This window comes from Chlamydotis macqueenii, chromosome 5 (assembly GCF_036417535.1).
Source record: "Chlamydotis macqueenii isolate bChlMac1 chromosome 5, bChlMac1.mat, whole genome shotgun sequence".
In the NCBI taxonomy this organism is placed as follows: domain Eukaryota; kingdom Metazoa; phylum Chordata; class Aves; order Otidiformes; family Otididae; genus Chlamydotis; species Chlamydotis macqueenii.
The window spans coordinates 49,587,705-49,648,652 of record NC_141560.1 but is presented as its reverse complement, the minus strand read 5'-3'; the positions used below and the strand labels follow the sequence as shown (position 1 = coordinate 49,648,652).

At 41.2% G+C, this 60,948-nt stretch overlaps 1 protein-coding gene across 1 annotated transcript; it reads right to left on the bottom strand.

The window, feature by feature from the left end:
- Positions 1–7,176: 7,176 nt before the first annotated feature.
- ELF5 (E74 like ETS transcription factor 5) lies at positions 7,177–20,394 on the bottom strand. The gene is made up of 6 exons (XM_086749618.1): positions 20,271–20,394; positions 13,767–14,000; positions 11,067–11,117; positions 9,221–9,289; positions 7,992–8,187; positions 7,177–7,339 (listed from the first exon to the last, which is right to left on the bottom strand). The coding sequence occupies exons 1-6, from the start codon at positions 20,392–20,394 to the stop codon at positions 7,177–7,179; spliced, it is 837 nt and encodes a 278-aa protein (XP_086605744.1).
- Positions 20,395–60,948: the final 40,554 nt, after the last annotated feature.

Below are 60,948 nucleotides of genomic sequence, written 5' to 3'. Positions count from 1 at the left end.
GGGAAAATGGATCTTAAATCCCTCAATAGAGATCCTCATTAATTTAGCTGTATAGGGCTTCATTTAAGGATTGGATAACAGCGCTCTGACAGCTGTTCTTGTTCTAGTTTATCATGCCAGTGTGTTGGTGTTTACTCGGTCTAAAAGCAGTGGTTATCACCTGAGAATGATTATCACAAAATCGAGTAGTAACTCCTTGTGTTCGTCTTTGGACTGTTGCATGTATTTGCTTTTGTTAAGATAAGTTGAGGAGCTGTGCCCCAGGGAGTGGCAACCCATGAAGAAAGACTGTTTCACTTCTGCAGCACCCAGGATCCCTGTCCGAGACTGAGGTCCCTAAAGAAGTTCTCTGCTGTAAAACAGCACAAGCCAGTTTGGGAGGTAGTGACAGAATTCGGCATCAGGAAAGTGGCATTTTGGTGAATTGGAGTTAGCTAGAGGGCTAGAGAGGAGGTCGTCTGATCTCCCGAGTTTTCAAAGTGTGCAAATTTTAAACTATGGCAGGAACCCCCCTACTTGAAGTGCATTTGGAGTCCAACTGAGCTCGTTCTTTCCTGTCGCTTTTTTGAGGGACTGCTCTCTTTCCCCATAACTGCCCCCTTGCTGTCCACATCTATCCCATGCAGAATAGTGCCGTGCTCAACCACTCAGCGTGTAAAACCTAGATATCCTCCTTTTCCTCTTAGAAGAGGTGCTACTGAGACAGACGGGTCGGAGTATGAGTGAGCTCACTCCGTATGGGTGGTCTTTGTCAGACACTCTTTTAATTTGGAAGTTGGCCTTTGCTGCCACTTCTTAAATTACTAATGAGATCTCTTAATTCCACCATTTTCAAGCAGTCAACTGTCTTCTTGTATTCCAGTTAGAATACTTGGTCGTTTTGGTACCATGCTCACCTTAACAATGCCAGCAGCCACATTCCTGAAATTCTTGTTGTTTGGAATCACAGCAGGGTATGCACAAGCACGAGCCAGGTTTTATGGAGCAATTTGTTCACCTGAAGGGTTAGGAAGGCAGAAAGCCTTTGAGGGTGTGATTTCCTGATCTCAGTAGGGCTGCAGGGCAAAAGGAAGGATTCTGCTTTTGGCGACATAACGTCTCTGCATAGAGCATGTTGAGGGCACCTAGGTGCCCATGCCGCACTGCTGTGAAGCGTTTTTCGTAGCGACATGCTTTGTGTGGCCTGTTCTTGCAGAAGAGGATGCTCAGTGCTTATCAGCTGAGATGTCTGCTGTCTGGTTCTGGCTGTGCAATCTTTGCCCCTGCTGAGTGCGCACCTGGCAAAACCAACCAGCCTGATGCCAGCGTCCTTCCTTGCCCCTCGCTGCTGCTGTTTCACCTGATGATCAGCTCGTGGCCAGAAGGGGAGGGGAGCGTGGTGCCTGCGCAAGTAGCAGGCAGGGAAGCTGTGTCCGGGCTTGAGGTTGTCACTTAGGAAGCACGTGGCTTTACAATTCAGCACTTATTTCCTTAACATACTATCTGCAGAAGTAGTGCAAAGGTAGAAATGGGGAGAGTGCTTACAGGGAAGTGGCTACCACGGGGCTGTTGCATCTGAGTCGTCAATTCTGATCATGCGACACTCCATACGTCAAATAATGTCGCTATCAATGCTCTTTTATCTGGATCAGCCCATCAGCTGTAGGTGAAGAGGCTGCAGGTTAAGTCAGGGAGGAAGCGAACACGCCGCTGATTCATGCGCCGGGCTGGAAGTCCCACCTGAGGCCAACACTCCTTATGCAGTACCTAGAAAGGGGCAGCTCCTGCTCCAGAGAGTCTGGTCGTTTCTGGCCAGTGCCCAAAGTGTTTGGGTCTTGTCTTAAAGCTTGGGTATGCTCAAATCCTTCCCTCTTTTCTCTGCAGCTTGCAGTCAGGGTCCTGTTGAGGTGATGCGGGCTGGTAGTTGTAGGGTAGAAAAGGCAGGATATGAGTGTTACCAAGAGCGGGGCAACACTTTCCCTTATGGTTTGGAGGCTGAAATGCACAGCTATGTGTGCACACGGTGCTGAGTTCCAGGGAGGTTATACAGAAGGGATCTGGGATTCTCAGGCTAGAAGGTGGTGGTGTCAAAGTGTGGTGAAGACAGCGTTGTGCCAAAGAGGTGATGGGCAGTCCTGTCAGTGAGCACAAAGCGGAGGAGCTGGATCAAGGAGGGTGGTGCCTAGAAGTGATGGATGTCAGCAGTGCCTGAGGATGCTTCTGCTGGGTGCAGTAATTGTAATAGCGATGGTTTGTCATGTTGTGCCCGTGAATGAACTCTGGATGGGGTGGGGCTGTGTGGATGCTGACACTCTAGAGAACAAAACTGTGTCCAGGTTCAGCTGGTGTTTGGGGGTGGAGGGGGATTGCCTTTCAAAGCTTCAGATTTAATTCACAGTTTGTGAGGGCTGTGGGTGAGATAGTAAGAAAGCAACCTTGTTAAAGGGGATCTTAGCAGGCAGGGAGGACGGGGTCTGTGCGAGTCCAGGACTTAATTTTCCTTGGGGATATGCTGACACCTGAACTACTGGAATAGTTTGACTTACCAGGATGAAGGATCTATTGCTCCCCATCTCCTCCAAAGCCCTGACAGTCCTCTGGTCTTTCTCCCCCCGCAGCAGCTCCTGCAATATACAGTTGTTCTGAGGAACTCTGCTGGAGTAAAAGCTAAATATGCTAAATGATATGGGAGGCGTTATGTCTGAGAAAAAGCTGTTTTGAGAAATGCCACGGGAAAAGGTTTTCCTACCCATAAAATTTAATAGAGATTATTTAAATTTCATCTCCTCTTATTACATTTTAGTCATAGCATGTAAAGATCTTGGAAACTGAAAGAAGAAATATTTCCAAGCTAAATAGTGGAGCCTGGGTGAAAATGTTACGAGCATTCAAGATTATGGAGTTTTGGTAGAAGGCTGAGCTTTGCCCGGCACACAACTGTTTTAGCTCAACTGTAGCCTCTGCTGGCGTATCCCAGTGTTGCAGATCATCAGCTGATTTTTAAATAGCTGTTAAGAGTGTGAAAAGACAAATGCACTACTCTGAAAAAGTGGTCCCACTGGAATACTAGAGTAAATCGAGAATAAAATTAATGTTTGTATCTTAATGTAAGGAATGTTCTGTAAAATGCAAAACAACCCAAAATAAAATTATTCTTCCTATCTGATGTCATGCTGGCTGTCACATTGTGCCTTGCTCACAGATGTAGCCTAGGATTTGTACTTTCTGTGTTGAAGAATGTAATAGAAGTAAAACACTTGGTGATTATTATTTTTTTTTCCCCCCTCAGCCAAGTGCAAAAAGCTCTTTGGAGTAAATAGTGCTGAAAAGGCCACCTCAGGGTGCTGCTAAGGGAGGCATTCATTCCTTCACAGGATTATCACTGGCTAAATAGCATTCTTTGTTGTTATGTAGTATAGCCAGGATTTTTCTTGAAAAGTTGTGATTCAGCATAGATGCTTCTTTGCAAGAGAAAATATCAAATGACAAAGATACTCCAGTGCAAAATTACATGCTATGAAGGAATCATAATCTTAAGTGCTGCTTGTGCCTTGCTCACAGACCTCGATGTTTTTTGTCAGCTTTCATCAGGATGGTAGGCAACAGGATGTAAAAGGTGTAGCGTTTCTTGGTTGAGTGTCTCAGTAATGGTGCTAAACTTGATTACAAATGAAATAGTTTTTGCAATCTGTTTCTAGATTTAAAAATCTGTGACTTGAGTTGTCACTTTCAATGTTGGTAGATAAATGGCTTCCACAGTTATAGACATTTAGGATCTTTATTCTGCTATGCATAGGTGCTTCAGTGGTATGGGGAGACACCATATGAGAAATGAAGCTGTACATTTTTCTGTGGTACTTTAGCTTTAGAAATAAAAGAAAGGTCTGCTGTGGGAGGACTGTATTAAGTTGCTTTGGTGTTTGTACATTGCATTCATGAGCATGGGAGACAGAGCTGAGTAACCTTTATTCCTGGCTGAAATCATGTGCAGACCTGGTTGGAATAAATTATTTTAGCTCCATTAGAGTTGCAATATTATAAAAATTTATACCAGTTGACTTTTTTAAGACTCCTTCAAATTTTTATTAAGTTCTAAACTGTGCTGAATTAGACCTCTCCCTCTCAAACTGTTTTATGCTGTGTGCCCAGACTAGTAGTTAATAATATGTGGAATAACTGTGTGCTGAGTTAATGCAGTGTGTTCAGTGACTGAAGGCATTTAGAGGAGGAGCATTGAGGCAGGGGTTGGTGTGGTGGCAGCTGTGACTGGGGGGGCACCTGGTCTGCCCTAGCCCTGAGCTACTGCTCCCCAGCTGGGCCACATGGGGAGAAGATTAAGACAGGGGATTAGATTTCATCCCAGTGAAAATTGTTCTGCGTGGTTTTACCTGTCACAGGGCTCTCTTCTCTACTTTTGTTCTTGGCACAAAGCAAGATCCAGTTTTAATAATTTGAAGAAACAGTTGTTTAGTGCTGGGGGCCTGAGGGTACCTCTAGGCCTGACTGTCCCAGCCTACGGCCTCCCCTCACCTTGCCCCTTAGTGATGGCCTGGCCTCGGCCTGTCCCTGTGCCCATGGCCCTGCCCAGCCATGGGGCTATGTCCGACCCCAGTTCCCCTTGCGGGGCCTGATCCTCATGTCCACCTACAGGCCCCTGTCCCTGGAGAGGTACCCAGTGCCTGGGGCTGGTGCTGCCCGCCTGCTGCCCTGCTCCCTGTCGGCATGGTGGGACAGGCCGTGGCTGCCAGGCCCTGGAGAGCCACTGGACTCCTTGGTCCTGCCCGTGCCCTAGCAGCAATGTAGGCATTGGTGCACTCTTACATCCTTCTCTTTGTGCATCTTACAGCACTGCCAGAGGTGCCCACTAACCTCAGCATGCTGCGTGAGGAGGCACACGCTTCAGAATTCACATGGCTTGTGAATACGTGATCCATCAATGCAGCTTTTCTCTTTAAGTCAAACCATTATGTGCAAAAGGAAGACACCAAAGGATGGACTGCCAAAACATTTCTGGTTTTGGGTCATAGATACCTGTTTATAAAAGCGCAGAGGTGTCTGGGGCACCTCTGGCATGGGTTAGGAAAATATGAATAGAAAAAAGCTGTATATCTTACATAATAAATACTTAATTCACATTATTAATAAATTGCAGTTAGCAGGAAACTATACAAATCCAGAAGTAGGTATTTTACAGTCATTCACATTTTAAAAACCCATTAACAGTAAATCTGCATAACTGCATTAGGGCCTTGTGGTTGATGGATCTCTCTTTGACTTGGCAGAGGATGGGGTTGAAAGGAGGGCCACCTGGGTGGGTTTTGTCCATGATGATGTCTAAGCAGCATTAGACAAGGACACACAATGTAATTCCTGTGCATTTTCAGGATTCTGAAATATATATATATAAAAATCTATATATATATGTATACACACCTGTTTATACTGTATGCATATCCTCAAGGGGTTTATCTCTCAGGAAGAGTGCATGTTACTGTTACACAGATAAAAACAAACAAATGGTTAAAAAACAGTAGTAAGAGGAGGATATCCAAACAGATATGCATAATTTTTGGAAGACATCTCGGTGGTAGTCATCTCTAATCTGAATTTTGCAATATTTAATGGGTGGTGATGAAGGCAGGACACGATCTAGGTTGTAAAGTCAGTAACAACCATCCCGTGTCCCAGTTGTTGCCTCCTCTGTGTAGTATGTTACCAACCTAAAATGGTATTGCAGCAGCAGCACTTGATTTGATAATCCCAGTTCTTAAATCAAATGCTTTCTGTAAAACACAATTGCTATTGCAGGCACTGCCATAGCTTTCTGAGTTGCAAGAACAAGAGTTTTAGGGCTAACAAACATGGGAACTCAACAGTGAACTGAAGTTATGTGGAATAATATGCTGCAGAGCCGTTCATTGGAAAGCAAGACTGGAGCCTCATCAAAGCTCCTTGAATGTCACTTGCAGTAGGCCTAAAATGGTTGATGGATTTACAATTGGTGCTTAAATTCATTATATGGAAAAAACAATGTCTGTAAAACTACCGAACAGCTATGGTGCTTTCAAAAACTGCAATTGAATTTTCATATACCACCTTTCACTCTAACCAACTTACTTATTGTAAAATTGATACATGGAGAAGCTGGGGGCACTTACTACATACTAATTTTTATTGGTATATGTACAACTGTATGTCATGGGCTGCTTTGAAGAATTAAACCTTTGTTTGTATCGATGTGGGCAAAAGCTCTATAGAAACCTCTCCGCATATAGTAATTTGCGTTTCAAAATTAATCTGCTTCAGCAAATACTTTTACCCTTTCCACAGCTGCTTCCTCCAAATTCACCTTCATGAAGGTTAATAGAAGAAAAATTCAAACTTCCATGCATGAGAACTTGTAGAAAGTGAGCTTTGATTTCACAGAATGAATATTTTTCCTCAAAATTCTTTATAATAAAAATTATATTAATTCTGCCAAATAACATTGATATCGTGATCAATTGCAATTCACCAATATAGCACAAGGAACAGTGATAAATAATTGCAGGGTCTCTTTTTAGATTCAAAAAACCAAGTATATTTGGATTAATATATTTGCATAGATGGAGTTAATAGCCAAAGGAGGCAGCTGCTTGATAAATAATAGAGTTTATTTAATAAAACCCAGAATAGAGTTTTATTTCTTTGATAACTAGGTTGACTGGACATATTAAGATAGATTAAGATAGAGAGGACTGAGCTGTTTATTTTGGGCAACATACTGATTTCTAGCATATCTGAGAAATGCAACAGTTTACAGTAGAATGTATCAGAAAAGAGGTTTTCTTATGAAATGAAATAAACTTTTTTTTGTGTTCTTCCAAGTATAGGAACCTAACCGGGAAATGTCCCTGAACAATCTCTTTTAAATGGCAGTGAAATGGGGAGGAATTTAATTCTTCTCGGTGGACATACTGGATGAGACAGAGACAGACAGGGAGGTTTTAAATATCAAAATTAATCCTAATCTCTTGAGCAGCTGGAAGGATATTCCTAAAAGTGGACTAGGAGATAGTGCTTGGCAGAAAGCACAAGGGGGAGAACAACTCCAAAACTGAAGTGCTGTTTCTGTTGCTCTAGTCTGTCTCTTGAAGCAGACTGCAATGAGTTCGTTCAGCCTGGCAGAAGGGAGAGAAGGAGTGGAAAATCTCTCCCTCAAGCGTCCATTGCAGCGGGATTATTCAGGTTGTGGCATGTCACGTGCTGAAGTGGAAGCACGGGGCAGTTCTTATTCTCCTGCCATCCGTGGGCATTCTTTCCAAACTTGTACACCAGCCTTCTGTCCACTCGTTCCAAAATGCCAGTTTTATAATAGTAACTGCAGAGGGGGAAAGAAAAGAAAAGAATGGAGAAAGTAGTAGTAGAAGTGACATTAGAGGAATTCTTTACATGGACTTCATGGCAGGAGAAAAGCATATTGTAAAGAACACGGTGTTCTTTACAGTCAGAGCGCTCCTTTCTTTCTGTTAAATTTCTCTTGTGACATTAAAGAGCTTTAAACTTTCCCACATGCCTTGAAGTATGCCTTCCACTGTTCAAAAGATACAAGAATTACAAAGAAATATGTTCATTGGTTGGTTGTATCTTTTCCCTAAGATTACCACAGTTCAGGTGAAACTACTAATGTTACTGCTACAGCAAAAAGCGCCATTTTATGGGGGTCATTTGGCAAACATACTCTAAAATTCTCAGCTGAGGCAAAGTGTGGTAGCTTTGTTGTCATCCGTAGAGTTACAATCCTGTACCACTTTACGTTTAGCCCTGTGCTATTGTTTAGAAGCAAAGGAGACCAGGTGCTATCTGGGGACCTATAGAAAAAAATATAAAGAAAATAACCAGACACCCTGCCACCCACCCACTCCTCTACCCTCCACCCCTCACTCCCACCTCTGAGTTTTCAGGATAGTTATGAAAAATGGACTCTGAGGTAGAAATCAACTGAAATGAGGGGCCCTGCCCTGTTAACTCACCGGAGAGCTCTGCTCAATTTTTCATATGTCATTCTGTCATTTTTCTTCCTTTGTCCCCACATCTTTGCCAGAGCTTCTGATTTAACAACCCGAAAAATGCCTTGTCCCCTGTCTTCCCATTCCAGGATGCCACCGTTTTCCTCAGGAGAAAGGAGCAGATCTCTTACAAATTCCCACAAATGAGAATTCTGCAGGTCTTGAACAGGAAGAGGACAGCTATTTAGTAGATGTTTTCTTACTCATGCCAAGGTGCTAAGGCAGAATTATATTTACAGTTGATTTTGTTATTGGGTTGTCAACCTCACAAACAAATTGCACTTTTCTCAATTTAACTTTCTTGCCTCTCTGCAGCTGGCTTCAGGAAAAAGGTAAATCAGGGTCATGCAAACACCTATGATGCCAGAATCTGTTTTTCACTTCAGAAAGTAGTGAATTTTACTGTCTTGGTATGTTCATGTCAGTCATAATTCCTGTTCCACTGATCACCAATGACTTCAACACGGTATTTAACTTGATTTTTTAAAAGCAATTTTCAAGTTCAATTAAACTGTTTTGAGTGAAAGATTGTAACAAACATTGGCTTCCCCAAAAATGAGACAAGAGTATGAGAAGTTGCAAAGCCTATTTTGCAGCACTGCTGGACTCTTCTCTGTTATTTCAACTCAGCTCAAAAGTTTATTTGAGCATCAGATGTGCTATAAATAATGGGACACTACTAAAAAAGCCGGTAGAGCCGTTATATGCAGCTTTTGCCTTAACTTCAGCTTAGTTACTAGCTTGTCAAGGTGATGGGGGTTAAATGCATGTTCAATCCCAACACTGACCAAAAACATTTAAAAATCATGAGTCAGAGCCCCCAAAAGTCCTGAGAGCAACATAAGAAAAATGACAATTGTATAAATATCTGAGCTTTCTTATTTGCTTTTCTGCATTTAGACCCTTTTGGTTATTTTCAGCTTATGTTTTTTTTCCAATAACTCTGCCACTAAGATGGCTTGAAGCACTTTTAAAACAGAAAAGGAAATGTGGCTTTAAGAAAAATGCCAAGTACCTCAAGTCTCATGATACAATTATCAGAGCTGGCAGTACTTAAAAGCCAAATCTCGGTGAAATTTTTTTGTTAGTGGTGTCATTAAATGTTGTTTTGATAACCACATGGATCTGGAGAATTAGAGCGACATAATCTGTGCAAGCTTAACTCCAGTTTTGACTTTCTGATATGTACTTACTTGTTCTGCCATGACTGTGACATTCTTGGCCATTGATGCTACCTGCCCTCATGCACGCCTTGTCACGGGCTGGAACTGAACTGCAGAATAACGTGAGAAGTGAAGAAGGAACTCCAGAGTCTCGTGGCAACTTGGTCAAGAGGTCACCTATCAAATACCATGTAACATTAAGTCAAAGTGGGACTGTGAGCTACTAACTTTATGTCTTTAATAAAGCTCTAGCACAAAGGTAAGCCCAAGGGAATAATTAATATGAAACTCTATGGATTGCAGCACAATAAAACATGAAATTTTTTTCAATACTGTATTTGAAATACTTGGATTCTGTAGACATGTGGAATTTAGCACACTTCTAAAACATCAAAACTGCCTCAGCAGATAACATCCTTGCACAAGTGACCGACACTTCAACAGTGTCTGTCTCGATATTGTAGTGACGCAAAGAGCGATTGGAAGAGGGTAATGAATGACTACAACTGGAAGGATTATCAAGATCTGCTGCAACACTTCTACGCAATCATAGAATAGTTGGGGTTGGAAGGGACCTTCAAAGGTCATCTAGTCCAACCCCCCCTGCAAGGAGCAGGGACATCTCCGACCAGATCAGGTTGCTCAGAGCCCCGTCCCACCTGGCCTGGAATGCTTCCAGGGATGGGGCATCCACCACTTCTCTGGGCAACCTGTTCCAGTGTTTCACCACTCTAGCGGCTACAAAAAAAAATTGTATCTGCTTGGTACACACCCAGTGAGAAGGGTGATGAGTGAAATCCCGTGAGAGTGATTGCAAAGTGAAGGCTCAAAAATCCGTTTCGCTGGATGACTAGTACTGGGCTAAAAATAACAAAATAGGAGAACTTTAGTGAAGATGGGCCACAGTTTTGTATTCTTATATTCAATTATGTTTGTGTTTCTAACAGCTGACCTCCAAGACTTTGTTTTGTTACATGTGAAATCATATTCACAAAAAGATGAAAGCAAGATGTCTATGTACTGTACATGCAGGGCTATCTGAAGGGCTTATGCTTTCAGTTACAAAGGTTTAATAGCATATTCAGAGTTTGCTGCTGCCCCGAAAGAGCATCAGCTAGCATTGGTAAGACTGTTCTGGAATACATCTTTTTTTTCTAACTGCTTCTTTTCACTGGAGTCTTTAGTGTCAACAAGTTTGTTCAATATTCTTTTGTTGGCCGAAGGGTTTGACCAAGGGAGTATCCCTCATTGCCTAAATCCTAATGTGGAACGCAGGTAAATCCAGCCAGCAGCACTAATATCCAGCGCTGATTGAGAGCTATTAGATTATTGGAGCTGGTTGCGGTCAGAACTGAGAGATTATAGAATATTTTTATTGTGCTTAGTCACAGTCAGACACCTGGTATTTTGCTAGCTTTACTGATTTGCCTCCTCAGCAGATAAATAGCAAGCTTGGCTGTGTTCAGGATCAACGGGATCTGTATTTCTGACTGTATATTACTCCACCAGCTGTACTACCTCCCGCAAAAATTCAAAGTATTCTCACTGAAATGAAGCTGCGCTTCTGCCCTTTTGGAATCTATGCACAAAAGAACAACTTTGCTCTGCTCACTGCCTGGCTTGCAGCCTTAGTGAATGTAAAAGGCTCCTGGGATCCTGCTTCCCTTCAAAATACCAATTGAGAAATGTTGAGATCTCTGTTAATCTTTACTTCTCCACATACTGCGAGTATTTCAGGAGAAGCCTTAGAGAGGAAGAAAAATGGCCTGGATTTCTTTCATTTTTAGAAATCTCTTGAACTGATAAGTATTGCCAATCTTTGAATAGTGTGTTTCCTGTTGAATGGAGCTTGTTATGTACAAACAAGTTTACGTACAGTCCTTGTTGGATGGCTTTTTTTCTTGTGCTTCAGTAAAAAAGGAAATACCTAAAAGGGAAAAACATAACCCACTGTTCAGTCCTTTTCTTCACAAAGAAAAAAAAAACTTCTGAACTGAAATTTAAAGCTGAGTCCTGGCCTTTTGCATGATTGCTTGTGAGTATCGCTCAGAATAGAACTTGTAGAAAATGCAGTATATAAAACCATAAAATAATTTTTCACCTTATCTGCTGCTAAAATGATTTGTCTCACTCACCACTCTGGCTATGTCTGTGGACTTTTTTTTTTAACTTTTGGGTTTTTTTTCCTTACCATTTGCATCGTCTATGTGTCTCTCTTCACATGATTCGTGTGTACTAAGTTTTCTTTCCATCTGGTCCCTTTGCATTTGGTTTTTGCTGTCATCTGTATCACATTTTCTCTCCCTTTCTTTACACTTAGCTTAGTCCTTTCTCATTCAGCCCCTTGTCCCTTTAAAACTCCTGCAGTCTCCCCTCCCTCCCTTGTCTGAATAAAAATCATCTCTACTGCTCAAAATCAGATCTTCACAGGCTGGAGCTTGTCTGTACTAGTAGGACAGTTTGTAAAGGAGTCATTACATTCACAACACATAAATAAAGGCATTGCACATACAAATCTGCATTCAAGAAACTTAATTCATATTGTGAGTCTGGGATGAGAAAAGCTAGAATTAAGCCTGCCTGTGCAGCCATAGTTTGGTCCATTGCTTAAGTATGTTGTGACAAGGTCTTGCATTACTGGACCACATACTGCCTTTCCTCACAGGCCTTATGCGGTTTGTAGAGGGGGGTATGTGTGATCTGTTGTACTTCATTTACTGCCAAGTGTTCAATCTCTGCACTGGCTATAAAAAGTTAAATTTCTTAACGAGCTTTTCTTCCTAGCTCTGTATTCTTTAATTCCCTTAATAACATCCTTATCTCCTGCATGCAACGATCTCCTTCTGAATGGCCTGTCTGACCTGAAACATGAACACTGGCTGGAAGACAGATGGCTGTCAGTCCCACAGGTAAGCAGTGCCTACCTAAAATGCAGAGTTGTTTTGTTCCTCCAGCAGCCTCTAGTCTTGCTCACCTCTCGTTCTTACTTGTCCTGTTGACAACAGTCTCAGCCACTGCACAATCCTACTTCATTTTGATAAGGCTTAGCCACATATTTTCTTATGCACTGCCTTGTTTCCACTCTTCCCAGTCTCTGAATGCTCCTGTTCCTTTCAGATTCAGCCTACACCCTCCCTGTGTTTGCCACATACCCAGGTCATCCTCCACTGCTGCCTTTTCCCTTTCTGGTCCCTATGCCTCACCAGCCACTCTCCCCACTGGGCAGCTGAGGGGTGGTTAGGGGACCAGTGAATCATAGAATCAGAATGGTTTTGGTTGGAAGGGACCTTCAAAGGTCTTCTAGTCCAACCCCGCTGCAAGAAGCAGGGACATCTCCAGCCAGGTTGCTCGGAGCCTCATCCAACCTGGCCTTGAATGTTTCCAGGGATGGGGCATCCACCACCTCTCTGGGCAACCTGTTCCAGTTTTCCACAACTCTCATTGTAAAAAATTTTTTCCTAATATCTAATCTAAATCTACCTTCCTCTGTTTTGAGACCATTACCCCTTGTCCTGTCACAACAGGCCCTACTGGAGAGTTTCTCCCCATCTTTCTTGTAGGCCCCCTTGAGGTACTGGAAGACCAATGAAGGATGGATGAGCTCCAGCATACTGTGACCCAGCAGCCTCTCACCATCAGGAGCTGCTGGCAGTGTCAGCTCCCATGGGGCCCTCCAGAACTTGCATTGCTAAACTTTTCCTTCTTTTCCAGAAGCTGTATGGCTCCAGTTTGGTCAAATATTCCCCTAAGTCAGAGAAGACTTGAGCCATTGAGGGCTCCAACTAGCTAAAGTTCTCCTCAGTTTCTCATTGCTAGGACATAGAGAAATGACCTTCTGAATTTCCCTGCTTAGTGAAAACTCTCTTGCCCATATAATCACAATGGAGCCTGGTAGAATTACTGTAGCTTGGTGTACACACTAATTAATCTTTGGGAAGTTGTGAATATAAAAACAATGGTGTCTGCACCAGCGATTCCACTTCTATTTCACTTAGACAAAACTGTCAATAACTTGGGTTTTGACCCTAAATTCATTTAAGCAGTAATAAATCTTCCAAGATAAGGTTGAAAATAGTAAATGAAAATTATTTCCATTCAGGAGTGTCATTAAGCCTACTGTTAATGAGGGGGATTATCAGTGCATACTGCCTTGATAATAACCCCATCAAACAAAATTTCTTGCTTACTTTTTAAGAAGCAGAGCAACCTTCACCACTTTGAGTTGCAGGCATAACAATGGATTGTCTTTCTATATCCAGTCAGGATGTAAAGCTCCCTCAGATTAAGCAGGTTGACCAGTTTCAGTAGAAAGGCCAAGGAGAGAGCAGTGCTGGGGTCTGTTTGGAGATTTGGCTGGCTCACAGAGACAAGCCTGGTCTGCATGTGATTGTGAGTCCCAAAGTCACGTGGAGCTGTCGTCTACCTGCTGTATTTCTAACACAGTAGCTAAAAGGCCTCTGTATTTTGCCTTTCTTCCATGCTCAAGGCTTTGGATCACACATTTTCTGTTAGTGTGAAATTAACACAAAAATGCAATGCTTTTTTTGTTCTATATTTTCATTTCTGGAAAACTAACCGTGCATCCTGATATTCTGTAAGATGGAATACAAGTACTCCCCGCAAATGCCTGCAGCATCTAGGAACTCTTCGTGGGTCATGTTGCACAACTGTAAGCCGTTGATATTAAAGTGGGAAAAGGAAATGCAGTTGGCATCCAGTTTGTACTGGTCACAGCAGAACTGCAACCATTCACAGACGTTGTGCTTACTCCAGTATTCTGGGTGGATGGACGTCCAGAAAGAATAAGAATCTGTAACATATTTGACAAGAAAGAGAAACATTGCAATGCAAAACTCGTGGTGCACTTCATTTAAATAAGTGTATTTCAAGCAAAACTAATCCCTCTTCCTTCTGTTATGACTGCAGTCTTCCTTCCTTATTCCTCTAGAACACATCAAGCCCTGCCTGTTGCATTTTTCTGTCTCCTGTCGTCACAGCCTTTTGTATTTCAAATATTCCTGTGTGAGACATTCCAAGAGAAATTACTTACATGTGAAAAAATAAAGGAAATACACCTCTGTCCTGGTTGGGCGCCAAAATGACTGTGATGGTTTAGCCCAAATCACCACACAGCGTCTCGCTCACTCTCCCCCTCCCCAGGGGGATGGGGGAGAGAATTGGGAAGGAAGGAGAACTCGTGGGTTGAGATGAAGACAATTTACTAAAATAAAAGGAAAAACTACAATAATAACAGAATATAAGGATATTAAAAATATACAAAGTGAACAATATGTGTTTTCTCACCACCCGATGTCCCAATGACCGATACAGCCCGTCCCGAGCAGCGATCACGGAAACAAACCCGAGCAGCAAGCAAAGGAGAAAAAGGGAGCCAGCAAGGTAGGGGGAACGATGCCAGCAAAAACAAGCAGGAAGGATGGATGCCAGGAAGGCAGATACCCACCCTCGCCTGCCCCCACTTATATACTGAGCATGACGTTTATGGCATGGAATACTCTCTTTGGCCAGTTTGGATCAATTATGCTGTCTGTCTTTCTCCCAGCTTCCTGCATCTGCAAATTAGCGAGACTTGGAAAGCAGGACGGTGTCCTTGGTCTCATTCACAACAACTGGTATCATCAGGGTGTTTATGAACATTCTTCACACACAAAATCCAAAACATACCAGCTACTGAGAGGAAAAATTAACTCCATCCCTGCCAAAACCAGGACAACCTCTTAAAATGGCAAGTAAAAAAAAAAATTAAAAGGTCAAAGTAGAGAATTTTTAAGAAATTAGCAGGCTGCGATAAAGAAAGGAGTGATGCATTCCTAGACTAAAATAACCTTGGGCTTTAGATGTGAAAATACTGTCATTCAAAGACACCTAGCTACACTGTGTGGCAGATGGGTAAATGCTGTTGATTTATTATTATTTTTCTCATAATTCAGGCAAGTTCTTTCACTCTTTTAATCTAAAATCATGTTGTTAAATTGTCGTAAGGAATTTTTTTTTTTGTTAGATTAGAACCTGAAAATTTTATTATTCATAACACACTTATCACTGGAGAAACATTTCTGACAGATGAAAGGAAGAGTGAAAGAGTTTCTAAGTAAACCTGCCAGGCAATTGTAACCTAAAACTACTTTGCAAATTAAATGCCCAATTTTTTAACAGGCTTCTCTCCTCAACAATGCAGTTACTAGGAAAATGTGTAGAAATATGTATATATTTGCAATAACCACTTTTTTTTTTTCCCCTAGAAAATTGTATTTTAACTACTGCTCCTGTAGAATCTAGACCTGGCATGATTAACCTATATGCTGCAGTTAATAAGCATACTCTGTGACTCAAACACTTTTTCTCTAGAATCGAAACACGGGCTTCTATTATTAAAGCTGATTTGGCTTATAGTGATGGGTAGAGTTTTTAAAAACTGCTTTTTCTTTCTGTGAGCTAGACTGCTACATGCGTGTGAACGTCTAATCTTGCAGTCTTCTTTTGTTATCTGTCTGTGCATATGCAGCTATGTTTTTTTGAGTGATTGGAAGAATTATGGGCAATGACAAGAATATGTCCTTTCTGTATCCATTCATATAAAGCTTAGGGAAAACAAAATTCAACTTTGCATCTTGGAATCATTATTTTCATTCATTCATTACTCAATCTGCTTCTATTATTTTTAACTTTTTGAAGATGACTAATAATTTCTCTTAGGTGAGATTCTTAAGCAGATACAGGGATGCCAGCCTTGAGACATTATTGCTTTAGGAGCTTTAAGGATTCTAAATTGATTTTGAATGTATTTTCTGTATTATTTATTATATCACTGGAGTGGTGCAGTTACAGAGCAGTAAATAGCAACAGAGAAACAATCAAACATGTGAATGAGAGCAGTGTAAAGAAATCAGAAAATATTTAGTTTATTTTCACATCTCGCAGCATCTTACATTTGACTTAGCTTCTTAGTCCAGGCATACATTATTTATTATTTCATTTTCAAATGAATCTTGAACATGTGATTTCAGGCATTGCTTATTTGAAACTCTAATTCAAAATAGGTTATGACAGCACTACAAGACAAGTGAATTGTATCTGTCATTTGTCTAGACAGCCAGTTCAAAGTGCAAAACAATGCAAATAAGCTGTATGACTTTCCATAGTACAATTAATTCAAAGGGTTCAAAATTGTAGTAGAATCACTGAAATATGGATCTTGCTTTGTATATGGCTTCTGTTAAGTCATTAATACTTCTAATTATAAGTCCTAAAAGTTTACAGAGGAATTTGTGGTTGCTTTAATGAATCATTCCCATATTATAAATACCTTCATATGCATGCACATACAAAATTAATGTAATACTGAATGCTGTGTTTTAAACCCTGAGGTGCTACTGTGACATCCTAGCAAAGCCAAGAGGTGGACAGAAGCTCTGGGTCTGACTTTTGGGACTCATACCTTGAGGATATTTGAATCTCAGATTTTATTCAGCACCTTATTTAAAAGGAATATTAGATGGGCTTGACATTACATCAGCTTCAGGAGCCCTGCAGAGTGCACACACCTGGCTATGTCAGAGTTTGAAGGCTTCCTTGGGGGAGAATGGGGGTGCTGGAAGCACCAGGCTCACAAAGCTTCTGCCAGAAAAAAAAAAAAAAAAAAAAAAAAGCTTTAAAATTAGACTTGAGCTCTACAGGGATCCCAACTTCAGAGGCTGCTCAAGAAAAGCAGAAGGTCGAATTGATCCCTTTCTGGACCAGGCATACTTTTTTTTAATCCTCTGCCAACAGCCTCTAGCCCCACCTTAGAAAAACTGGAACATCACTGCATCCTCAGCGAGACAGATTCACTGGCAGAGGGGCCTCCCTGTGGGGCTGGGCGTGAATCCAAGCCCCGTGCTTCACAAGCCGCTCCGTGAGCTGCTGCAGAAAGGCAGCCCAGACCCTTTCCCTGGATCTGTGTGCAATACTCAGCCAAGTGACAAGGTCACAGCTTTGTTTTCCCATCTACAAGGGTGCTGGATTGCTCATTTTTTTCTATCTTAAGGCAACATGAGAGAAAAGCAGAACTATGTATTCAGCCATTCCACAAGTACAGTGAATAACCTTGAAATATTTTGGCCATTGGTCTCAAAACTTTAACTTGATTGTGATAAATATCAGCTTCGCTGGCAATATTTATGTTGCAATATAAATGGCACAGCATGTTTCTTTCATGGAACTGCACTTATCTGGTCTAGTTTCCTTGTTTGCTTTGGCTTTGTGAAGGCTCAATTTTTATTTATTTTTTTTTCATATTCCAGGGCCCCCTGAAGGACTACTGTCTTTAAAAGGTGCTGACACCAAAACCTTGCCTTTGCATGTGCTCTCACCTTTTATTTCTCATACTAGAGTTAAGCATTCAGGGAGCTTTCCTGTCTTCTAAGTGATGGACATGACCAAGGTATTATGCCACTGTGGAAGAAAAGATTGGCCAAAGACTCTATGAAAGATTTTCAGGTTTTCTTTTAGAAAAAAAAGAAAGGGGTAGGTAGAATTTCGTACTACCATGCAAAAACATAAGGGCAAAAGCTATACGGTAAGATAAGGTGTGGGCCGGTAGATCCCCCAGTGGCAGGAATATGCCAGAACTGTACCTAAAACGACAGCTTGAGGATACCTGGCAGGATGATGGTGGGCAGCTGAGAAGGGAGAAGAAAGCAGAGAATTCAGACCATGATCTTTCCACCATTTTAAGGTGATTTCTGTTGTGTGTTCAGCTGCAATGACTGCTTTGTATTTCTCCTTGAGCCTTTGTATTTAAACCCTTTTGTGCTAGGCAGTGTCCCGCCCTCAGGGAATGGCATTTGCTGACATAATCTTCCCAGACTGCACAGGTTGTTCAACCAATAGACTTGATTCGTGTCCCCTAGCTAAGGTGACGCTGCTGAAAGGAGTCTCCTGCCTTGTGGGGATGTGGTTTTATCCATGGTGACAAGCAAAGCTGTGGGAGACAGTAAGCATCAAGTAGGTTCAGGAACACAGGCCAAATAAAAGACAGCTGTCCAGATTTTCCTGGGATGCACTGAGTTCTGTGTGGCATATGCAGGCAAGCTGATATGGGGTGTGTGCTTATAACAGGGGAAAAACTCACAGGTCGGTTTAAATTTGATTTGGGAGAGAAATTACTGTAACCATGGCAAGCCTAAAAGCATGAGAAACTGAGCAATAGAAAACATGTGGAGGAAGAAACATAGCTCCTACTCTGGTCAGAAAAGGCTAATTATTTCCTTAGTTCAGCTTTGCTTAGCAAGAAGGAGTCTGACCTGATTGCTGCACAAAGCTGTGTGGCTTAAGAGCTGAGGGAACTTCGCAGTTAGCTACAAGTCGAGCTCAGCTGAACAGAATTGCTGCGTTATAGGTGCTGCACCACTGTTCACCTGGATGAATTCGGAGCCGTGCAGCTGTAGTCACAGACCTTGTACTGTTAACAAGTAGCAGACTACAGCTAGAAATTGTCAAAATGCCTCAGATGGGCAGCTTTAGCTTTGATAAATGCTGATCTGCTGATATCAGAAGCTCCCTTGGGATTATTTCAATTTTGGTGTTGTGGTTTTTGTGTTTGAGGGTTGTTTTTTTTTTTGTTTAAAAAAGTGAAAGAAGATTGAATAACAGGCAAGTCTATAATAAAAATCAAGGCAAAAGAAGAAGAGTCATTCACAGAATCACATCAGATATGTAAAAATGCATGTTTAAATTTTAAAATGTGATTTCAAACAAAATTTAGAATTGTGTTCTAAGTTGGAATTAAAATGAATGTTAAAGTAATATATCTTTTAGAAAATAAAAATTCAGTTCCTGCAGGGCTTTAAATACAGCCATTTAGTTGAAGCAAGAAGATTTATATCCTACCTTATATATCAAACTTGGCAATACAGAAACAATACACTGTGTCCTCAGTGGTGATGGATTAGCACAATCAGAAGCCATGTGGAGAGTTCTGTTCTTTATTGCTCAAGCTATGCCTTGGCAGGAAAGGTCTCTTCCGTAAGACCAGCAGTGTTCTCGTGTAAAAGGACAAAAATAGCTTTGGAAGAGAAAAATGTTGCATAAAACTGAATTTTTTTATTCCCCAGTTCTCACTAAAAAGTTTGGCTCAGTGACATGAGTGGCTTGTGCTACCTTTCTTTTCAGAGCCTGTTGAATGATTCAGCCTGAGTGCAGAGATGAATAGCAGGACTGTTTAGGAATTTAAACCAACTGTTTACAAGGGAGAAGATTTCTAGCAAGTAACACTTTCTAACAAATAACACTTGCTTCAGAAGCTTCTGAAGAGGGACTCGGCCTGACACCAGGACATTTGGAATTAATGCCTTCAAACAGAGTTGGGATCCCCACAAGATACGCGGCCTGGTAAAGTGCAAGGTTTCCATATGCAAAGCTAGAGAGTTGCACGCTTAATGTTGGCAAATTCTGCAGCGAGGAACTCTTGCCTTCTTATGGACACATTTCTACAGCCATACAGTTCTCTGGTGGCTTTCAGAATCCTAGTTTTGCCAGTTTAGCGTGTATTTATCTGGTCACTGGTATTCATTACAAAGTTGCAGAGCATTTGAGGAACTGTAAGTCTCCCAAATTAAATCACTCTCTGTTACATAGCTGAAATTCTCTTTTGTGGGAATGTTTTCAGTGACAAATGCTGGATTTCAAGCAGATAGAGTAAACAAAAGGAGTGAAAAATCTGAGGCCATAGTTGTCCTGCCCTTCTTAATGAACCATGCTGTTCTTTGGAAGTTCCTGCTTGCATTAGGTGTGTCACCTTTTCAAATGAGGGGAAAGCATCAGTTCAATGTAATACATAACAGAACTAAAGCCACTGCTTGTTACTACTCTTCCTGTGCACCTTTATCTGGCTAGGCTGTGGAAGTGCTTGAAAAAGTCAGTAAGACTACAAAGTGGAACACGTATAATAGAGGGCTCAGCAGCAGATGTAGAATCCATAGCCTGTTTGCTGCATGATTAGTCTTGAATTAATTTAATTCAAATCACCCTTGTGTTTTTGACATTACATACTTTTTGCTATTGGAGTCTATCTACATACCTTTCTGATGATCACAGGTGGTATAGTCATCTTCGGTTGTCCCAAGTAACTCCGTCCAAGACATCAGGGGATCACGAACCATTGTGTTCGACAGAAACATGCTCTGAGTTACTGACTCCAGCATCACCTTAAGATATGAATACATTAGTTGAAGATGAAAATATAATATTAAGGATGGAAGTTATAAGGCTACAGGTATTATTCCCTTGCTGTCAATGTATAGATCTATGAGGTACCGTTGCCTCAACTTCAGCTGAAGCTAATGATGATCTTCTGAAAACTGAAGGAAGTAACTGAGAAATTCAGGGACAATGCAGCTGATGAATACACCATAGGTAGATTTACAGCAAAAATGATTGTAGTGGCACATTCCTAGGAACCTGATAATGCCATTTATGTATATAAATATAAGAGTGAGGAATAAACCGTAAAATAGTTAGAAACATGTAGATGACATTAATATTATGGTTTAATGAGATCATTTGTAAAAAGTTTTGAGCAAGTCCCCATACAAACTTATGAGAAAACACCATTCTGGCCATAAGGATACTCACAGATATCAGCCAGTCCAGAGTGTGAGTAGACTAAAAAAGTCTGAGAAAAAAAAAAAAAAAGTGTTTTTATAAAGTGAGTAGAAATGGAGAATTTATGCAGAAAACGTTGTACACTTCAGGGAAGAAGGTTATTGCACCAAAAGTAAGATGACTGAAGAATAAAGTAGTTGACAACTGGTGATATTTCAGTAAAAGAAATGAGTGGCTAAGGAAAACATGATCTATAATATCAACTAAAATGGGTACAGAAGAGGAGAATTTTTGCCCATCCCTTTCTCTTATACATGTATCACATATGTATACACTCATGGATTTCTTTGTTCTTTGTGACTAAGACCCACAATGCCTGAGACCCTAGACCCTCCCATATGAAATTTAGTAGAAATGGTGATGGTTTAGGAGACTTGGAGGAAAGAATTAAGTGGAATTTAAACCCATGGTTTTTTATGTTCTAGTTCACATCTGCTTTCCTGTTTGGGAGAGACTGGAAAAGTTCCATGGACTAAATGCTGTGAATGCATAAATGGTCCTGATTGTGGCTCCTGCCTTTCAGACTTCACACAAAACTGCTCAAGCCAGTTTTGGCTCTTTTCTTCAGATCTAAGCTGCTTCTGCCTTTCATAACTATTTCCAGCTTGGGTAATTTCTATGAGAAAGACACCTGAGATGGTTAGTAGGGTAATGTGATCTTAAAGGTCAACGTGTAGTCTAAAATTATTACAAAGTCAAAAATTGTCCAGGAAATGTTGAGGAATTCAGAACTTTTCATGGATAGATTGCAGAATTGAAAGAAAACTCTGGTCCTGGTTTAAATAAAGCAGTGATGAGATATGGAACATGGAAACATTTGGGAGGCTCCTGAAATCCCTTGATATACTGGAATTCATACATAGGGCAAGGTAATTTTTTTAAGAACATCACATTTCTGCCTAATCATACATAAAAGAACATAAGCTATTAATCATTTTAGTCAATATGGTCAAAACATCTGTTCTCTCTGCATTTCTGCCAAAAGATTTAGTGCAGAATGCCTCATACGTGTATATGTGTGTAACTGTGCTTTTGGATGAATGCTGCATATTCAATAAGCAGTATAGAATTTTATGGAATTCATACAAAGTGATCTATATGAATCTACCACGTCCTGCCTCAGATATAAGAGGATTATTATAATTTAAGTTTGTGATGGTCCCAATCTGATTTTTTTTTTTTTTTATTCCTCTGAGTGGCCCTCACAGAGAAAGGTTTCCAGTGCCATATCTATTTACAAACAATTTATAAATTCAAAACAGTGGCATTTTTATCAGTTCGGTGTTGCTGCAGAATGTAATCCATATCTAAGTACAAAATGATTATTTAACTTTTTTTCTGTGGTTGCTTAATGCTTAGTTCCAATAATTTAATGAGAGGATACTGGCTAACCGTGCACAGAATTCTGAAGTTCACAGGGCTGGGTAGAAAGAGATCAACCATCCTTTACTACAATGCAAGTGTATTGACCCAAGTATCTCTGAAACAATGAATTACAGACCTACTCATGTTTACCATCTATGCAAAATAAAATAATTGTTTACCACAAAGGAAAAAACAACTTTGTCCCTCTTGAAATCAATGGGAATTCTTTCAACAGAAGAATTTCAATGCTTATTAATCACCAAGGGATGGCAGGAGAGAGACATGCAGAAGAACTGGATAGAAAGTCACAGAACAGGAGAACTACGAGTTGCTGACAACTTCTGTAATGAAAGGACATAGCCAGAATGTACCTACATCTGTGCAGTAGATGATCCCAATTAGCACCTCAGAAAAAGGCAGAGATCTCCAGAACCTGTGCGGTGACAAAGATCTTCTTAATCATACCCTCCGCAACCAGCATACTCCTGTTCCTGTAACAGTCGTCCCCCCGGTGCGATGAGCAGCCCCCTGTGAGTACACCCTGGTACCCATTCAGTGGACAGAAATAAACTGCTGAAAGCCAATTGCCATTTTGGAGAGAATAGAATATCTCTGTGGATCAGTGGAGAGGTATGTTTTAAGAGTGGTTGTGAAGATAACGTGCAAATTATCTTCCCCACTCTCTATACCTGGCTCCCCTCATGTAAGATTTCACACAGATAAATGTGTGGAATGAAATCCCAGTCCTACTCAAAACAGAGAGAATTTTCCCATCAAGTTCATCAAGGACAGAATTTCACAGTTTATTTCTGCTGGCTGTCTGCAGAAAATAATTTCTATCTGATAGTTTCACAAGTTTAGGAGTTACTTCTTACTAGAAACGTCAATGAAAAAAGGTGAGAGGAAGGTGAGTTCACACTCTCTACAGTACAAATAAAATCCCTGTTGACTTTTTTAGGGTAGTGCTTTTGGTGAAGAAAAAAAACTTGGAAATGCTCATGGCTTAGATAAAAGAGTATATTACCTGGCAAGATTACAATCCTTCCTCCATCAGGGTAAGATTCAGCTAGAAAAGTAAGAAGTTCTTAGTATTTGCATCATTGCTGTGCAAATGGTAATGACAAGTTAGTTGATTTAGTGCCTTGCTTGTGAATTTTCATGACAGTTTTTTGATCATGGAAAGTAGATTTGGTTGACGTGAAATGATACCTGGGAAGGTGGATGAACTGTTACAAGCAAAGAGGAGTGTGAAATAAAGCCAAAGCCATTGAATTTGGAAAAATTCAGAACTAGACACATGCTTGATTTTGTGGTTTATTGTGAGGAAATGTTATTTCTCCAGGATGGGAAACTAATTTTGTGAAATGGAATGGCAGCCTCAGCCCCTGCTGAGGACTTGACCTGAACTCTCAGCTCTGGGGCAAAGCTGCCAGCTTCAAATCCTACTGACAGGCTTGACCACATGCTGTGACAGGCAGCAAAAGCCATTTGGGAAGGAAAAATCCTGGTTTACACGTATGCAGTTTATACTGCTGCTCCCATATAGAGCTATGGATGTTCCAGAAAATAATGTTAATTAATGATATTATTATGAAAGATAATATCTTTTCAAATACTTTATGCAAACAGCATATTGGTTTGGGTCACATTGAAGAGTATCTCACTATTAGCTGGTGCTTCTTATGTACACACAAATGTATCTGCTTAAACACACTTTGGGGACATAGGAAGGGGAAGTGACACGTTTTTTTAAACAATGGGAGAGTTTCACGGCTCTTGGTTTTACTCCAGCTGGTGCTGGGTTTGAGGAAGATATTAATTAGCTGTCACATTACAATCTCTCTTGATTTAGTGAGACAGGCATATATTGATAATTTATTAAAAAGTATTTGTTGAGGCTCATGCTTATCTCCACCGTTAAATCATTAAAACAAAGTCAATTGTTTATCATTGAGAAAACCGGTGATGCACAAATGAGAACGGCAGGCGGTGCGTCAGTTGGGCGCCTGATAAAATCATCACAGCAAAACCACTTTGACAGCCTACAGCTCTTTTAAAAACAATGACTTCAATAAAGAAATGGAGCTTACTTGGAGGTAGATGATTACTCTTGATGCAGCAGTTAAGTCCAGAAGTAGGTCTGGGGAGCAGGAGGCTTTAACAGCAGCACAACTCAGCACTTTGGAAATAAAGCCACCTGCAGTACCGTGATATACGGAACACTTTACAGACAGGTTCGTTTGGTTTTTCAAGTTCTTATACACACCCCTTTTGATGACAGTGATAATATATAGTATAATGTAGCCCAGGGGTTGGGGAGAAACATTCTCAAGTGCAGAAAGTTTACCTTTATTGTGTTTGTCCTGGTTCTGGCTAGGATAGAGTTAACATTCACCTGAGCTGGGTGGAGAACTGGAGCTGGTAGCCCCTATGGCTGGGGCACCCAGCTGGGATAATTAACTAATTAGCTAACAGCTGGGGTTGATTTACCCAAATTAGCCAAAGGGCTATTCCATCCCATCTGACTTCATGCTCAGTGTATATGTGAGGAGGGTGCTGAGGGGAGCCTCCTGCTACTTGGAAGAAACTAGGTGTGGAGATTTGTTGTAAGGCATTGTACTGTATTTATATTCCATCTCTGTTTTGTTTTCTTCTGTTATTGCTGTTAAATTTACTTTTTGTTCAATCTCAACCCATGTGGTTTTTTTTGTTTACCAATTCTCCCTTCTGTCCCACTGGAGGGTGGGGGGAGTGGGAGAGAGACTGAGTAGTCTGGTCCCTATTGGGGCTGAACTACTACAGTGTTTTTTTCTCTTTCTCTAAAAAGTGTTGGTTTACATAAGCATGGCTCTTGGAGCAGCTTAAGCAAACCTGGTATGTTTAAGCACTTCAGCTAAGGAGACTCTCACTCTTTCTTTCATGACCTTAGCATGTAAGAAGGGCTATCGCTTTTTGATCAGAGTTCTCCGAGCTGAGGAAGTGGCATTCTCATCATTTGCATCTGGCAAAGACCGGGATGCAGAAAAGTGACTGGCTTAAAGTCATGCTGCACACCACTGCGAGTGTTAGAGAAAGGACCGTACTCACCTGATACAAGGTGATATCTCTGGCCAAGCATGGTGCCTCTAAGATCCACCAAAACCTGCTGGATTCTAGCCCAGATGCAGCTGCCTTTAGGTCTGAAATGACTGGAAAGTGTTTTGAGTGCTCATGGATACTTGGCGTTATTAGAAACAACAGGTCAGAGACACTGGAGGTGGAGAGAATGAATTGGAGAATGAAATGAGTACATCTAATATAAAATGATGCTTCTTTTAAACATAAATTAGGAAGAGCTTTGGTCAGCCTAGATCAAAATATTTTTGTGCCTCAGAGGTCCATGATAATTAGCAGTCTCTTGAGGATGCAGAAACAGCAAGAGTTAAAAATTTAGGCGTATATGACACGTCAGCTCTCCTGAGGCATACTATTTCTAATACTGAAAATACCTCCTCTTTAATATGTTTTAGGTAGGCTTTGTACTAAGATTTTCCTATCTTCAAAAATTTCTCAACCAGAATTGACATTTGGGATGAGGGGGAAGGAGGAGCAATTAAATGAGACAAGTAACAGAGGCGGAGGCTTGCAGGATCTGTTTGGTTTCGTTTTCTGCTTTTCTTTTGTTCTCTTGCTTTGAGTGAGGGCATTTATTTGCTCCAGTACCGCGGTGTCAGAGCACCCCATGAGCTTCACCGTGCTGTTCTTGTGTGCGTCTCGCGTGAGTGGTGCTGCACAGCACCTCTGCAGGGAGAAATGACCCTGACGTAAGGGAATGCTGTTGCATGGTGTGAATACAAGAAGTGACTCAGTGGGAGTGCCGTGTTTTATCTCCCCAGCGCAATATGTGCCATGGCAAGACGTACTGCTAATGGGGCTGGTAGAGGGCTGCCTAGCTGCAGCGTCTCGGCTGGACATTGCAGAGCAGCGCGTTGTATCAGGAGAAATTACCTTCGGTTACACAAGATGATGTCTGACAAACATGACTGAAGGTTCATCTGTGGGCTCCCATGTGGGCGAGCCGTAGCCCTAGATGACCTCTCCGTCCTGCTCGCCGCTGTGCTCTCCTTGCTCTCCTTTAGCTAACTGAATTATCTCTCTCTCCGCCTTGTTTCTTTTCTTATTTCCTCCTCTGCTTACCTTTCTTCTATCTTTCTCTCTCCACATTTCTTTCAAAATGGCAGAATGATGGAGTTTGCTTCTACCAATGGAAAAAATGCATCTATGCTGTGGTGGCTCTGGTGCAAGCAAATCTCTTCAGAAGCCCAGTGCACCGTGTGTGAGGCCAAACAAATGAGCTTGTGCAATAACTTATCACTTCATCCAAAGCACCAATTTGATTTCCTGCAATGTGGCTTTTGCGTTGATAAAACAGCATACGGACTGTGAGATCGTGCAGAGAGAAAATTCTTTGTAACCTTGTAAACATCAATAACTGTTTAAATAAGGAGTAACAGTTACTGTACTGTACAGAAGGGCTCTCAAAGGCTGTGTAAACATGATGTGATAGACACAGCCCTAAGAAATGAGTCACAAAAAAAAATATTTCCTTTCCTTTCTCACTCGGTGAAGACATTTAAAAAAAATTCTCAGTTCTTAGGGATGTGGAAAAAGACTTCTCTTCTGATGCAGTCTTGTAGACACGCTTCTGCACTTGTGAAGGCACAAGGCAGCGCCTGCCCGTGCTGCGTACTTTGTCTTGCTCAGAAGCGCCTGAGCCTTGGTGCTCAGCTCACGAACAAAGGCTTGCAGTTTTAAATAAGATTGACTGAGCTCTGAGAGTAGCAGGAAGAAGTTATTGGATTAGCCCGTGACACCATCTTTCACAGTTTTTAATAAAAGTGTCAATCACAGAGCTTTGCAGACTGATTGGAGAAGTATTGCTGATGTGTGCAAATGGACACTAAACATTTCCACAGTTACCTGTTTCTGATTCAAATGCAGCTCAGATTTCGACTGGCTACGATGAACTTTGTTCACAGTCTAATAGACTGGGTTTGTCTGATATTTCCTCAGTTTATGGCCCATTATTATTTTTTATCTCTTACAATCATCGGAGTGACTCCAAAGAGACTTTGACCTATATTATATGGTCTGGAAAGTGTGGTAGTGATAATACTGTAAATACTAATCTCGTTTTTTTCTTTCAGCTACAGCAGCAGAACCTTGATTAACTCTCTTCCCTCCACTTGCTCTGAACTGACCAAGACCAAAAAACACAGGGTGAACTGTCCTGTTGTAATGGAGTGTGACACCGTTCTCTGTAGCGTGATCAAACTGCGTGCATCTTGGGCAATGTATCTCGCAGGCACCGCAGCCCATCCCAGTGAGCTCTGAATTGCCTGTAGCAAAGAGCCAGTCAAAATGTCAGTAAAATCAAGGACCAGTGAACTACCAAATATCAGTGAAAAAGCTCTTATCAGTGAGCTCTCCTCAGCATATCTGAGATCATAATGACCTGATCTTTTCTTTCATCCTTAAACAAAACTGATCTGAGTGTCTATCAAAAGGGAGAAGCTCTAACAGCCTTTTCAAAGACGGCAGCATTAAGGTTATGTGACAATATAACAGACAGTACACTAGAAAAATAACCCCTGCAACCCATCCCTAAAATGAAAGATAGGCATTAAGTCCATATTTATAGTTAATACAATGGATGAGATTTCTTGGAACAACTTGCAGGACTCTTTTCAAGGTACAATACTTACAGTACCTGCTAATCTAGTTTTCTTTTCTTCTAGCCACAGCAGCAGAAAACACGATTAACTCTGTTTCCCCCATTCAGAACTGACCAGAACCAAACAGCTCAAGCTCAACTCTCCTGTCATAGCAGAGGATGTGATGAAGGCACTCTATAAAATCTTTATACCTGCACACGTAGATTCTCCAAGCAGGAATCATGCCACTTTCCCCAGAAGAGCAGAAGTTTCTGGGAGATCTATCTGGAAAAATATTTATTGGAAAAAGACATCCTACTCAATCAAATGATGGACTGACTGAATTAATTAACCCTTTTATCTCTTTCACAGAGATGTCCCCTACAAACCCTGACATACTTCTGAAGAACTGTATGAAAAACAAAACTCTGAAGTTTTAGTGACATGCATGAAATATATTAAATATTCCATTGCTCCTTCATTTAGTGTGCATCACCCTGTGGGTCACCATCAGGGGCCTCACCTTGACATTTGCAGTGAGGGTAAATAACAGTGCTCTAAAAATCTAGGTGGTTAAGTAGACTGAAATACTACTGTGCTGTTTCTGTGATCTGATTTTTAATTTTTTTTTTTTTATTTCTCAGACACCAGGGCTGGCACAGATGTTCACAGACATGGCTTGCTGAGAACTTGTTCCATGGCAGCCAGCGGGGAGGGCAATTCAGAGCAAGAACCAGAGCCTCTCCCAGGCTCTTATCCAGCTTGGGCCAGGATGGCATGAAGCTTAGGGCCACCGACAAAATTGTCCTGTACAAAGGAGAGTAACTTGCACGGATTCTTTGTGCAGCTCCCTAAGGAGCTAAACCCCGTGGATCTGACCAATGGAGAAACCAGAATTTTAGATGTTTTGCACATTCCTGCAAGTCTAAAAAGCCTCAATGTCTTCCTGCAATGATCTGCAGATTAGTGATCCTGGCAGTGATTCAGAGTGCCTACCTTTTGCAGCACTGCAACCTAGATGTTGATCAGACCATAGGCAGACATGCCTAAACAACCACACTTCTGATGGCACCCTGGTCTCAGCGCTTACCAGCAGCACGAATAGTCAGTTATCCAGGCTTTTGCTGGGTTTTGTAGCATCCACTCCCACAAGTTTTCTCAGTCTCTTGAAAAGGTACAGATTTTCCGTGTTTTTTTTTCTGTGTAATCCCACATAGAGACAGTGCTGCTTACTAGACACTGACTAGAGCCTTGGAGGGGAAGAGTAGGCAGCGCTTGAGCTTTTTGCAGCAGCAGCTGCTTGCATTTGTAGCTGGAGATGGGTCAGAGAGGAAACATTGGTTCTCCAGCCATCCCAGCGGCATGGTTTTGAGTACTCTATAGAAAAGGCTGCTTTGCTGGATTCACTTTGGTGCAGAAAAGGCTTTGTGCACTTTTACACTCAAGCAATGGGATTTACTGTGTCACGGGATAACTTGTTGCTTTCTCTCTTGCCTTTTGCTTGACAGAAAGGAAGCACGGCCAGAGACTTTCCACAGGCGTTGGTCTCTTAGGCTGCAATCCAGTTCACCAGGATGATGAAATGGTTCTGCTTTTAGCCCCAACTCTTCTTCTGAATACATTAGCCACCCCCCTCACTTTTAGACACTGAGCGGGCCCCTGCTCGAATAAACAACAGTTACGTGGACATTTCCCTGCTAAGGAATGTCAGGTGGAGTGAAAGCCATTTTTCTCATGTCGACAGAAATGAGGGTCAAAATGCTTTACAAAACCTTCTGGTTTTGTTTTTTTTTTTAAACGGAAGAAAAATCAAGGGTGTGTCTCTGACCTTTGAAGTATGATGGGAATTCCCCTACAGAATGAGCTCAGAGAGGGTAGGAAACAATGGCGTTGATCAATCTGAGACAGTTTTAAGGATTAGGAAACAGTAGGAGAGATCAATTTAGTGCTATAAAAATTATCACCGTTAAAAAAAATACCTTTCATCTGTTAATTAGCAAGGCCTATAAAAAAGGGCAAAATAAAAGTGCCTGTTTCTCTCGGAAGTCTAGATGGCCAATATTCATGTAGAGGTGTACAGAGGAGATGTCTAGACTTACCTGAAAGTAAGGATCTCAAGTAAAATCAAATAAAAGTAAGGATCTAAAGATAAAGGATCTCAAATTTTTTCTGACCTAGTGCACCATCATCATCCATATGCACTCGGTACTAGTCATCATTTGGTGCCCCCTGAAAATTTTCAATTTTCTGTTTCAAAACTGTGGGAAATAAGGAAGGCTGATTTAAAGACATGCATTCACGCACGGTAAGTTTCTTGGTTTAAGTAATCTGTGAATGTCTTGGGTCAAAACTTCTGAGTTGAGGCCAATTCTCCTTTCTTACTCATAGGAGCCAAGAAGGGCTTCATTCAGGAAAATGGTGCTTCTGCTCGGTCTGAATAAAGCTATACATTTGTTCACATCTTATAGATTCTGTAGCTTTGTAAGCTTGACTCCCCTCTATTTAAGGTCAGTGCCCTAACTGAAGGGCTGTAAAAGCAATCCTCCTCATGCTTTGGCTCAGAGAATTATTGCAGCTTAATGAATTAATCCATGCAGTGTGAAAACCCCCTAATTAGACTAATTAAAAGGACCTCACCCTACAGCATGGCTGTCTCATAAGCAATAAAGTGCAGTCGTTAGACAGGGAGAATTTGAATGTCAAATCCTGCATCCAGGGCCCTGGACTGAAAGGTGGTTTGCCCTCTGGCAGCCATGGCTGAAGCCCTCTCTGCTAGGCAAGTTCTGGAGATGGTTGTGGGTTTGGATGCCTTCGGCGTGGTGGGTGAGGAACGGTGAATTTCTGGGTCCTAGTGAGACTAGGCAGTGTGCTTGGAACCTGACATTTTGATAGGTGGAAAATATAACCAGCAGAAATGAGGATTTTCGATAGCTTTTGAGTAAAATCTGTGAGTCTGATTCTTCTGTTTTGGGCAGCACGACAACGATGTGATTTTGTGGTAGTCAGTCTGTGAAATTTCTTAGTGGAAGGTACTGTGTGGTCAAATAATTGTTAGATTTACAGGCAAGTACAGGGAAACATGTTGTATATTATCTACCCTGGCACAAAGCAGAGCCTGGTGCAGATCACATCTCTTATCCCAAATCTACCAAGCCAGAACAAAGCAGAAGGAAGGGCAGTAAGTATACCCTGGGAAGGGGAAGCCCTGCAGAAAGCACACAGCCAGTTCTGAAAGCTGGAAAAAAAATTTCCCCTCTTGATTCTCAAGTCACCAGCTGATGCCATAAGCTTCAAAACCATTTATTGCTGCCTGTCTTCGCATATCTGCGGTGGATAACCGTGCTGCTGCAGTTGTTGGAGCTCAGCTGCCCCATTTGCCTCAGTGATTCCCACCTGCAGCAGCAAATTCCACAGGCAGCCCTGCTGTGGGAAACGTTTCCTTTTAGGGATCACTGTTGATCGTCCTCATTCTTAAGACACATTTTCAAGAATGCAGTGTCCTGTTAACACAGCAGCAAGGAAATGGAGCCTTTTTCTCTCCTGTATGTTTTCAGTCTGGTTTTGTATGACTCCTTGCTGAAGTCAACTCTAAGAAATCTTGTGTGGGTCAAGCCCTAACCTGGCACTATTACCTCCAAGCACAGCAATTCAAACCAGAGCTGCACTCCTTCCTCTCCTTGCTGTTGAGGAAGACTCTCCTTTCCCAGCAAAAAATAGCAAAGGAAGGGGAGGAAGCATGAAGGGGTAAAAAGCAGAACAAAAAGAAGTTGGAGCGTTCAACTGCAGCATCAGAAGCTGGGTGAAGGGAAGGAAATAGGACCTGGGACAAACATTTCTGATGCTGTATTTGGAAGTTGGACAAAGACACCTTGCTTGGCAGGGTTTCCACAGCATATCACAGCCCTCCACTCCGTGGGGCACAGAGCGACCTGGTTTCCCATCTCTTACTGCCTTCTGATGACCAGTCCAGAGCCAGGCCTGGGTACAGACTGACACAGCCTTGCTGAGGGCGCAGCAACGCAGTGGGATCCCATCCCAGCCAGAGGACTGCCAGAGCCTGTTGTGCTCCACACACAGCATCTGGGTGCCAGGCTGCGGCTGGGGCACCAGAGCCACTGGCAGGATGGGCATGGGTCTTTCTGTCATCCCCAGCAAATACACAAGGGGACATATAAGCAGCCACCAACTTCACTGTGCTGCTCGGGGGAGGGGGGAAGGCAGTCAGAGCCGGCAGCTTTGCTGCTCTCTTAGAAGATGAGTAGAGCAAGGCACCAGTAACTCACAGCTGATGCTGGTGTGAGACCACCATTTGTCTGTTGCTCACTGATGTGTTTTGAGCTCTGCCTTCTCCCTACGCAGGACAATTTTCTTCCTTGTGGTCCTGTAGTTAACAAAAAAGCCAAGCTTTTGGTGAAATGAATGAAAGATGAGATCTAGCCCTTTGCTAGGACTGTATAAATGCTTACCTATATTAACAGTTCTAATTAGTATCTATTTATTAGTATCTATTTATTTTATTTATTTATTTATTTATCAGGGTCATCTAACCCACAGGGACTGATGACATTTGCTCAGGCATTGGCCCTTCAGCATCAGATCCTTTATTTTCTATGACTGCTTTGCCTGTTAGCTCAGGAGCATTCAGGCCCAGTGACAAAACCTGCAAAGCTAAAATCAGCTCCTGTGGATGTGATCATCCTCATGCGGTGTTCATGTGCATCCTCCCTGCCCCTCCCTCCCTCCCGAATCGTGAGAAGCAGCTGGAAAAGCTGTAACAAAACTCCCAGCTGCACTATCACTCACAGCCTTGGGTTTAAACAAAAGGTCAATGCAGTTCTCAAGCGAGAAACTTTAGATTAAAACATAAACAAATGAGTGAGAAATGATGCCAAGCTTGGAGGGATTAAGGGATGCAATGAAAGATGAAACTTCAGAAAGTGTTTGAGCCTGTTTCTTAATCCTTGAAACTCAAAGGCACAGAAAAGTAACCTCTTAGTGGCTACACACCTGTGCATGCCTTTTTCACCGTCTGCAAAGGCAGCTCATACATGTTTTAGTGACCAGAAAGGTGGACATCTCTCAACCACAGATTTGTAAACAGTTCCAGTTAAATAAACTCTTCCCTCTGTGTCCATGTATGAGAAACACAAATTCTCTCTTACAAGCCCTAAGTCTCTCTTATGCTTTTCTCTTGATACCGGTCTAACTTCATGAGGAGATGTTTGTGACCCGAGGCACGAGAACCGAAGTGGAAATACTCATGATAGCCCTAGTTGGAAAACATGATTATGAGAATCACTAAAAGCCGCAAGACCCCATGCTGTCCTGGAGACTTGCAAATGAATGGGACTAACCAAGTAACTAGTCAAATTTCTACAAAAGTTTTGTTACCTTCAGTAGTACAACATAGAAGGGCAAAATGTTCAGTAATCCTGGTTGAAATTTGGCTGGAGGATACAGACAGGAAAAGAGCAATGGTTCTTCTGCCCAAATTAGGCTTTCTAGATGGTGGGTCAAATGAGGAGGCCTCTTTCCACTGGAAGAATTTCTTCTTTCTAAACCAGCATACCATTGGTATTGCACACTAGTTTCTTGTCAGCAAGTGTTGCTTCAAAAGGCCTTTCAAACCATGGTCTGGAAGCTCTGTGGGCTGCATAGGTCCTTTAGTGAAGAACAATGAAGAGCAGCTCACAGTACAGCCCAGGGACCCGAGAAAGCAGCTAGCAACAAGGACACCTATGCTTGGCTTCTTGTTCTGCTATGCATTTCTTTGGAGAAATGCACAATTCGATCTTTGGCTTCAGATGAATCCTGAAAATAGGGGTACCAGTAATTCGTGCTGTACAGAAGCACAGTGGGTGGCCATCACTATTTGGAAAGGTCGCTTAAGCCTGTTTTAGTGTTTAATTATGTTGAATTTCTCCTTCATGTGACCTTGTAAGCTATCGTTGCAGCAGCCAGCTGAAACTAACCCTTAACTAGACGGCTTCCAGAAAGAAATGAAAATTTCTATGTCTACTGTTTCTCAGGAATGTTGGGCAGAACAGAAAGCTTAATGCTGCCAGTGCTGTTGGCTCAAGCAGTGCTTTTGACATTTCAGAAATTAAGCGTGAAGGATTAGCAGATAAATGGCACATTGTTGTGCATGAATAACAATCCTTAACCCTTCCCATGTCCCAAAAGAATATGTGCATGATCTGGATGCATAGTGAAGAGGCAATGGGGAGAGGACATTTGGCTTTCCTTTTGTCCTTACAAAGGATTCACATTTGAACCAAGAATCCCAGGGAATCTGGGGGAAAAGCTGTAAATTTTAGGGCAGATGAGTGATGGAGGAAAGTGCAGGAGTGGGCACGCTGCAGAGATTTGCGTGCATGACAGAAAATGGGTCAAGGGAATTGTTATAATATGTTGAGTTTATATACTCCAGTTTACAACGGGGAGGTGGGAAAGTGGCTTTCAGGCTACTACTGCAACCAGGTGAACATCCTGGAAAGATTGTCACTGTCATGCTGCTCAGGATTTTGCAAAAGCAGCAATGGAACCAGTCCTTGCCTTAGCCCAGGAGTTCCTTATTAATTCCTCCTTAATAAGGCACATCAGGATTGTAAGCGGAGCCTGGGAACCATCTTTCTGGCCAGAGAAGGAGAGTAAGAGGACAAGCAAAGGAGCAGGGTCTGTGGAGGACAGGTACAGAAGCATAAGAGTGTAGAAATTAGGAGACAGAGGAAAACATGATAGCACACAAAGCAGTAATTATCTAGAAATACTGAGAATTGCTGACCCAGTCCATTCTTCTGTTTTGAGGCACAATCAGCACCTAGATAACACCTGGGAATTTTTCATCCAACCTCTTCTTAAAAACCACCAGTGGAGAAGGTCCCTCAGTGTCCCTAAATAGTCCGTTACCATACTGTTTCAGACACCACAGATCCAGGCAGGAAGGTGGCCAGCATACCAGGAACACCTTCGCTCCTGTGAAAAGTGTTGTTCAAACTTTAACTACTACAAACGATACAAGTTTTTCATTCACACGAAAAATGAGAACAATGCAGCATCCTCTGTTGTCACGCTCTGGTACTAGAACAGAGCTGTTCCACTTGCTAGGTCAATGCCTGCCCACAGCAGTCACACTTCTGTCCATCTCATGTCCAATTATCTGACCTGACCTTGTGTAAGAGCTCTGAAAGGATCAGCATGCAAGACTATATGACTACAGCTCTGCAAAAACTTTCTGGAAGGTAGGTTGAAAGCTAGGCTAAGATAAATTATCCTTGCTAAAAGGGAAGTTAAATATCATCATCTTACTCTCAAGGATTAAGCTGCAGTGATTTACGGCTGCATGAAAGCACTGCATTGGAAGTTTAACATGCTTTAACACACACATATCAACTTCACACACTTAACTAATTCACATCCGCTTTCCTGAATAGATAAATGACAGTCAAAGGTCAACCAACAAGCCAGGGAGCTGAATTGGGAGCTAACAAGTATAATGTTAGTTTCTGCAAACGTGTTATGTTTTTCTTTGTATATGAACCTCAGCTAGGATTACAACATGCTATATACCTTCTATAACCACTCTTACTAATTTTCCATTATGCTGGCTTACAGATCTGTCCCAAACCAACTTTTAGTCAAGAACTTGAGAATGTGTGTCCCTACTGCACATCCATTTCCTTTTACAACATTGAAATACTGTCAGGTCTTAACATGCTCAGGCTGTAAAAGGTCAAGTCAGATAGTAATCAGTTGTCCTGTTTGAGAACTTTTGCTTGTAATGTCTGTACCTTTCTGTGAGGGAAGAGCTGCCTTGGAAGGGCAGAGGCAGGGAGCGGTGAGGAACTGCTGTCCTGCACGTGTGCTAAATGCCTAGAAAATGAGGGACATGTCTTTGTTCACTTTTGCTGTTGCTTAAATTTTTCCTTTGGGATATCTCAGGGTCTGCATAGAACAGCATTAGCTGTCCTACAGATCAGACAGCTCATGAGAGTGGGATACTGTTGTTATCACATAGTGCTTTTGCAATGACCAGCAATGTAAGCTTTACAGCCATAAGGACCACTCGTCCTTCTTGCCTCATTTTTTACTCAATGGTTCACATTTTTCTTTGTGCTAGCTCTTTTTTTTTTTCCATGTAAACCTGTGAATGTTACCTTTTTGGAAAGAATCTCTAGAATCTATAGATTTTTAATAGGCATTTCAATTTTCAAACAGGAACAATCCCTTTAATTGTGTATATATTGTGTTTGGAAGAAATCTTTAGTGCTTAAGCTGACTGCAGTCCTCGGTTACCTAGGCACCCAATGAGGTAAATTTTAGAGTGTGATTCCCATTAAGATAAATCAAATCCTTTAAGATACATGCATGATTAAGTATAGGAAGGTAGGTAGCATCAAAGTGGTTTATCTGTAATTGCAATATTATTCTTGAAATGAATACAATAACCATCTGTAACCTATAATTTTTATCAGAGAATATGTTGAAAAACCTCAGCAGAAAGCAGGTTTGGCTAGTACAATTTGCTCACAAATCCTGTTTAGAATCACCTATAGAACAAGGATAAAATATGGAGGAGAATTATTAATCGCAAAGGCTCCTTTCTGCTCATTCAGGATGTTGTTAAGTGTTCTAGAGCTCCAGGAGTTCGAATATGCTTCCATTAAAATTCTGTCCACAATGCATATATATGCCAGTGCTTGTAAGTACTTCACAAAATGGAACTCTGATCTGAAATTTCTTATGCGTCTTCATCAGTCAACTACAAATGGCATCAATTGACTGTCTGCAGTAGCTTTACATGAGATATAGAATCATAGAATCGCAGAACAGTTGAGTTGGAAGGGACCTCTAAAGGTCATCTAGTCCAACCCCCCTGCAAGGAGCAGGGACATCTCCCACCAGATCAGGTCGCTCAGAGCCCCATCCAACCTGGCCTGGAATGTTTCCAGGGACAGGGCATCCACCACCTCTCTGGGCAACCTGTTCCAGTGTTCCACCACCGTTATTGAATTTTTTTTTTTTTCTGAATCTGCCTCCTTCTATTTTAAAAACATTACCCCTTGTCCTATCACAACAGGCTATGCTGAAGAGTTTTTCCCCATCTTTCCTGTAGGCTCCCTTTAGGTACTGGAAGGCTATAAGGTCTCCTCAGAGACTTCTCTTCTCCAGACTGAATCATAGAATCATAGAATCATAGAATGGTTAGGGTTGGAAGGGACCTTCAAAGGTCATCTAGTCCAACCCCCCTGCAAGGAGCAGGGACATCCCTGACTAGGTCAGGTTGCTCAGAGCCTCATCCAGCCTGGCCTTGAACGCTTCCAGAGATGGGGCCTCCACCACCTTTCTGGGCAACCTGTTCCAGTGTTCTATAACCCGCATCGTAAAAAATTTTTTCCTAATTTCTAATCTAAATCTACCCCCCTCTATTTTAAAACCATTACCTCTCGTCCTATCGCAACAGGCCCTACTAAACAGCCTTTCCCCATCTTTCTTGTAGGCCCCCTTGAGGTACTGGAAGACCGCTATCAGGTCTCCCCGGAGCCTCCAACTCTCTCAACCTGTCCTCATAGGAGAGGTGCTCCAGCCCTCTGATCATCTTCATGGCCCTGCTCTGGACTCACTCCAACAGGTTGATGTCTTTCCTGTGCTGAGACCTCCAGAGCTGGATGCAGTACTCCAGGTGGGGTCTCACCATAGCAGAGTAGAGGGGGAGAATCAGCTCCCTCAACCTGCTGGCCACTGCTGGCCACGCTTCTTCTGATGTAGCCCAGGATACAGTTGGCTTTCTGGGCTGCAAGCATGCACTGCTGGCTCATATTGAGCTTCTTATTCACCAGCACACCCAAGTCCTTCTCCTCAGGACTGCTCTTAATCGATTCTCCACCCAGACTGTATTTGTGCCTGAGATTACCCCAACCCATGTGCAGGACCTTGCACTTGCCCTTGTTGAACTTCATGATCTATAGACTCAGTTTGCAACCATCCCTCTTATTAGCTCATTAGGAAAAAAAACAACTAAAACCAACAAAACAACAACCAAACGAAGAATAACAGCATGATCAAGGAAGGAATTATATGTCTTGTGGTACTGAGAAACCTCAAACTCACTTCAGGCAGAGAATTTTCTATAAAGCACATCCTTAGAAAGTAGTCTGTATTCATCTAAACCATAACATTGTTACATACAAATCTCACAGTCTGTAGTTTTAAAACAAAAAGTAGTTATCCTTAACCTTGATATCCTTAACATTGGCCCCAGATCCAAGTTCCCTACTCCTGGAAGTTTCTCCTTGGAGCATGCAGTTATGGCTTGACAGATGCGGTGGAGGCTATGGGACAGGTGTAGGGGCCAGGTGTCCTGCCTTCCCGAGCAGGTAGGAGCTGTCAGTGAGGAATGTAGCTCATGGGCTAACCCCCCTCTTTATGGCTCCTTGTTGGGAAGCAAGATGCAGGTCTCTAGGCAGAGGTTAGGAGATCTTTTTTTTTTGTTTTAGATAGCAGTCATTGCATTTTCTGGTAAGTACTTGCATGCAATGCTGATGAGGAATCTGCCAGGGCAGCATTTTTTTTCCACCAGAAAATTCCCTTTTGTCAAAAATGGAATATTTTGTGAAAATGTATCAACTTGAAGAGAATATTACTTGAAATGTCATTCTTGGTCAAATCAGATAGTGAGGAACTCTACTTGGTTCAAGTAGGTTAAGCTATGTGGCAATAGTGGGATGGAGACACAATTTCTTACTGCAAAAGATGTCCAAGATTGTACTTGAGACTACTTCACCCATTAAATTGTGATTTGCCAGTTAAAAACCCCAGAGGTCTTTATTTGTTAGTGAAGGAATACAAAAGTGCAAAAGAAACATCCTTACAATGAATTAGAGGGCAGATTTTAAAAGAATGCAGATATTTGTTGCCAGAACTGCAAAAACACACGCAGTTGCTTGTTGCCTTGTGCAATTGCTACTATTGTGTAAGTGGTTCCCAGCATGGGAAACAGTGAAGGTGAGACAGTGAGACACTTAGATGCTCCGTTAGTGCAAGACAGCTAAATGCTGTTAAAATCAAAGAGAGGAAAAGAAACTGTGACTCCGTTTGAGGAAACAACTTAAAGACTCAGCACAGTCTGCTGCTAATGTAATTCTCAAGGGTGCTGATTTTGGAGTTTCTTTTCAGGTGTCCCTTGGATCTTCCCTACTGTAGAACATTTAATGACATTTCCTGACTCAGTATTAAACTCTGAAACTACTGCTGGATGTTTTCTCTTTTCCAAATTGCAGAATCACTGGAATTGACCTGAACTGTAACTCATCAGCTCAATCCTGCTGACTGTGGCACTTAATTCTTCTGAATTCTAGTGAATTACTTGTGTACCAAACAGGTTCAGATGGTTGGCATCTTTCTGTTGCTCTGTTATTGTTGCAGAAATACTCTGCAATCACTAGACTGAGATCCATTCATTGCAAAACAATCAGATGAGCTAATGGTTCAACATTTGGATTCTTGTCTTTGAAGTCTTATTTCCTAGGAAAGCTTGTGTGTGCGGAAGTTTAGGTGCATCTTTCCTGTCTGTCTCCTTGTATCTTTTGAAATTATTGGCCAGTTTTAACTGTGTCTGACATGAGTAGCAGTCCCAAGGGCACCACAGGTTCAGTGGAAATGGTCAGGTAAGGAAAAACAGGAGACCCTTCAGGTCCCTCAGTAAAAGACAACATCTAGGAAGTAATGCAACACCTGCTAGACAGGAGAGAATCCAGACGAGACACATCTATAGTTAACAGTCCTGCCGTGGGAATCTCTCAAACCCACATGGGTTTTGAGAACCGTGCCAGAAGACCCAAATCCACAGGCAACCAGAATTTCTTGGTCTCACTGCTTATAGTGTTGCTCCTTCTGACTTCCCCTCTTTCAAGAAATTCAGTGCTTTAACAAATGAAGATGGGGGCTCCTCTGACTGGAGAGAGGGGGAATGCTTAAAAATGTATGAAGACAGAGCCTCAAGGATACATTTTTCAGAGGAAATACTGAATGTGTATGGGCTGGGATAGAATTGCAACAAGTTGAATCTAGATAATTTAGATCTTCAGAATTAAAGTAAAATACGAGATTTTTTGATTTTTCTTTTTCTTTTTTTTTTTCTTTTTTTTTTTAAATGTATGTCATACCTAGATTGGATTCTGCTCGGGAATTTAAATCAAAACCATCCTTAAACTCCAAGTTTCCTCAGACTCACAGACCCATTTTTATCTTATGCGATGAGTTGCACAGATTACATACGTCAAATGAGACAGATCTGATCTTCTGTGACAAGTAAGTCAAGGCTTCCCAGAGTTGTGCAAAGTGAGTTAGAGGCAATCGTAACTCCTTTATTCGTTACGAGGGGATAATAAAAAAAAAAAAAATCAGGATCGCCGCTTCTAATTTTGGCTTCTTCTCCACCAGATGGTGCTCTTTCCCTTGTCCTGAGGTGGCGGTTGGTCAATCCCACTCGATGAACACGTCGCCATATTAGCCCCTGTGCATCTTTATCTGTCGCTACCCACGCTGGACGCATTTCATGGGGCGACTGCCTTTGGCCAGTGCTGCTTTCACAGGTCTGACCTGCAGTTGGGCATGACTGCTTTATAGGATGTTTGGAGTCTGTTTTGTTCTTCCAAACCTCATGCTTCATTGTGAAACTGTGATATTGCAACTGAGTCCAATCATGTTGCCTCAGTAGAACCCAATGCTTTGTTACCACCCCACGTATTCACCTTTATGGCACTGTCTGAGACAAGCAAACCAAGAATGAAGTATTCTCTGTACAATTCAACATACCAGCATGAATTTTAGAGGTCACAACTTATTAATCAACCATGGGATTATGGCATGAGCTGGAATGCGCTAGCTCTGGAAATCATGTATTGGTTTCTCTGGACCAGGTCTGTATCACTGTAAACAAGTAAATGACATGCCAAATTAAAAACAACGTCTGAGTCAAGCAGGAAACAAATCTGATTTTACAGCATCTACATCCTGTGATTCCCAGAGCACTTGTTGCACTCGCCTTGACACCAGGCTGCCCGCTCCCTGCTGAGGACAAGCTCTGATCTTTTATTGGCCAGAGCCAAGGCAGTTTGGCTCACCCAGAGCAGCTCACCAGAGCGCCTTTACCGACTACCAGGAAAACAGACAGCAAAGGATGTTGCAAAGGTTTAGTTATGTCTAACAAAAGCTCTGAAAAGTATAGAAAGTAAACAGTGTCCCATGACATGTCCCCTGTCGTTACAGATGTATGGAGTGACACCACTCAACACAATAAAGCACTGATCCACAAATAACCTTCCTGGGACCTGACAAGCCTCCAGCCACTGTTTGCTTGGTAGGGGCTACAGAGCCAGCTGCAGTCCAGCCCTTTGGCTGTCAGCATCCTCAACCTGCACGCAGCTCTTCCTAGCCCTCACTTCTGCCTTTTCCACCAATCTCCTTTTAAGAAAACTCCTGAAATACCTAAGGATATATTTTGCTGTAAGGTTTTTCCTTTTTTTTTTTTCTTTCTGTCTCTCCATATATTTAGCCTGCTGTCAGTTCCCACACTACGTCCCACCCTGCTGTGACAGTGTATGACTGGTGGTGTTGAGGAGATACACCTGCCAGATGGCTCATTCATTAACCCAGTGCCAGGAAGGGATGGGTGGGGGTTCCACTGATATAAAGAAATGGTGGGCAGTAGGAGCTGATTCTCTGTAGGATTTTTGTGCTTTGCTCTGGGCTAAGAAGGAGGCAGGTAAGAGGTTGTTGTTACAGAGCTAGGCCTTTTCAAAGGAAGTTCTTAAAGTATTTTACGAGACTGAGAATTATCACTCCCCCCGTTCATCTCTTCATGAAATAAGACAGACAGTTGCCCAAGGCACACAGTGAGTCAGCATTGAATAGGTATGCCTGGGCTTTAGCTTGCAACTTTATAATGCATTTTGGGGACTCTACAACAACAGCAGATTCAAAGAGAGAAAAAATGATTAAAGAAAAGCTTGGTGAGACCAGATGACTGTAACGAATCTAAGCCTTGTGACTGTTGAGTCCTATCCTCTCCTGTCAGAGCCTGCTAATTCACATAGATCCTTTCATCCATAGATCAAGTGCCATCTTAAAAACAGTTCGGACTTTTGTTGGAAAGCTGAACCAAAACTCCATTCTACTTCCTCCTTTTTTTCCCCCACCATTTAGTGGAAAAAAGTTTTTAAGTGTGAATAATTTTAATTTCTTCTTCTTTTTTTTTCCCCAGATTTTTGTTTTTTCATGAGCTGTTTGTCTTGATTATGTGCCATTGAGGGTATTTAATTTAGTTAAACAGCAAAAAGCATTATATTTTCCTCACTGCAAATAGCTTATTCACAGACTGTGCATATGCAGGAATGGTGACCACTTGCAAAGTCCTTGAGAGCTGTCCTAAGCTAAATTTTCCTTAATGTTTTAGGGAGGCATCAGATCATGTTATCTGTTGTGAGATCTGTGCGTCCTGCTTATTCAAATGCCTAGATGCTATAAACTTCATGGACAGATCCAGTCTTAAGCAAAAAGGGGCAGAAGTACACTCCCACAGGTAGAGCCATTGCATGTGTTTGTGCGAAATACTTCAAGGATTCGTGACAGCAAATCCTGTGACTCAAGATCTGCTTGTTAGTATGGGTTGGAAAGTCTATTTCAGTTTGGTCTTTTCCCACCTAGAAGCTGGCCCTTGTTTCAGAACCAAACCATAGGAGTGTGCTTCTCATCTTCACTCTCCAGCTACCTTAACAGTAGGATGCATTTGTAGGAAAAATAAAATTATTGGAATAATTTAAGCTCTCATCTGATCCACTACCCAAAAGAAAAAACTTCAGAGTATTTGTGGTTAAATGGATTCCTTCTTTCCCACTCAGAGCTGCTTGATTTACCTGTCTCCGTGAATGATTTTTGCCAAATGACCCAACACTACACTGAAGGGTGAAAATTGATTTGGAAACAGTTGCAGTTCTGATGAGGATGGGAAAATAGGGCTGCAGGAAATACTTGCTCATGATGCAGAAATGCAAATAGTACTGTATGCGTGCAGAAGAGTTAATGCAAGAAGTGTTTTTTCTCTCAAGACAAGCACACAGTTTGAAACTCTGCTGCCCTTCCTTAGACATTTTAATTACAAGTGGATAGAGATAAGTTAGCACTCAAAATGAGAGCAAGTTGGTACCATACTTTGTATTGAGATAAAAAAAAAAAAGGAATAGCTTTCTCATTACCACTCTCAGGCATGGGCAGGCAGAAGAAAAGGTAATGTTAAGATTTGGGAACGATCTAGAGATCCTGCTTCCTCCCTACACCAGACAACCAGGGGTAGTGGAAGGGTAGCTCCATTGCTGGGCCTGGTGCAGTCTCTTTGGACTCGTGATGTTTAGCAGTTGCACTAGCGATAGTTAATGGGACAAAAGTTACTGAGAGAAACTGCTTTTGCTGAGTCATAGACTCACATAATTCAATGAAGGAGATAGTCTTGCATGGACAAAGAGAGCGGTAGGTTGATCTAATGTCTTAATTCTATCTCAACTCCAAAATTAACAGGCCACAAAAGCCAGTGCTTGTGTGAGGTGAAGCAGGACTCTATGAGGTCAGTGGACTCTGCCTCCCAGAGGTTACCAAGGAACTGCCGTGATTCAGAGTTTATCAGTGGTGAAGTGACAAGGCAAGAGTGTGCCTTCCAGAAGGCCTCCAGCTGTGCAGCTCAGATGGGCACTGCTCCTGGCATGGAGCTGTGGAAACGATTGCCAGGCTAGTACTATCTGACGTCCTTGACATTAGATTTGGGTGCTGGATGTTAAAGGGCTCTCCTTTTTTTTTCCTCCATAGACACTATGGTAAACACTCTTTTTAAAGTGTTTTAAATTTTTTTTTTAATTACCAATTTTTTTTTTTAATACCAATTACAAATTACCAAAAAGAACTCAATGTTTAGACCAAGTTCTGATCCACCACTGAAGTCCTCAGGGAAGGTGTTCAAGGGCAGAGTGAGGAGTACGAGGCACTCTGCAGTCCTGGCCCTGGCAATGACAGTGCCCCTTGCTATCCACTGAGACATCATCATAGCTCCTGGGACTGCTGCACCCTTTCAAGAGGCTGTGAGCATTTCCTGGGGAAATGCATCTGGTTGAAGTCCTCTCAGCCACATCCCTTTCTCTGTCTAGGGCATAAGAAGAGCCAACAAATCTGTAATGTATAGGTCCTGCACATTAGCAAAGCAATGATGAGTTTCCCTCTCTCTTTCTGAAGGGAACCTGCAAGAGTGACTGAAAGAGCTATGGGAATGTATGTTTTAATAACAACCCTGGACCGTACTTGCTGCTCTTTGCATTTGACTTGACATTTTATTTACTGTAGTGTTTGTGAAATAGAGACAAGCCATAAACATCCATCTAGCTGCACCTCTGCAATAGCATGCTCTGACACGCACAAGTATTTTCAGTGGAAGTGTTCCTGCAGCCATCTTAGATCTTTGTGGGTTCTCAAGTCATCCAGTTGGGGAGAAAAACAACCATAACATGTTACTGAGGTCACAGGATGAATAAGACATTATGAATAGTCATGCTGGAAACAAAAGCTTGGGTGAATACTCGGTGAGAACTGTGGGGGTTGATAAAAGTTTGCAGAGCAGTTCAAAATAATGAAGCACATGGAAAAAATTGGCTTCTGGGTAATTTCCAGGCAAAAAGATTTTCTGAATAAACTGTTCTATGTGCGGATTTCACTCACCTTTATTTTCATCAGAGCTGTGAATCATCTGGTCATTGTCTTGAAGGTAAATTATTAAGTAAGAAATTTGGGGGGGGGGGCGGGAATCAATGTGTCAGGTTTGCCCTGTCCCAGAACAGTGAATAATTGCTTTGTGTTGCTGTACCAACTGATGTCTTAATCCCCTAAGCTTAAACTTCTCACCAGCAGTGTCAGATCTTCTGAGTGGGTCATAGATAAATGTGAAAATATAATCTTTGCATCAGAAATTTTGCCAACAGGTAAATACCTTTCTTTCCTATTCTGTTTAAAAGAGCGCATATACTAACATGCCCATATAATAACTTGTCTGTCTGTGACAAAACTTTTCTCCATATTACGTCTTACTGTTGATTCACAACTTCCTTCAAGAACTGCTGGCATTTTATCTGGAAGTTTCAATCAGATGTGTATTTTTAAGCTTTTCTCAAATATAGATTATGAACATTTATAAAATAAAATACATTTATTTTCTCAGCATCTGTATAAAATAATGGAATGTTTTACAGTTCTGGACCTGAAAGACGGGTCCTGCCTATAGTCTTGCAGAAAGCCTACGGTAGAAAGAGAAATACACTCCAGATTTCCCAAGATCAACCCCAGACCCTTAAATACACAATCATCCAAGCTAAACACCAACTCTGTGACCATGGATCCAGGCATATTTGTCCCTAGTATGATAAATGGCAGAAATATACTGGCACAAAATGATGGAGTGAGGTTGAGTGTTAGAATATTTACTTTTCTCAGTCTTGTGAAATCTTAGCATGTTGATCTGTTTTTCCTCCCTCTGAGGTAGATTTTTCTTAAGTGATGCATCTCACTTCAAGTACACTTTGGTCCTTCAGTCACTTATTTCCCCTTTCTTCCACAAAATATGAAGAGATTTGCCACCTGTCAGGAAATTTCCAAGGGAGGAACAGAGTTGGTAGCAGCAATCACCTCAAGGATGAACGTGCTTATTAAACAGAAGTGCATGCTTAGCAATTAAAATATTCTAAGATAACATTGTAGTTGTTTTTGTGCTTTATGTACAGTATTAAAAATAAAATAGTCTACCACAAGTAATTTATGAAAGCAGCTAATAATGAGTTCATTATTGCATAGCAAGCCAATGTTGCAGTCGTGGTTATAGGCCTAGCCAAGGTCTTTGATCTTCTGGTTCATTAATGTATAAATGAAAAGACTTTAGCTTTCATCTCACATTCATCGGCTAATTATCTCAGTAACTGGTCTCACTCAGGTCTCCGTCAGTTCTTATTCAAGGATTTACCCTTTCATTTTCCATCCTCTATACAGGGAGTGAGTCACCAGAGTAATGATTTATTGTCCTTTCATATAAGACATTTGTTATTTTCACAGCTCTGTCCAAGGGACTCATCTGTCTACAAAATTTGCAGTTGAAACAACTTGAAAAATGCCAGGTGATGTAGCTATTTGCAGTGATACCATTGGATATTAGTCAGGAGGAACTGATTTCAAGTAGGAAAATGCAGCACTTAAGAGTTCAGCCAACTGCAGGGCTGAACTGAGTATCATCAGAGCATTACTGTGCTCCTCAGGCTTCTTCCTCTGCTCCCAGTCGATCAGGACATGAAACCCATGACTGAATAAAATTCAATGTTAACTTAAACAATGACATTGAATTCTTGGATCTTCTAGCCTAGGTGCACTCTTTCAGAAGTGAATAGCAAATAATTTCCTTTTTGAAAACTTTGTATAATTTTAAAGCTTCCTATCAGCTCTAGGATCTCTACACAAGAGCATAGTGTAGTTTAAAGCTTTCATTTACTTCCGAATATTGCAAATGGCCATTTCTATTCCAATCAATTTCGGCCAAAATTATTTATATAACATTCATATATTAAAATATTCACTCTCAATTCTAAATGAATTAAATCTGATCTGGATGGTGATTTTAAAATGTGGTATTTGTTTTATACACAGATTGTGGTTTTCACCTTGCATCTCAAAGAATATCAATAGTTACCAAATGGTGTTCAGTAGGTGATTGCCAGTCTCTCTCTCTCCCTGCTCCCTCTCTCCCTCCATCCCTCTTTTTCATCATTTTAATAATAATAATAATAATAATTCAATGTCAGCAAATAGGAAGATTATGTTCCTGACTTAGAACTTGCATACCAAGTATTTGATGCTAGGATGCTAAGACATACATCCTTTGTTTCTTATTACTGCAAACAAAATACATTTCTTGAATAATTATGTCACTAGAAACTCACTTTAAATTCACATGTTACGGTATTAAGATGATGAATGCTTGAACTGGTAAGACTGCTGATATGCTTGTAAGTTCTAGTATAATTTCTTTTTCATTGTATCTTTCAATGGGTGATGAACCCCCATCCTGTCTTGACTGCCATTGATTTTCCAGAGATGAGACCTGGTGCTCAGAAGAGACCTCATTCTATGCAACTAGGCTATATGGAAAAAAATGCTGAAGGTGATATTTAGCAGTGGTTCGACTCACATATAATTAACCATCATTTTCAGGGGAATTTGCTTCTGTTGTTATTTTACTCTACACAATTGCCCATGAACAGGTGGCTGCTTTCTTTTAACTTGTTCCTTATGGACCCTGGATTTCACTGTGCCTCAGTGCCTCTACATACAGCATTACTGGAGATGTGAAAAGGGATATGATGTACAGTTTAGAAGATTAAGTGACATGGCAAGAGGAATACGGCAATGAATTTTGACTGGAGCATATGGCTGAACATGAGCAGGGCAAAACTGAGCCAGATGACGGGATAAGCTTCTTGCCAGAATGTGATAAATCATGGAATAGTTTTGTAAAAGAAGAGGTACAAGTGCCATCCTTAGAAAAACTTAAAACTAGTCTGGATGATAGACTAGTTACAGTGGTAGTTATAATAGTAGCTTCAATTCATGGAATACACCTGATTTTTCAAGGAACTGATTCAGAAGGACAAATAAAGCCCTAAAGCTTCTAGCAGCCTGGTCTGATCACTTATCTGACAGTGATTTGAGAAGGAGATTAAACTACGGACCCCCCTTCCAACCTGAATTATCCTATGAAATAAATACATCCAAGAGTACAGTGAAGAAAAGAAATATAGAAAATGACTGTACTGTTTCCTATATGGTCCACAAGTTGAAACTCCTCCTTCCCCCTGCTTCCCCCCCCCCTTTTTTTTTTCTCTTTCCTTTTCTTCTCCTCTCCTTTTCTTCTTTTGGGCATATTAACACACTTTCCTGCATACCTGTATTGTGATCCAAGAACATGCTTTTTGTGCATTTTTTGTCCATATTCAAGAATGCTCAGATGTAAGCATGTTGTGCCAGTCACCATGTATTGATCATCAAGACCAATAACTAAATTACGTTTTTGGTAGTGATAACAGAATAGCAAATTCATTTCAGTAGCAATGGTGCAATTTCCTGGTACAGACATTAAAGACTGCATCCATTCTTTCCTCCAGATGCGGCTGCTCCATAGGTGCTTCTTTCAGGGATGCTCTTGAAAGCCATTTCTGCAGTGTCTGTATGTGTGTGGAGGTGTGTGGGAAAGCCACCTGTCTGCTTAATCAGCAGCTCACTTCACTCTATTGGGGGGATTGATTCCCACTAGTAGGGTAGTTGAAGTACTGGCTTGTTCTGGCACTTAAATAGAATTACTTTCACAGAAAATAAGCTTGTAGAGTTCTCCTGTGGAATCTGGATGTAAATAGAAGGGTTGCCTGCAGGGTATGAGACCAGCGATGGCATTTACTGAAGATCACAACTCCAGCTCCAAGGCTTTCGCTGGCTTACCAGAAGAACAGGGAGCAGCTCAAGGAGAGACTCACTCCTTTGAAATTCAAGGCTGTGTTGCTGTGGGTCACTGAGTCTAGTTTGCAAGCCACAGAATGAATCCTAGCAAAGTCACTACAATTTTTCTCATTCTTTCCTCCCACAGATGCACCATGCCAGCTGCTAAAAGCCATTTCAGAAAGGGCATGAGAGAAACCTGCGAGAAGGTTTTTCTTTCTAAATAAATCAAGTAATTAATCCTGAGTACTGCAATGCTGCATAGTAACCCTGTACAGGGGTGATGAAGTGCCAGCTTAATGCCCTTGTGCTTCACCACAGTACCGGCGATACTGTTCACATGGTCACTTTCCATGATTTAACAGCCTGGTTGGTACAAGGCAAACATGGCTCATCAGTGCTCACTGATCAGCCAGCCACATAGCTGAATAAAATTGGCCCTTTCTCCTGGCAAAAATGATGTACACCTACCTTCAGCTGGGAACAACATGCCAAATGTAAGGATGAGAAAAATGACGTCTTTGCAGAGTAAAAGAAATCTGAATAATGCCGTAGCTATCAGACAGGGACAGCCCATCGCAAAGACCAGTGCAGCAGAACTCTTAAGGACAAAGGCTGAACTTCTTTACCCCTTGAGTATAATTAGTGTGATAACCACTAGTACCATAGTCTGGTATGTGCAAGACTCTTGTTTGTGGGTTTCCTACTTAAGTCTGTAGAGTCTTCATATCTAAACATATCCACTGAAACTTGGAATGTCTCACTAACAGGAATGCGTTAATCTTTATAGTGTTGCATTGTTTCAAGAAGAGTTTCCTCATTAGCAGCATAGACTAGATAGACCTAGAGAGACAAATTGCTGAAAGGCTCTGGCAGAACCCAGAGGAATAACCCAGGCCTCTGAAGTCCTATCTATGCCCTGCTTAGCAAAAGTATCTGCTCCATCGGGCAAGTTTTGTAGGGGGAACCAGCTGACTTTCTCTGAGGTCAGTATGAAATATTTGCTTCGTCTGTCTACCACGTCCAGTAGAACTGTATTTGCCCTGGTCACGCATGCACTGAACATGCATATTCCCTGGCAGATAGCGTACTGGTATGTCCAACTAAAGGACATGAAGGAAACTCCTGGGACATATAAGGATATGGCACATATATCTACCAAAAGATTTTCTTTCAACTACTAACAAAGTGAAAGTATAATAAGGAAATCGTGCATTGTTTCAATTTCATTATACAAACAAATAAAAGTACTTGCAGTTCCATGGAATTTTAACACAGTTAATCATAAACCTGATATTTGCATCTCACGGGCACTGAGCATTGTGTAGATATTGGAGTTGGGACAAACTGGTTTAGAAAAGTTTGCCTGCTATTAACTATGTTCAACAGTTAACCCTCACTCCCCCACTCAAATGCTGGCAAATGAAATCCTCTCGTAATCACACAGATTGGAAGTTAGCCTGTGAACTGGTTACACCTCATGCTATCTTGCAGGTAGCTGCTTGCTTTGAGATGTCTCCAAAAGATCTGTTCTGGTATGATTCCTAAGGCTGATTCGAACCATGAAGGGTTGGGTTTTTAATGTCCTTTGTACCTATGCAGTTCTCAGACCCCTTCATTCATTTCTGTAAAGCTATTGCAACTTTGCCTTATGGCAGATGTATCTACTCCCTGACTCTAAATGCTGAAATCTTGGAGGCTTCTTTAATAGCTTTCCCAAATACCTGAATGTACCCATTTGAATGCACTCAGCTCACATTTATGCAGCAAGACAGACATATACATAATGAGTTTCTTTCTTTATCCCCTCCTCAGTCATTCAGTCATGCAATGCTCACCCACAAGCACACAAACGTGCATGAAAATGCACTAATACAGAATCTTATTACTCTTCAGTGTCATGCTCACATTGAAGAACTTGGTCACTCACATATTCATCTTGCCATGGGTCTCTGTTGGGCGTATTCCTACTTGAGCTATGCAGGGGAGCAGCACTGGTGCCACAGATTCCTCATAGCTAATCAAATCCATAATCTCCCAGTCAGACGCTCTGCACCCTGACCTGTCTGCCTCTGTATTCTCAGGACCTGTCTTGTGCTGTCCTGTCATTGAACTACTTTTGTTCTAAATCTGGACTGGATCTGAATTTGTGTCCAGGGATGCCATTGACTCCTCATCTCTATTTCATTCCCATCCTGCCATATGGATTACGAGGGTGACTGCCTTGAAAAGTAGCTCAGTGTGAACAATTGCCATTTTCAGATAACTGGCCTTGCCATCTCTTTTAATTCACATTTTATTGGTTCCTTGATCTGTCCTAATGACACGTAACTGGTCTTTTGGCAACCTGTTGTCCTTACTTTTTAATTTCCTGGTTTCCCAGAACATAAAAGAAACCATGCATGCTCATTGCACAGGCTCTCTGCTGGAGATTATCTCAAATCAAATCCTCTCCTCTGAACAGCTTTGGGAATGTTCAAACCATTTAGATCTACAAAGACTCCAGTGGGCTCTTAGGGAATCCAACACCCTTAAACTGGGAAAAATTTAATTTGGTAAGAAGGACTTAGAATTGGCATTCTGCATCTGGGAGCCGCTTACCCAGATGTAGGCTTCCTGAAAGGTTTGACATTGTACGTTGTACTTAAAATGCCATAGTGAAGACCTCTTCTAAGCTCTACGTGCTGCAGTTCCTGTCTCTCTGAATCAGTGGCACCTGGGGGATTGCACTGTGGTTTGTAGTTACAAATGATCCTCACATAAACATATTCTATATTCACTGAATTCTGAGAGTGGGAGGTTCAACACTCATACGAATGGTTGTGCCTCTCCTGGCCCCTGTGGTTTTATCATGTCCTGGATTATTAATGTAACAGGAAAAGTATTTGCCCCCTGCTAAAAGTTTATCTCACCATATTTGTGCTCCTTTGTTTATCTTTGTGCATTACTTTGTGTTTGCATTCCGTGAAAGATAGTTTTATGTTCTCAAAAAATCAAACGTTTTGTTTTGCTTTGGTCCTGGCAGCATCAAGGTGTTTGCTAAGAGACTCAAGCAACAACAGGCAGAAAAGACCCATTAGGTCACTTTTCCCTGCCTGCTGTTTAACACCTACTGTTGCTTAGTTACGAGGCTTTTTCTCTGAGAGATCATGGCACAGTCAGTGTAGCCTCATAATAAATTTTTGGGCTCCTGAAAAGGCAATATAGACAACTGTATTAATAAATGCTGTTAGATATAGATTGCCAAAACCCCACAGAAATCGTGGAACTGCATTGGGTTACATGGGCAGAAAATAGTTTATAGTTTCTTAACAATTGCTCGTGTTGGCTTCCTACAGTTTTTTCACATTTTTCTTTCAAAAGAGAAGCAAAACATAACTGATGCTGGATTTAATGATCTCCTCAGCGCTACATATATTTTTACTTGCTACAGACATGATTTATTAATATTAATCTCTCTCTGCACCATTTCTCATACGAGTTTACTCCCAACAGTTTGAACGACAATGGAAGCTCTTGCACAAAGAAGTGGCTGGATGCTACTGCACTGTTACATCGAGTTAGTTCGACCTGCACTCCGAGGAGACCAAAACAAACACATAATTAATAAGAAGCCTATATTCTTTCTAGGACTTGCATTTTTTTCTTTCAGTGTTTGTGTAAGTAATACGTGTTTACCCTACAAGTTCATTCTAGCCCTTTGTTATCCTTATCTTTTCCATGGAAAACTTAACTTGTTTTATATTATTTTCATTTGTTTTCTACCCTGTCCCTATTCTATTCCTTAGTGCAGGTGTCCATATTTTTTTTCCTGTGAATCCCTCTCTCTATCCACTGCATGGACAGTTTTGCAGTGATCCTTGCAAAGATTCTTGCATATTTTTTCCTGCCAGTCATTACATTAACGGATGCACACTGGATCTTGCCTTTTTGTTACCCTTAAACTTGCCACTGTGATATTTCCAAGAAAACGTCCATCCCTTGAACTGTGATCTGTGTAAAGGAGACCAAAGGGTCAAGATGGAGGGCTCCTCCCCAGAAGCAGAAGTGGTGCTTAAGTGGTCCTTTCTGGCTGGCACCTGGCTTTTCTTGGGTAGGAATTTGAAGGGGCTTATTTTTATCCCTTTGCTCATCAGATTGTTTAGTACCCCTTTTGAGGCATATCTGGGTTTGCAGAACATCTCCTTTTCATCAGAAGAGCGTACAGAACCGAAGGACTTTATTACTCAATTACTTCCAGTTCAGCAGCTCCAGTTTACAGCAAGTCAGGGTCTGTCTGACGACTGGGATGTGTGTGAAGAAGCTGAAGAAATATTAGCGTACATAGTTCTATTGGTTTGCAGATTAAACCTTCACAGAGTTGTATGCAAAGCTGATAGTCTCTTGTGACCGTTGCCAAGCTCCTCATTGTTATGAACTTTACTTATAATTTATCCAAATGGCAACCAGCAGTGCCATAATGGGCTTTTGGTTGAGGTTGAATAGGTTTAGAAAAATCCAGATAAAATGCTTAGGCTATTTTCTAGACTGATACCACAATTTGTTCTTTTTAAAAAAAAAAAAAAAAAATCTTTTTTTCCCTTTCTTTTCTGTGAGAAAAGGAGTCTAATTTACAGAGCTGCTAAGTGCTAAGATCTGAAATGGAAGTGAATGGGGGCTATGCTTTCAATACTTTACATAACTATAGAATACTAATGCTCTAAATACATAGTGCTTAGGCATCTCAGAATGGATACTTTGAATTATTAAACACCTTTATCTTGATCTCCTTAGGATTCCCCACTAAAATAGGAATAAATTATTACCTTCTCACCTTACTATGGAAACATAAAGATAAATAAATGTTTTGGTGCTAATACTGTAATATTAGTGCTAATGCATTAATATAATACACTAATGTACATATATTAAGTGTTTATTTACATTATAAATAAATGCATTACTATAATACCTCAAATACCATGAGGATGAACACTATAAGAAAACTCATGAGGAAATAAATAGAAGTTTCCAGAGCAAGTTTGATTCATGTGCAGCAAATACAGCTCAGGGCCACTCCCTGAATGCATAGTATTGGCTCGCTTCTCTTCAAATGAGTACCACCTTGTCTGTCACTTAAGCACAGCACCTCCTAACTTGTCATAACGTTAATAATGTTCTTCTAATTCTGTCTCTTGTGTACGGTTTCTAGGTTTTGAATAAGTAAAGTGCAAATGTAGGTGTTTCAGCGTTCATCCCCTGTGCTGAAAGTAGCTGCTGGGCCAAATGGGAGACTCACTGGAAAATGTGCCTTTTCAGGAGAGTCGACACACAGGAATCGCCTTTGTTAGCTGCTGGGAAAGCCCTGTGAAGCCAGGCAGTGGAGAACGCTCAGTGCAGAAGGAAGCTGCGGGGAATGGAGTTCTTCATCACGGAATCCATTATGTGGACTATGATTTGTCAATGAGCTTTAAACTGGCTAATTTCGGTTGGATTTTATTGGGAATGTAAATAGTACACCCTTAACTCAACAGCCCACTGTAATCAGTCCATACTTCAAACATAAATGTTCCTGAGCTTTCCAAAGAAAAGGCAGGAATATTTTTTAATATGAATACAAGATGAGCAGTTTTTCCCCTGTCTTTTTTAGTTTGTCAGAAAATTATACACTATTATGGATCAAAATTATTGAAAATTTTGTTGTAAAGCAAATGCCCATGGTGGAAAATTTCAATTTAGCCAAACAGCTAAGGGCTAGAATTTGGCAAAACTGGTAAGAAAAAAATGACAGGATCTTGCAAGCCTAAGTAACCGGTAACCTTAGTGATAGGTGGTGCTTTTCTATAACATTGAACACAGTTTGGAAATAGCATCCATCCTGCTCCTTCTGGCTTCTTTAGTGATGCTTCTACAAAAAGTGTATTATTTTACAATGAACTTTATGAATCACTTCTGATTTTGCTGCAAGAGATTGAAGGCACGAACATCTTACCCTGAATTCTCTGATTGCTTGGCATGTCTAACCTATGTATCAGCTTCTTACACTCTCCTTTTTATATTCGACTGGAACTTAACAAATGAAGCAGAGATTAATATTAATGGAAAAGTAGAAATTACCATACATTTGTTCTCTCTTTTCATCAAGGGTCAGACACTACAGTAACAGACGCCAATTTAAGAATCTAGACAGATTTAGATAATTTCCTCGATGCTTGATGGCTATAATTAAATTAATTCTGGGAATCTGCAGTGACACTTCTGCCATACTGTGAATGTGACCTCCTAGCTCCTAATTAGAGAGGTTTTCATGTTTTCTCTGCCACCTAAAATTGTGTGGGGACCAAAATCATGTTAATTTTGTGGCTGCAGTGCTGGAGAAGGATATGCAGAGGGAAAGGTCTGCCTGTCTCCAAAAGCCACCCCTAATCCTCTCTGTGCTGAACCACATGTAAGTGTCAATAAGCGTACTTGGGAGCATGGGGGCAGCATAGTTGGCCAGGCAGGGCAGTAAATTTAAGGAGCCACCACCCTGTGTGGCACCCTGCCTTTGAAAATAGCACACTACTAAATAATGCATGCTGGTGTGCCGGCCAAGTTAGCCTCACCTTGCCCAGACCTGTTGGTACAATGTGCTTTTTTGTCTGTCTAGAAGTATTCTGGGTCTTAGCAACCAGAGCTGTCTCTGCCCTTGGGAGCTGAGACAGAAAAGGCTTACAGCCACACAAACAGAAAGTGGCACACCAGCCTAAGTATCGTATTTGAATCAAGTATCTGCTGCTTTTGCTGGTGTCCTCTCTCGCAGCAGGCAAAGTCTGATTTCCGTAGCTATGTTGAGATCCAGTGGTCACATCCCTTCCGGATGAGACGTATTTCACTGTGACTCTTTATTCTCCCATGCTTAGCTCAGTGGGACAATGTAAGAGGTGGGTTCCTTGTTAAAGATGTCATTCCAGGGAAGGGAAGTGCTCTTTATTGCCTTCTCATTCTTCGCTTACTTCTTAGCTTTTTCCTGTTCTCCTGCTCTGGATTGATCATTCATGCTGATATAATGATAAGATGATTTTGATGATGAAAGCTTTAGTACAAACACTCACCAAGACATGAACTGGTATGCAAATACTTAGACTCGGTGACACGGGTGCTTAGAGAAATCTTATAGGCACTAGACCTACTTATGAAAACTCCAAACAGTTGCTTTGCTGTTTTCAGTGACACCCTTAACCTTTGGTGTTTTAACTACAAGACAATACGGCTCTTCAAGGTGGACGTTTACAGCCTTCCTTCTTCCTGAAGGACAACTTTCTTTGATAGGTGAGAATCAAGGTGAGCAGCCATGGAACATGACTATAGCCTGGGTGAAAAACGATAGGATCTTCCCAAGCAACACTTGCATGCAGGTGCACCTTATCTTTGTGAACAAAAGCAACTCAGGTTTTGATGCAATCGGTATTAGGGTGAATGACAGGAACAAAGGTGACATTCCTTGAGTGTGAGATCTACCATTTCTCTTGAAATCAGGTTCAGCATAAATAACATGTATTAAATATTTCCCCTACACTGACAATGAGTCTTGATTAATAATTAATTGTATCTCTGGATCTTGAAGGACAATTCATTCCCTGTGCTTGGTAAATCTAGCACTGAGGATGCTTGTCAGCATCTGTCGGGAGGGAGATTTATGATGAGCCCTGGAACCAAAAGTGAACAAAGACTGTAAAATTCACTTCACACAGACCACTGAACAGTCACTGTATAATAATATTCAGCACTTCTTGTGTTTTATGCATATAAATTAATGAAACATCAGAACCTTCCCACGTTACTACATTTTTAGCTGTTTTCATGTTAGATGCCTTTTCTGACCAGTGAAATAATGAGAGGCAGATGAGGGTTCATATTTTCATTTAGACATTTAATTTCTTACTCAGGTTCATGGTTGCAAGCCGGGGGGGGCAACTCACACACGATCAAGGAAAACTTTAAACTCGCAACTCTTGGCAATGTCCTGCAAGCACAGATCTCTGAGGAAACAGACTTTCCTTGCTCTTCACCCCACCTGAGAGTTGAACTGATGACTGCAGTAGTGAAAGGCCTCTAATGCAGTGCCCAGGCCATGGCTCAGAGGAACAAGAAAAAATATTTTGCCTGACTTCCATGGGCTGTGGAGCAGGTGCCTTAGGAGAAGTTTTAGTTTTCCCATGCTGATCTTAGCCTTCAGAATTAGAAAGGTTAAAAGCAGAGAAATGTAAAACTGAGGACTTGTCTGCCAGTTTCCTGCCCTGCTAACCTGCATGTAGCTGAGCTTTCATACTCAATCCCATATACACATACAGCAATGATTTTTTTTCCTCATTTTGTTTTTATTTTCTCCCAGTTACCCACAGACCAGGAGCCTTCCCTTTCTGGAGATTTATGCATTTTGCAGGATGCTGAAGGTATGAAAAGAAAGAATTGAGCCCATCACATTGGCTCACCCAGTCCACTTCCCTGGGTTATTCCATACCGTGCATCTCCTAATGTTATTTCCAGACTAATTTTAATTTAGGACATTCCTATGTTTCGCTTCTCTTCATTCTAATTATAATCTCCCTATCTACCTGAAATAACCTCCATTGAAAAAAAGGGATAGTCTTAAAAAAACAACTACAAAGAAATCAATCCCTCATCCATTACCAGGTTTTTCTTTTGTTCTGCAGCCACGCGTGTAACCCGGTTAGACCTGTTCTCTTTGAATACTGAGGACTGAGTTGGCCTTATGCAAATGCTCCCAACCTCATCTTGGTTGTTGTTGTTGCAGACCCAATGAAACGAGCAGGAAGTGACCTAAGGAATTTCCCTATTGGCTGCCTGAGTGTTCAGCAAAATGTTTTAAAATTAATATCACATCCATTTATCTTCACTCTTGGGAGTCTTTAGGAGACATAACCTAGTACCTGTGTTTACCCAACCTACTGTTCTGTAGACAGTTTTCCATTGTCTCAGTTAAGGATTTCCACTCCAGAATCTGCAGCTAAATGAGGTAAGGTGTTTGGGTATTTTTTTTTTTTTAATATACTTCCTCTAAATTAACACCAGTGAAAATTAAAAAAAAAAAATAGAGAAGCTAAGTGTCTGCTGGACTTATGCCCACCCTACCGAGCTCCTCCCTTCCCACTTTAGAACAGCAGCTATGTTCATTTGCTCAAAAGGCTTTTTAATGTCACAATAAAAACTTAAATTTTCCTGTTTTGAACTTATGTCTTACTTACATCTTACTTCTGTTTAAATATTTATGTTGTGTTTATGTTTGATTGGGGACATATCTGCTGCCTTTACTTACCCAGAATGTCATTGACTTTGAATTGAGCCAGTGGCTTTGTCAGGATTACCTAAAGTTTCCTGAGGATCCTTTTTTTATTATGATGTATCTAATAATATTCTGGGTCCTAAATCTGCTGCTTTTGTCCACAGAGTGGTCATGTGTTCAGTAGGGCATGGGGCGAGAAAGTGGACCTTCTCAATACCTTTGAGAGTACTGGTGTCACAGAACTGGGAGGCACTTTACCATAACAGAGTTTATGTTGCTTTTAGTGATGAGGATGTTGTTGTGCTGATAACAAAAAATCCTAAAGTACATTTGTAATTTGACTCAGTTTTATCCTCAAGGCAATTTCTTGGCAGTTCCTGTGGTGAGGGGGGTTCTGCCGATCCTAGTCCCTTCTAAGCTAAAGCACTGCACAGAACCCAGCTTAAGCACTGGGCAGGTAAATACAGTGTGAGTAGAGGCCTGCAGTGTCTTTGCCTGTTTAATTTGTTTCTCTTCCAATGGTAATTTTATTTGAATAGGATCAGAATTGGCCCCTTAAGGTATAGACACAGCTGTTTAAGTAATGGTAGAAGTGAATATGAAGAAAAATTGCTCAAAATCTATGTTGATTTTGTAAAATATGTGTGATAGGCTTAGTGATAAATATTTGTATTTCATCACATGGGACATTTTGGGCACATATTCTTGTGTATATGGTTATAAAGTTACTGAATTTTATCAGTAATGTGCTTTTGGGTTACTTCATCTAAAAATATCATATGTCACTTTTGCTTCTAAAGTACATCCAACTGTCCTTTTTTTCCCGTTCTTTAGACAATGAAACCAGTTCATAATGACAGAAATGAACCTTGAGGTAAAAGTTTCATTCAGTGATTTTATTTGTATTTGTGTCACATGGGACTGTGTTAAATATGCATATCTTGCATCAGTATTTTCTGTAATTTGTGAAGACTTTAGTGGAATTAAAAAATGCACGGCTTTAAGTTTTGTTTTGATAGCAAATTTGCAGGTAGTGATTTAAGCCAGTTTTTGACATATCTTTTGCACGGTAGAAAATACCATAGCTGGAAAATATAGCAGTTTTATATTTAGTGCAAATGTAAAAACCAACCAAAGAAAAACAGTTGCAGTTAAAACTAGAAAAACAACAGGATTAAGGTGTTTCACCAACAAATATGACAACTAATGACAGTTTAATTCCTGGCGCTTACAGTTTTCAAAACCAGAAGTGATTGTTGTGATAACCACATAGGACTCCTCAGAATTTTACAGAGTTTAATTAGGTGACTTGAAGAGACTTTATCTTCTAGAAAACTTCTAGTCTCAAAAACAAAAGTCCAGAAGTCCAGCTATGGGAAATTCACCAGAACTTTTTAAAGTGTCCCAGCAATTAAATATCATTCCTCTAAAAATATTTTATCTCATTTTCAGTCTGACGTGGTCTAGCTTCAACATTCAGCCACCTAATTTTGTTGTCTTTTCATGCTTAGTGTGAAGTTCCTCTTAGTGGCAAATTTCTGTTCCTTGTGTAGGCAGCTGGGGACAAGTCCTTCCTTAGCCCTACTCTTTGATAATTGTGGTAATCCGAGCTCCATAGGCTATTCCCTGTCATGGAAAAACACTACAGTGAAAACCTCTAGGACCTCAGCCTGTTCCACTGTAAGCTTTTCCATCCTTTAATCACTTCAATGGTCCCCTCTAATTTTTCAACATCTGCTGTGAAATGTGGATGTTGGGACTAGACAGAGGCTGTAGGAACAGCAGTGCCAAACACATACTGTTTGCTATACGTACAAAGGTAATATGAGTCAATATACTGGCAGTTCAGGATCAGGGGTTTATAAAGTGTGCCCAAGGCTCTCCTAGAGTCATTGTCCTCCAGACCCTCTTCTTGCCTTCCAGCATTGATCCCACATGTGGAGATGAGGTTATCATTAGGAGAGTGGAAGTTGTTTGCTTCCATTTTTTTTTTTTCATTTTTTTCTAGTCCTAGTGTCACTTGTAAAGCATAAGGATGGTAAAAAAGTATATTTTTCCCAAGTCATAGCGGTAAAGGTTCTCACATCAGACCAGAATAATGCTTTGTTTGCCCCGGCACAAGTTAGGTAGCCCGTCATAGCAATTTATAGAGTGACAACAATATATACTACCCCAGCTATGGTGAGACCAGGTAACAGAATATGGTCTATTTAACATGGGATATTATTACCCTCATGTTACCTGAGAGAATACGCTGTGGTATCGCCATAGTAATTTCATATTACCTCAGATCTTGTCAGGACGTTGTGAGTTTTCAGCAGTAGTGGAAACAGACAATAGGACAGTTGGACCAAGACAAAATTAAATCACTTGTTTCCCAGTGAAGTTCCTTAATTTTTTTAATTCCAAATGAATTTTGTTGTTAACATCAGTACTTCTTCTGTCTGGGAGGTGCAAGGTAACAAATTGTAATGGAGAGAGATCAAACTAAAAGGAGAAATTATCCAGAGACACAGATGAAGAGAGATTAGAGAGGAAAAAGGAAAATTTCTGTAGGTGCGTCTGTATCCAGACAGGACTGACGTGTTAGCCTGTTGCTTGTCTCACAGCAATTCACACCAAAAAAAACTTGCAAGGATGAAATTCTACACCTGTTAAAGAAATGAATATTTACGTACAATTCTCACAGAAGAGGATTAACGATTTTATTGCCTCAGTGAACTCAGAGAACTGTCCATGAGCCATGATACTTTTCCAGAATTGGCGTTTATCTTCCCTCCCTTGTTCACCGCTTACACGCTTGTTATAAACATGTCTAACTTAGTCTCAGGACCAAATCATTTAACCTTTTCCCAGGCAAACTTTCCACTGACTGCAGTATAACCTAGATCTGTTCTGTGGAGTTTACAGTTAAGTGCTTTCTATTGCTGTTTACTTGCTTAGATTCAATTCCCATACAAGTGACCAAGCTCTTTCTGCAATACGATGAATACCATCTCCGTGAACTGGAGCAACAACCTGCTGTATGGAGAGACAGGTTGGAAAGTGAGTGCTACAGGACAGACCTGTCTGGCTTAAAAATCGGTCAGTGTGCCGATACCAAGCTACGGATAGAGATGAAAGACCCCTTCTTATTCTGATGGTATGATGTGACCGATCTTTATAGGATTTTCTGTGGTCTTGCAGTGCTCTCTTTCTCATCAGCC

Excerpts from the sequence above, each read along its gene's own strand:
- ELF5 (XM_086749618.1), bottom strand. The coding sequence starts at position 20,394 with ATGCTGGAGTCAGTAACTCAGAGCATGTTTCTGTCGAACACAATGGTT. Across the intron at positions 11,118-13,766 it reads ACAGAATATCAGGATGCACG|GTATTTCCTTTTTTACTGAA; the intron begins GTTAGTTTTCCA and ends TTTCCCTTTTAG. Across the intron at positions 8,188-9,220 it reads TCACAGTCATGGCAGAACAA|ACCTGCAGAATTCTCATTTG; the intron begins GTAAGTACATAT and ends TTCCTGTTCAAG.